General features: G+C 41.8%; 4 protein-coding genes across 4 annotated transcripts in view; 1 reads left to right on the forward strand and 3 right to left on the reverse strand.

Annotated features, from left to right (window-relative positions):
* Positions 1 to 6,531: 6,531 nt before the first annotated feature.
* LOC124113763 (sulfhydryl oxidase 2-like) lies at positions 6,532 to 47,085 on the forward strand. Its single transcript, XM_046474274.2, has 10 exons — positions 6,532 to 6,853; positions 9,743 to 9,843; positions 12,073 to 12,233; positions 23,089 to 23,179; positions 23,931 to 24,067; positions 25,529 to 25,735; positions 26,380 to 26,509; positions 32,364 to 32,480; positions 37,299 to 37,434; positions 41,647 to 47,085. The coding sequence occupies exons 1-10, from the start codon at positions 6,613 to 6,615 to the stop codon at positions 42,339 to 42,341; spliced, it is 2,016 nt and encodes a 671-aa protein (XP_046330230.2). The 5' UTR covers positions 6,532 to 6,612; the 3' UTR covers positions 42,342 to 47,085.
* Positions 47,086 to 48,440: 1,355 nt separating this feature from the next.
* LOC125376891 (bromodomain-containing protein DDB_G0280777-like) lies at positions 48,441 to 49,723 on the reverse strand. The gene is made up of 2 exons (XM_048389306.1): positions 49,547 to 49,723; positions 48,441 to 49,454 (listed from the first exon to the last, which is right to left on the reverse strand). The coding sequence occupies exons 1-2, from the start codon at positions 49,721 to 49,723 to the stop codon at positions 48,441 to 48,443; spliced, it is 1,191 nt and encodes a 396-aa protein (XP_048245263.1).
* LOC125376932 (signaling mucin MSB2-like) lies at positions 49,510 to 51,824 on the reverse strand. The gene has a single exon (XM_048389529.1). The coding sequence runs from the start codon at positions 51,656 to 51,658 to the stop codon at positions 49,814 to 49,816; it is 1,845 nt and encodes a 614-aa protein (XP_048245486.1). The 5' UTR covers positions 51,659 to 51,824; the 3' UTR covers positions 49,510 to 49,813.
* Positions 51,825 to 62,069: 10,245 nt separating this feature from the next.
* LOC124113771 (L-proline trans-4-hydroxylase-like) overlaps positions 62,070 to 72,089 on the reverse strand; it is a 13,903-nt gene continuing 3,883 nt past the window's right edge. The window contains exons 4-10 of the mRNA XM_046474289.2: positions 72,047 to 72,089; positions 71,567 to 71,677; positions 71,336 to 71,427; positions 70,785 to 70,875; positions 63,506 to 63,635; positions 63,200 to 63,351; positions 62,070 to 62,555 (exon numbers count right to left, since the gene is read on the reverse strand). The exon at positions 72,047 to 72,089 is cut by the window's right edge and continues 39 nt beyond it. Of these exons, the coding sequence (XP_046330245.1) occupies positions 62,454 to 62,555; positions 63,200 to 63,351; positions 63,506 to 63,635; positions 70,785 to 70,875; positions 71,336 to 71,427; positions 71,567 to 71,677; positions 72,047 to 72,089 (721 nt within the window). The 3' untranslated portion in view covers positions 62,070 to 62,453. The remainder of the gene's footprint in view (positions 62,556 to 63,199; positions 63,352 to 63,505; positions 63,636 to 70,784; positions 70,876 to 71,335; positions 71,428 to 71,566; positions 71,678 to 72,046) is intronic.

Below are 72,089 nucleotides of genomic sequence, written 5' to 3' on the forward strand. Positions count from 1 at the left end.
ATATCTTTAATTCAATTCAAGATATCATTAATTCTGACCGATACTGATATCAAAAATCCAATAAAAGATATCATTAATAATTTTGATATCTTTATATCAATTATTGATATCAGTTATCTAATCTAAGTAACATTATTAATGTAACAATTTTAATAATGGCAACAATTGAAGATATAGAGAATCTCACCCGAGTGTCTTTTGATATCAAATATATCAACACGAGTTGATAAAAGTGGAAAAATTCCGAGGCTTGCCGAGGAATTTTGCCACTTTTATCAACGAGTGTTGATATATTTGATATCAAAAGACACGAGGGTGAGATTTTATTTATCATCCAACATCATTCTTTTAACTTTTTCAATTTGTAGACAATAATTAGCAGTGTCTTCAGTGTAAAAAGTACTGCAAACAGCTTGAGTAGCAGAGCCATTAGTGATGTCATTTGATTGTGACGTCATGGTAACCAGTGACGTCACAATGGTCTGCAAAGCATTGTGATGTAATTTCTGCAGCGATATCTTCAGTGTAGATATCGCTTGATCTCATCCAAGCGATATCTCCTGTTGGAGCCAGTTTTGGATGATAAATCACGCAACACGCCGCCGTTCGTTCAGCCCTAAACATACAGAATCGACTTTCGTCAGAGAAGACACCCCTCTGCCAGTCACGTCGTTGCCAACGTCGTACAGTCCGGGCCCATCTCAATCGCAGACGACGATGTTGCGCTGTCAATAGCTGTCCTCTGTATGGTCTAAAAGCCCTGATTCCATGAGCCCTGAGCCTCCTGGCCACTGTCTATCGACTAACCCTGTGACCTAAGGCATTTGTCGCCGATGACGTCACTGTCAGGAAGCGATTTCGGAGGTGCAAGGTACGCAAGTACCGGTCATCATGGGGTGTGGTCACCCTGGGTCTGCCTGTTCTTGGCCTGTCAGCGGTCCGCCCTGTCTGTCTGTAACGTTGCATTAAGTTGGTAACGGCAAGACGGGAGCAACCGAAGGTTCGTGCAATATGGGCGTGGGAGGCTCCCATATCTACCATACCCAAGGCTCGTCCACGTTGTTCGACTGTGAGTCGTGGCATTTCTTTTGTGTGTTTTTTATCACTGTGGGTGTCTGACTTGCCGTTGCAATCGTTTTATAACCTATACCCGCACGTGCATTTGCAGTTGTCCGTGGTGCACGTGTTTTTCACTTTTTCGCGTGTTATCTCGCAAACATGTAACAGACGATTAACATTTTCTGCATACACTATTGTTGTATTTAGGTTATGTGTTTCAGATAGACTTCATCGGAAGAAAAATTATACTTTGTCTGAAATTTATATTTTCAGTTGGTAAAGTTTCTTTTGGACGCCAGTTTAAATGATAAAATATGTAACGATCCATATATACAATTATGTTCCCCACCTACCACTGTGTGGCAAAGAGCTTAACTCTAGGCACGGAGACATGTTCAAGGGTTGGTTAAGGTCTCGTCAATCTATAACAAGTTGAAATAAACCTTGACAATTCTTATAATGGTCATATAAAATAAGTTATAAAAAACAAGAGATGTACCATAGATACGTTCTTATTCCATACAACATTCACACAGTTATGAATAGCTTTAGGAAATGTTTAAATATTAATTTAGTTTAGTAAAGTTAATACTGGTAATGCAATATTTAACTAGATAACATATTGTATAGGTGCAATACCATACAGTCTAAATTTAAATGAATGAAATTCCACATACAACCAACTGTACTTGAAATACCTACGTTACTTTAACTACCAGCTAAGTTTAATTGTACACCAATGCATTAATCTAACACCTCTTAAGAATAACAATATGTACAAAACCACATATTGGTCTTTGAAAGGCATTTAGAAGTGATACACATAAGGAAGAGAATATATGGATGTCAACTTCTTTACTATGAGGAACACAACTTTTCGGAGTATATGCTTACTCCTTCATCAGGTGAATGATGAAGGAGTAAGCATATACTCCGAAACGTTGTGTTCCTGATGATAAAGAAGTTGACATCCATATATTCTCTTCCTTGAGACCATATATAGTATATGAAATACATAAATCAAATGAACTAACCTGGATAATGAAATCTTCAATACACAAACACCGCGTTCCATGAATGTACACAAGGTTCAACATCCGCAATCAGCAAAGGGGATGATTTTAAGGAAAACGATCAAAGTGACCTCCTCAAGATATATGTAAGACTGCCTACTAGATATGCCCGACAGAAACCTTTAAAACTAAATACACAATAGAGAGTAAGCTGACCAGAGAAACTACAGCAGAACGAAAGAAACCTGTGCAGAGTGCAAGCGCATTGGTCAGAACCTGGCCTGACCCAGTAAGGTGGCTATTGTTAAGTGCAGGGTGCAGGGCTAGACTTATTGTATTGAGGGCTTGTATAACTCTAAGAGTTTGTAGTGTACTGTATGTAAAGTTAAAAGCTGAAATGAAACATCTAAAATATCTACCTAATATGTACAAATACTCAAAAACGTTGACTTGGCCACAAAAGCAATATTCAATATTTAGGTCTTTTAACACACAATCCGACACATCCATATTCTGATACAGTGTCGAGTATATAAAATAATAAGTCGTATGCAAATAAGTCCTTATATTCCTGTACATATGTACCCTGTTCGTGTGTTGGTGCTGTTAGGGACATGCACAACTGTCTCTCTGTACGCCGACTATAATACCTACTTTATTGCTTTAGACTTCAAATTCAATTAGCTCTCATAACTCGGATATAACAGAAGTACAATACCAAATATGTTGGTCAATCATTATTGATGAAAATCTATAATTTTAACCAGTTTAAATTAAAGCTATAAATTGGTCTGAAAACGGATATGAAACGTTCAATTCGTCTATTTCCCGTTATACCTGATAAATAGTAAATATATGTGGGGGGGGGGGGGGGGGGGGGGGGGGGGGTGTTAGTATATGATGGTGGTGTCCGATGTTAATCAACACTAGTTCAGAACACAATATTCTACAAATGATAGCATGTGCGTGTGGTAGTAACTTAAGGCACTTTCACTGATAAATACGCATATCTTTACAGTTTTGAAGCATAACAAAATAGTGTGTTAAATAGTCACCAGAACGACAACAGGTCTCAGTAAACGCAGCTGTATGTGAGGAGACACAACGGGTCCCGTACAGCAATTCACACGCAAGATATCAATAACACTGCCGCGTCTATCATCTAAGGGAGACAACTGTAAGTCAGTTGATCAAAACGTGCGTTCGCTAACCTGTTGGACGCAACTATATCCCTTTGGAGTTCAAGTTCGCCCCCGGTAATACTTCACTCGGCACGTTACGGCCAGAGTGTAAGATGTATCTGTTTCAGGAGATCAGATGACATTTCGTGATAAATAGCATTAATTTCCATAATCACGTTTTGATTTATGATTTATGTTAAATTTCTCACGAATGTCTGAAATAGCTAATAAACTATTACCGTGAAGAACGAAACACTTTATTTCTAAGTGGTTTAATTACGACCATGTCCCGTTTCCAATATTCCATGAAACCAACACGCAGATCCTAGACCGCGCTGGTTGATTGTGTTATTGCTTGTTTGTACATACATGTATGCTAGCGGGGAAAAGTAACTGTTCTTATAAAGTGGTGTAACTGTTATGTTATATAAAATAACATATTTGGTGATTCGTATGATCAATGTTTTATCATAACAAATTCATTGACAAAACCCATATCTGGCAGTAGGAGACACGCCCTAAAAGAGTGGTGGCGTAACTCCATTAACAAAGTCACTATCGGGTGTGACCACCATGTGAAGAAACAGCCGGCCATGACAGTACAACAATGTTAGGCTGCCTCGAAAAGTCTGTAACAACACGTGAACTATGTGGGCGGGCTGTGTCCTGCTGCAACGTGACGTTACATGAACACGCACGTGCAAATTCTGAATGACGACCTTAAAGTCGAGGAGATGTCGTCATCTTAATATATTGGTTGTTTGTTTTGTTGTTAAACGCCCCACTCAGCAATATTCCAGCCATATGACGGCGGTCTGTCAATAATCGAGTCTGAACCAGGCAATCCAGTGATTGACATCATGAGCATCGATCTACCTCGATCTATGAGCTCCTATTCTACCCCGGATCTTCACGGGTCCATTTCAATATGTATTGAAATATGTATTATTATATTTCATAATAAATTTATTTATATCTAACTTTATGTAGTAGTATGTAATTATGTACATATCACCAAGTGTATTTTAAGGTCACCTCTTATTTTAATACCTAAGTTTTAGTCTACCCTCCAATCTAACCTGCTTCACTAATACAATAGCACGTACAGTCACCCTTGCGCTTGCCTTCTCTATTGTTTCTCTGGTCTCTATTGTCTAGCCCCAGTCCCTTACTTTCAGTGACAGGGTGCATTATGGGACTGGTCAGTTTGAATTTACACTTGTATTTGACTATGTATGGAGACAAGTTCTCAGTTCATCGCTGAAATAATTCAATCAACTGTCACAGGTTAGTTTGTTTGAATTGTATATTTATGTGTTCTTATCTAGTGCTTTGAAGGGTTTGTTAAGGTGCATATGTATGGTTTCTTAACTTCTTTTAATAATACTTATATTGTTAGGTGTGATAAATATATATCATATCAGTCATCGTATTCAGATAAATGTAGTTAGGCTAAATTTGCTTAAATACTTTAAGTATGTAAGTATGTTTACAATAGATAATCTTAACTAGCATTTCCATGTTGATATTACTTAACTTATTGTGTAACCACGCATAATGAGTACATTTGAGTATTTATTGATAGACTGGAGCTATTTACCTGTAAATAAAAGTTCTGCACCGAACTGCACATGTATGAATGTATGTCTGTATGATGAGGTGAGTGATTAGAATATATATTTTAGGGTTATTGTATATACCTAAGGATGTAAACATATTGATGTAATATGTAACACTGTAATTATGTTATATATATATATTTATGTTCAGGTGTGTCCCTGTAAAGCAAATGATGTCTGATGTTGTGACATCATAGAGCACAGTGCCATACACCTGGTGAGGACATTTATATTTTTTATGTATTTATGGTGATGTGTACTGAAATGGTGTGTTATGTATTAATGCATTTATCATCATTCTCCCATTATTGATAAACTATGTTTGTCAATTTATTATATGATAAATCCCCTGTAATATTTAGAGTAAAGTAAGATAAAACTAATTACGATGGATCATAACAATGTATATGATCATATATGAGATTCTAATATTTGTTAATATGTTATAATGTCATGATTTATTTGTATGTGTAGGTATTGTGCATATTTTAACTCTGTGTATTTATTTTCACAGGGCCTCTGTTATTTATGCCACTGTAATAAACAACTGTCATCAACAAATCAACCTGCGTTTAGTGATTCATTCACCTAAACCACTCCGGTTACATTTACATGAAGCGCAATTACTATTTTCCGTTAGCATATAATGCTAACGGAAAGATGCCTGACCAGGTCCCTTTTCTACCCAAAGGGTCTGCACAATGTTATAAATGAGCAAAACCTTTTGAAACGTTTTTAAATGTTATCAATTTTTCTTTTCTTTTAAATGAGAATCAGTCTGTTCACACCAACATTTTCATATGATTTACTTATGGCATCACTAAATTTATACGTAAGGCTAAATATGTCGAAAAGTCTAGTTTTAGAGGTTTCAAGATTATTTTGTAGCTAAATTGGTCTGATCATACAGTGTAAAAATTCACTATTCGCTAAAAACATAAAACAAATTAAAGGAGCCAAGCAGAAAAAGGAGAAACAGCGCCTGATCCTAAAATTGTTATCAAATTGTTTTATATATAGAACGGAGTATAAGACTTCTATACACATACGTCCTGAACGTACACATAGCAAATTGATAAGGAAACGGTTTATACATTCTGTAACAAATTTAACTGTATAAGGTAGAAGCCGACTTTGACATTTTAAAATGTCAGTACATCATTTCTGTTGTAAGCCTACGGGGTTTTTCAATTTAATTACAAAAAGATCTATACATTTAATTTATTTTCACAACCAAATGTGTACTTCAAAAAGGAAAGTCAACCTACGACGTCTATAATCTACGCGATAAATCGCTAGCTTTTCAGTGCGTGGCGGAAAACATGTTACACGATCCAAATCGATCACCCGTAGTCATCACGGAAATAATCATGAACATAATATGTGACTCTAGGCACGTTTCACCACGTGGCTTTGTATTGGAAATCTTCTGCGACTGAGATCAGAAGATAAAATATAGTACGTTCGTACGACTAATGTTTAGTATGGTAATTTCTTTCTTTTTTTAATAATATTATTATTAACAAGTCACCATAGAATAATTGGAATATATACACAAATGCCTGATAATTGGATATTGAGATATTTCTTCTAAACAAATTTACTAATCAATCAAAAGGTTAAAATTGTTTCTACTATTGATAACAGTTGTGAAGAGAATAGTACTTACCGGTTCACGTTAACGTAGCTCTTGTTGACACTTTGCAGGGTTTGACAGCGAGCAATGTCCGAATCAGGAAGATGAACGCCTGTCTGTTTCTGTTGACATTCATAGTTTTTAACGAATATGCCGAATCGGGTCAAACGAAGAAACATGGACTTTATTCACCTTCTGACGATGTGACAGTTTTAACCAATGAAAATTTCTACGATCACTTTTTGGACAAAGAGAATGCTTGGTTGATCGAGTTCTACAACAGCTGGTGCGGCCACTGCATCAACTTCGCACCCACATGGAAGAAGTTTGCTACATACGCCAAGGGTATTTGAAGGCATACATTTTTGTAGAACCATTCTTATTGACATTATTTGACTATTTCAATGTATACACTTTGGTGTTTTCAGAATAGTTGAAACTTTTAAACAGAATTCTTTGTAATAAAATGAATATAATAAAGTAAACAGTGTGCCAGTTACGCATGGAATAGGCCTATGCCTAAAACCTCTTGCTGCTAGGTGTACAACGAACATTGATTAAATTATAATTAATGTATGTGGGTACCCATGGCTGATTTTATGCAATGATTGTGGGTATGCTGATCAGTAAGTTATATTTATACAATGACAGGATCACTTCTTTGAGTGGCATTTAGAAGTTGGAATGGTAACTAAAACAAAATTGTTATGGATGAGCAACTTCTTTATTACAATTGGGCGACGTTTCGGAGTAGATTCTAACACCGTTATCAAGCAAATGATGTACAAACTACTTACTTACTTACTTACTTACTTACTTTGGAGACTTAGCGTGCGCTTTCCGACTGATGCGTATTTCGCACACGGGCCCGGCCAGGCCATTTAATGTGTTTCCGAAAGGGGCGAAAGTGGTCTGTGCAACCCAAGAGGGGGGTTTAGGGGTTGCTTATATAGAATTTGGGAATTTTGAGATTTGGAATAGATGCCGATGGGGTTGGGGAGGAGAACTAAGGGAGCTGGGTATGGTGGATGTTTTGTTTGTTTATGTGATTTTGATTTGGTAGGTTATTGTGTTTTTAGATGCGTTTTATTAGTTCCGTTTTTATTAAGAATACGCCTAAGGCCTTGAAGTTTTCTAGTTTATTTTGTGGGTTTAGTATTGCTTCTAGAGTGAGAGCCTTGTTTAGATTGAGGGTGGTTTGTAATGCGGTTCGATGTGTTAGGTAGTGTGTGCAGTGGATGAGTGCGTGTTCTGGGATTTCTGGTTGTTTGCAGTGTGGGCAGTTACCTGTAGTGTGTTTCTTTATTTTTTTTAGGTGGTTATTTAGGTTGGTGTGTCCTGTTTGGAGTTAGTTTAGTGATTACTCTGTCGATTTTTTTGATGGATGGAGAATTTTTGGTTTGGTTAGTGGTTTGCTGAGCACTTTTTTGATTTGGCTATTTGAGTTTAGATGTAGGTTATACCATTTTTTTGTGATTTTTTGCTTGTTTACACTGCCCATTAGTTCTGCCGTGAATATTGATTGGTTGTTTGGGAGTCGGAAGGATTGTGTGGTTTTAGTTGGTTGTGTGGTATGGACTCCGAAACCTGTGTGTTTGGAGGTCGGATCTGAGCATCCGTCTGTGTAAATGTCACACCAATTTGGCCAATTTTCGTGTATGTATGTTAGTGTGGTAGTTTTAGCTATGTTTGGGTCGGTTTGTTTATTTATTTGGCTAGCTAGTGTTGTGTCTATTTTGGGTATTTTAAGTTTAGGGGTGAAGATATTTTATTGTTTGCAGTTTTGTTTAAGATTTTTAATTTGGTGTTCATTTAGGTAGTTTGTTATTCTTTGGGATATTGGGGTAAGTAAGAGGTGTTTACGAGCTAGAGCTTGGTTTTTGGGGCTGATGTTTTGGTTTATTAAGTTTTGGATGAGAGGGTTTGATTGGGACGCGGCCCAGGAATTTAAGCTTATGTACAAACTAGGTATGAGCATGATATATACACATAACAATAGATAGATGTTTATATAACAGAAAAGGTTGATGTACACTGATTGATAAGGTAGTTATGATAAGACAAGTTTATACAAGAGATAGGGTTGATGTACAGTGATTGATGGGTAAGGGATTAACACAAGGATTACTAAGAAGGAATGTATGGGAAGCCAGTGGGGAGATAATAGTTCAGTGTTGTTTAGGCAAGCTGATGAGATCATGGTAAGCTGGAGGGATGTAGTATCCTTGATCTCTGTTTATGGCTGGCTGAATTCTTTTGATGCAAATGGCTTCTCTAAATTTTCTGAGCTTGAAGTCTTTCTGGTTTGTTGTTAAGATGTTGACGTTGTCCCACTTAATATTGTGGCTGGGGTGGATTTGGGTGTGGTCAGAGATAACAGATTTAGAGTCTTTTTTTTTTAGGACAGAGGCATGATGTTCTTTTAAGCGTTGGTTTAGAGAAGCCATTTGCATCAAAAGAATTCAGCCAGCCATAAACAGAGATCAAGGATACTACATCCCTCCAGCTTACCATGATCTCATCAGCTCACCAAAACAACACTGAACTATTACCTCCCCACTGGCCTCCCATACATTCCTTCTTAGTAATCCTTGTGTTAATCCCTTACCCATCAATCACTGTACATCAACCCTATCTCTTGTATAAACTTGTCTTATCATAACTACCTTATCAATCAGTGTACATCAACCTTTTCTGTTATATAAACATCTATCTATTGTTATGTGTATATATCATGCTCATACCTAGTTTGTACATCATTTGTTTGATAACGGTGTTAGAATCTACACCAAACGTTGCCCAATTGTAATAAAGAAGTTGCTCATCCCAAACAATTTTGTTTTAATAACAGGATCATTAAGATAATAATTTTTAGGAACCTCATTAATATTAAAGCTAATCTTTTTGTTCCAAACAACGCCTCGGAGCAACTTTTCGTGAGGGCATGATGTCAATGATTTCTTAAAGCTTACGTCTTATTGTCTTGGCAGAAGAGGATTGGGAATCTGCTTTGTCTAGACAGATTTTAAGGTTGTTTTTATTGTCATGTTTGGGCAAGGCAAATGTTTGCAAGTATTTCTGATGTCAGGTATGCAGTTAGGTGAAGCCAACATGTTTAAAGTGCATCTATGGCTCACAAATTACAACAATGTTCACACTGATTTTGTATCTGCACAGTTTTCTGCTAATCAGTCTCCCGGAAGGAAATGCTAACTGTCCTTATCCTCCTCCCAGGTTGGGTGAGCGTGTTGTCAGTGGGAGCTGTGGACTGCTCCAATGCAAACAACAGTGGGCTGTGCCGAACCTTTGATACCCAGGGCTACCCTACAATGTTGGTATGTTACATACAGATATAACACTTGTGTAATGGGATGTGTATAATGTCTGTGTCAATTGTCAGATGGTGTAGTATTCTCTCACAGGAAATGTATCTCTGTGTATTTACATACAGACTGACATGTGTCTAGTGTGACATCAATACATACATGGGTGACATACAGACTGACATGTGTCTAGTGTGACATCAATACATACATGGGTGACATACAGACTGACATGTGCCTCGTGTCTAGTGTGACATCATTACATACATGGGTGACATACAGACTGACATGTGCCTAGTGTGACATCAATACATACATGGGTGACATGCAGACTGACCTGTGCCTCGTGTCTAGTGTGACATCAATACATACATGGGTGACATGCAGACTGACCTGTGCCTCGTGTCTAGTGTGACATCAATACATACATGGGTGACATACAGACTGACATGTGCCTCGTGTGACATCAATACATACATGGGTGACATGCAGACTGACCTGTGCCTCGTGTGACATCAATACATACATGGATGACATCCAGGCTGACATGTGCCTAGTGTGACATCAATACATACATGGGTGACATGCAGACTGACCTGTGCCTCGTGTCTAGTGTGACATCAATACATACATGGGTGACATACAGACTGACATGTGCCTCGTGTGACATCAATACATACATGGGTGACATGCAGACTGACCTGTGCCTCGTGTGACATCAATACATACATGGATGACATGCAGACTGACATGTGCCTCGTGTGACATCAATACATACATGGGTGACATACAGACTGACATGTGTCTCGTGTGACATCAATACATACATGGATGACATGCAGACTGACATGTGCCTCGTGTGACATCAATACATTCATGGGTGACATACAGACTGACATGTGTCTAGTGTGACATCAATACATACATGGGTGACATACAGACTGACATGTGCCTCGTCTCTAGTGTGACATCAATACATACATGGGTGACATGCAGACTGACATGTGTCTAGTGTGACATCAATACATACATGAGTGACATACAGACTGACATGTGTCTAGTGTGACATCAGTACATACATAGGTGACATGCAGACTGACATGTGTCTAGTGTGACATCAATACATACATGGGTGACATACAGACTGACATGTGTCTAGTGTCTAGTGTGACATCAATACATACATGGGTGACATACAGACTGACATGTGTCTAGTGTGACATCAGTACATACATTGGTGACATAGAGACTGACATGTGTCTAGTGTGACATCAGTACATACATAGGTGATATGCAGACTGACATGTGTCTAGTGTGACAGCAATACATACATGGGTGACATGCAGACTGACATGTGTCTAGTGTGACATCAATACATACATGGGTGACATACAGACTGACATGTGTCTAGTGTCTAGTGTGACATCAGTACATACATTGGTGACATAGAGACTGACATGTGTCTAGTGTGACATCAATACATACATGGGTGACATACAGACTGACATGTGCCTCGTCTCTAGTGTGACATCAATACATACATGGGTGACATGCAGACTGACATGTGTCTAGTGTGACATCAGTACATACATAGGTGATATGCAGACTGACATGTGCCTAGTGTCTAGTGTGACATCAATACATACATGGGTGACATACAGACTGACATGTGCCTCGTGTGACTTCAGTACATGCATGGTTGACATCCAGGCTGACATGTGCCTAGTGTTACATCAATACATACATGGGTGACATACAGACTGACATGTGCCTCGTGTGACTTCAGTACATGCATGGTTGACATCCAGGCTGACATGTGCCTAGTGTGACATCAGTACATACATGGGTGACATACAGACTGACATGTGTCTCGTGTGACATCAATACATACATGGATGACATGCAGACTGACATGTGCCTCGTGTGACATCAATACATACATGGGTGACATACAGACTGACATGTGTCTCGTGTGACATCAATACATACATGGATGACATGCAGACTGACATGTGCCTCGTGTGACATCAATACATTCATGGGTGACATGCAGACTGACATGTGCCTCGTGTGACATCAATACATACATGGATGACATGCTGACTGTCATGTTCTTTCGTGTCTAGTGTGACATTATTACATACATGGATGACATGCAGACAGACAGGTGCCTGGTTTAGTGACTGGTTTAGTGACTGGTTTAGTATAATGCTTCAGTAACTGTATTTCTTCTGTTGTCAGTTCTTCAGGCCCCATGCCAGCAAGAATTCCTCCCATCATACAGCGACACACACACTGGCTGGAGGACATGACTTCGACAGCTTGGTAAGCTTCAGCTTCAAGTGCCTAGACTCAATCAACTCTACAGCTCCACCTTCCTGGCCAAGACTGCAGCCACTAAAGTAAGTTCACTACACAATCTACCATTCACATATATATATATATATATATATATATATATTAGAAACAAAATGAGACTGTCATTGATGATAGGGGTATATTGCTTATGGTTTGTGACTTTATGTCTCCCCATTTTGTTGCAATATACTTTGGCGCTTGGTAGTAGCTCTATTGTTGTTCCAATTGGCCATTTTGAAGTCTTCTCATGGTCACGTTCTCGTGCCGTGCATCTTGAATTGTTGTTTATAGCTTGGTAATTGTTTTATGTATATTGCCTATACTCTTTGCGGGCGTGTAAGTGTTGGTTTGCACTTTCTCTTGTGTGATTTTCTCATTCAACCAATGAGTTTTTAGGTTATAAATTGCCTGCCTGTTTTCATTGTTCTGTTGCACGCAATTATGAATGCAACTTTTGCATAATTTACAGATTTATGCCTCATATTACTTGTCCTAGTAACAAGTCTAGCAGAGAACCCTGCCCATTGTGTTTGGACTGCACAGACCCCTGTTCGACAACATCTCAGTGCTGTTTCTGCCATCCCCTCGCCTCTCAAGCCTTCTCCAATTATCTGAGGGTATCTAAGAAACACCAGACCCAGCTGGCGCTCAGACACCCTAAGATGCCTGCCACTGCAAACACTTGCTTTGTTCAATACTACTACGGCTGAGATGCAGCAACCCTCCACTTCGCCTTCGGGCATGACTTCACCCACGGTTCTCCAAACTTTGTCGCCAGGGCAGACTCTCATGTCTCCAGACGCTGATGACTTGCACGTCCGTGACCACACCAGTGCCTGCCCCTCCCCTGGCGTCGACGGCGTTCCTGGTGTCAACGCTTTCAGCACCGGCACCACCACGCTTGAGCTCCTGTAAGCCCACTAGCTGTCCTTCCAGCGGGCACTAGCGATCCTGTAGAAGTAAAGGAAGAGGAGTGCATTTTCCACCAACAACATCACGGTGGTGTGGTGCCTACGCAATCAGGGGATGACACACTCCCTCCTTCAACAGACGTTCTGGTCCTGCCATTGCAGAAGACAAAGAGCCTCGCTCTTGACTTTGATCGTGCCTTGGTGACCAACGAGGGCCTGGTTCGTGGATAGCAAAGACATGTCCACAGACAACCCAGGTTGGCCAAACAGACAGGTTGGCCTTCATCTCACCCTGGTATATCTGCAAAGGGCCTTAGGCATCAAGGGTTTTCTGGCCAGAGCAGCGACATGTGGCAATTCTTTGAGAGTTTCTGCAAGGAAAAACATCATGACCCCACTGCGTCTTGGCAGAATTTCTTCTGTTCCTGCACAGGAGACACCTCAAGGGCATTACCATTACTACTTACCTGGTATTGGCAGTCCCAGAAGTTCGCAGAATGGTAAAGATTCCGGAACACCATGCTTTGCTACGCTTCAGATTAGAGGATCAGAAGGCAGAGTTTCAGACCCACGGCATGGGATTTGAATGTGGCTCTAAGTTGCTGTGTGATGCCCCATTTGAGCCGCTTCACTCAGCTTCATTTTACAACCTCACCAAGAAGTTGGTCTTCCTCTTGGCTCTGGTTACTGTGACAAGGGTGAACGAGCTTGGATTCCCCCAGGGCCAATAAATCTCACGAGAGCAGAGTGATTGTCTCCACCATGGCTCTCCACAGCTATTGCTTCTGGGGTTCTGACACAGTTCCCGCCTGGCACTACTGGAGAGACGGAGCCTTAGAGGATGTAGAGGGCACCCACAGCTTTGACCCCATGGTTGTTGCCCTGCAGGTCACCAATCCCAAGTGCCATTGACTCTTCCTGATGCCCAGAGCTGACCTTTCGACCTCTCTGGTGCTTGTCACCCCAGAGTAGAAGGTTTACATGCTACTAGCATCAGCTCGGTACATCAGTTCTAAACCTCAGCTCACGCTTTTTCATATTACTGTAGTGTCACCTGGACATCCTGCATCCCTCATATTCTTGTTTCTTTCTGTTCAAACTAGTATGTAACCAAATAAACAGTTGTGTACAATCAACCTGGGAAAAGGCCTCCCTGCATAAATGTATTCCTTGACTACAGTGTGTGCATAATACATGCGTACAATGAGCTTTGATTTTATTTCACTAAGCAAAGACGTTATCGTGAGCACACAACACTGTTAGAAATATGTCAACAAATCTGTACTGAAGTATGCAGGTTATTACACTATCTGGTTATAAAAGGGTTCATCGTGTTTGAAATTCATTGTCTTACTTTTATCCAAGATTTCATACAATTTTGTTCACATTAATTTTGGCGAAATCGTGTGTGAACTGATTGGCAATTCAAATCAACACACCATGAACCCGCCTTGAAACAACATTAATCATTCGAGATACAAAGTCTTCGGTCTTCCTATCACTGTATTGAAATTTCTTTTCAATTATAATATTGGCCATGGCATTAAGCATCACCCATAACTAGGGGAGAAAATGTGTAAACAGCTGATGCTATTTCCGGCTCATTTTACGAGACAAATACACATGTAATCTTATATTTATTTCTGCGTATGAATCATTGTCAGGCATACAGTACACAAATACCATTGAATTTGTAAATCATCATGTCTAGTGATGTTTTATCATAAATTTAGTGTTTTTATTGACCAAATTTGCAAACAGCTAAAAATGCAAACAAACTCCTATTGCCATCTTGACCATAACACAAGATGCATAGTAAAGCAGTGCGCATGTAAAGGGAAGTAACTGCAGGCTATATTGGATCGCATTGTTTTTAAGTCTTTTAGCATTTCACTGCCGGAGTCATGTGGTTGAAAAGCAGTTGGTTTTTTAAATGGAAATAAAAACGAAACATGCGGTAGACTTTTTGATGATGCAGACGGTGCCTGAGGACCAAGACTATTATTTTTTTTAGTCTTTAGTTTGTTATCACTTGAATTCCCTGAAGGGATACAATGTAGTTTTTTACTGCACATAATATGATGTTGACTGATAGTGCTTGGTCCCCCTTGCAAGTCGTATATTCACTAATCAACAACAAAAACACAGTCTGGCTGCACCTCCTACTTTATATCCTTTGTTATGATATCCGGTCTCAGGTTGTAATGTCTGGCAAGAACTTTCTAAAGAATATCTGGTTGGCAAACTTTAAAATGTCCAGTTTGCACTTTTTCAAATCGGACATTTTGCAGTCACAACCAGACAAGTCCGGAGCATTGACCGGTTTCTGGATCCCTGGTTTATTGTGAGATTGTATTAAACCATTTTATTTACAATGAGGGGTAGCTGAAAGGGATGATAGTGCATCCTTAACAGTTTGCATGTACTTAGTACGTACTTTCCATGCCTACAGGCTGCAGCTGAACCAAATACACAAACTGTGGGCAGAATATTCAGAGGAATAAACGGGGCATGACAAAGATTTTCAGGATGCTTGGTTCCAGGTCCATGATCTGTTGTATTTTTCAAGTAGACCCAGCTGATTTTGTTGAGTGATTTGTTGTAGCACTCCTTGTACCATGATGTCTAGATACAGTTTAGTCATATTGTTGGTCCTAGCCGTATTATGATGATAGGACCGTGTTAGTGCTTGTATGCAATGATTATAGAACACATTCAGTATAAAACATTCAACCTTTTACGATATCGAATAACAATTAATTTGCATTGCAAAGGATGTCAATTGCTTTTCATAACCCTGTCATCAATTGATGACATTCTCTGCTGGCTTGTGAAGCATGTGAGCAACAGGTGGCTGACTGAGTGTGCCAGTCATGTACAAAGACAAGCACTGTACTGCAAATCAATACCTCCAGCTTACAGTGGCAGATGAATCCTACACTACAAGCACATGTTTAGCCATGTATCTCATTGTACAAGCTGTATGTTAATTCATGTATACTTAACTTGTTTATTTTTCAGAAGCAATATTATCCATCGTTTTCTCTCTGTTCTTCCCTTTCCATGCTGCTGCTTGTGGGAGGATTTGCTTTAGCTCACCAGGATCACGGTCCATAGCTCAATATTCCTAACTTCCACTGATGTACTTACAATCACCTTCCTAAGTTCATGAACTTAATTAACAATTTAGTTTCATTTTTTTTTAAAATAATTATTTATTTTATCCTTACTACCTATTCAGTTTTTTTCCTCACTTCGATCATATAACACAGAACCCAAAACATGCCTCTTCTACAAATGGTTACCAAATACAGATTGAGATATCTGTTCTTCATCACTTTCCTTCTGTTTGCATAGGAGGATACACAGGTGCTTACTTTTGGTGAGTTAAAACCTTTAACATCGGTCTTACTATATCTTCTTAATGTACAAAACTTCACAGTTGCCCTCCTAGCAGGTTACTACAGTAACATGGATATAACGAACTACAAGGGACCAGAGAAATCAGTTCGATATATACGTTGTTCGTTATATACATTTTCGCTCGCCATCTTGGATAAAACAAAACACAAGGCACGTAATTGCAGCATTGACTTGTATTAGCAGTGATCACTTCATAGCATTCAATTGATAACATTTTATAACATTCATTTAATAACATTAAATTAGATTCTTCTTACTTTTGCCCGCCATGATAGCATATGCAAGTGAACTGACACTTGGACACAATCTCGTAAAATTTATATGTTTAATGTTTGTTTTACAGACACGATTACATGTACAGGTAAGATTAACACAATGCAAGTTTGGCAAGGTTTATCCATCACCGCTGATTGTGATGATTCATGGTGAATGCGTACAGCCAATTGTCAGTGACACCTGACACTGAGTGTGATTTCTCAGTTAGCTATACACGTCACTAATTAGTGGTAGATGAGCTTGTCAGTGATCAGATATCAGTTCGCTGAAGCCGTTAGTTCGCTGTAGCGAGTTCGTTATTTACGTATATTTTATATGATATTTAACAGTCTGTTTGTTCGCTATATCCATGTTTGTTATATCCATGTTCTACTGTACTTACATTCTCTATGTATTTATGTATTTTGTTTTTTAGTTTTTGGTGATGGATTTATCATGTTGTTTCATCACAACTGAAATGAACCGCCATTTTGTCTTTTCCCCACCGTTTTTACGACTCACCACGTGGCCACGTATTGACGTGTTCTGCATTTTGGATTCTTTATTTGGCTTGGGTAATACACTAAATTTATTTATTTTGTTTTGGTAACTTCCTGAGAGGTATCTTTTCAACCAGTAGACATTTGGTCTGATTCAACTTGCCCACTGGTTGTCTGGATTAGGTTTTGTTTTGCGATGTTCTCCTTAACCCGTTTAAAGCACCATGCTCTAGGAGAGGTGACCTGTAGATTCAGTCCTTGGATAAGGCTGAGGGAGCTCACATTTGTTGGAAGCCATTTTTTAAAGCCTTCCATGAGCCGCTTGGTTGATATATGCTAGGTTTCCATAAAAACAGGGCTTCTGGTGGTCAGCATCTGTATCAGAACTGGCAGATCTTCACTGTTAAGGCCCACTTAGCCTGTTTGACCCCTTTGTCATAGGCTACCAGGTACCCACTTCTCGGGATCATCGTTGACTGGTCTCTCATATCACTGTGTTCCTTTTTTGCTCTGCACCGGCCCCATCATCCAACGACAACATCAACTGTCGTCCTCGTCGACATCGCCTGCACCAAGGCTCCTCTACCCTGCCTTAGGGCCAGCCTTCCTCAAAGAGGCTCTTCCACGGCGCTCCCGTTGCTCCCGCTTTTTTTCGCAGAACTTGGGTACACCACTTGTATGTCTCCCACACAGTTCATCGGGGATTGTCTGTGTGTGGAGATTGCACCTCATTTCCGGCTCCAATGCGGTTTTCTCGGCTACTGGCCAGGGTGATTTACATGTCACGTGTCAAGTATTCCGACTGTAAACAACCTGACCGGAATTAGGTCAATTGACCTATGGGGTGCAGTGCAATATATTTCTACATATTGGTTTGCATGCTTACTTGTATGCATGGTGCAACCACTCAACTAGACGCCCGTCATAGTCCATCCATGTACAGAGGATGGAAATGGTAGACCTCTGCTTCCAACTCGGCAGTCCCAAGGCACCACGTTTCATTGTCCCCACGCTATAAGAACGGTAGCGTTTATACAGCACAGGGATGGAAAAGATTGCCTTACTTCGTATAGTATGATCTTCAGACTACGACACATTTATATCTTCAGCCTTGGTTACAAGATGCAGCGTCAATTTTCTAATTCTTCCCACGATCATACCATTGACCCTTGTTGACTACATGCCGAGTATCGTGTTGCCTTCCTTCATCATCACCTTGATATAAGAACTGGAGTGCCTATACGACACTCAAGGGATGGAAACAATCACATTACTTCGTGCAGTAGGGTGCGATCTTCCCGAACCACAGTTTTACAGATTTGCACCTTATCTTATGCTTCGACTTCCGACTAACCGGTTAAGTCGGTACCTTGGCAGTCGGGTTGCGGAGTGGCTTTATTTTGTCTACATGGGGTTTGGTTCGCAGGCGACCACACCTTTCCTTGTATCGTCCCAACAGGACAGGATCGGGGACCCAAGTTGCTGACTTTTCAACATTGCAGTTTTGTAGACGACCTCATTTACCATGACTACCCACTCTTCCACTGCCGCTTCCACTTTGTCATTGGCTAGTGTTTCTGGGAATGCACGCACCAGCCCACGTTGTGACCAACTGTGCTCCGGAGATCAACTTTGAACCACTCATCTTCCTTCAATGACTTATGAAGATGACAGTGTTCCCACTGGCTCCAACTACCCCTGTACAGGTCAGTGAGCTCCACGTCCCTGAGATGTCCGGTTCGAATGTGGTACTCATGGCGTTGTGTGTCTTGGACTGTGCTGGGACTTCATTGCCAAGAATCAATTACTAAGACTGCCTGATAGATCATTCACCTCCCCCCCCCTCTCGTCCATTGTGGGTGCCAACAAAGAGATGGAGCTTTTATTATGCCCTGTTAGGCCATTGAAGGTTTTCCTACGATGGTCTAATGTCTGGCGCAAGTCTAGGAAATGCTTTTTCCTGCCTGTCTCCCCCTTGTCGCAGTCGGTCATCCTCCAAGCTTATTGGTCTCCTCCCTCCCCAAAGGCTAACACCCCATACGAGATCAGGGCGGTCGCATCTATCATGGCTCTTCACAGTAACTGCTCCATCCAGTCGATCATGGAAGGCTGTTCATAGTTTTGGTCCCCTGGTTGTAGACCAACAGGTCACCAATCCCTGACGCCACTGATTCTCCGATACCCTGAGCGGGGCCAGACTAAAGGGCGGTCGCATCTATCATGGCTCTTCACAGTAACTGCTCCATCCAGTTGATCATGGAAGGCTGTTCATAGTTTTGGTCCCCTGGTTGTAGACCAACAGGTCACCAATCCCTGACGCCACTGATTCTCCGATACCCTGAGCGGGGCTCGCCAACTTATCCAGTGTTTATCACCCCAGACTAAAGGGCTATACTGCGTTCCGCATTTGCTCTTAGGTCGGTTCTAGTTTTTGGCTAATCACCTCATTCTATTTCTGTCACCCATTCAGGTTTTCCTTTATGCATCGACTCTCGTTTCCAGACAACAGGAATGGTTGTAGATGTTGATGGCGATGTCGACGCCCATGCTGCTTATTCTCCGATAGCCTGAGCGGGGCCTGATGACCTCTCTGGTGTTTATCACCCCAGAATAGAGGGCTCTCCTGTGTTCCGCATTCGCTCTTGGGAATGGTCATAGATGTTGACATCGGCGCCTTAGATTCTTTGATGCCCTGAGCGGGGCCTGTCAAACTTTCTGGCGTTTATCACCCAAGATTAGAGGGCTCTACTGCGTTCCACATTCGCTCTTAGGTAAGTTCTAGTTTTTGGCTACCCGCCTCAGTCTATTTCTGTCACCTATTCAGGTTTTCCTTTATGCATCGACTCTCGTTTCCAGACAACAGGAATGGTTGTAGATGTTGATGGCGATGTCGACGCCAACGCTGCTTATTCTCCGATAGCCTGAGCGGGGCCTGATGACCTCTCTGGTGTTTATTACCCCAGAATAGAGGGCTCTCCTGTGTTTTCCGCATTCGCTCTTGGGAATGGTCATAGATGTTGACGCCGGCGCTGTTGATTCATTGATGCCCTGAGCGGGGCCTGTCGAACTCTCTGGCGTTTATCACCCAAGATTAGAGGGCTCTATTGCGTTCCACATTCGCACTTAGGTAAGTTCTAGTTTTTGGCTACCCGCCTCAGTCTATTTCTGTCACCTATTCAGGTTTTTCCTTTTTGCATCGACTCTTGTTTCTTGAAGACAGGAATGGTATATGTTCCGGTCAACACTTGTATGCATTGCGGATTCATCAAACTTTGACGGGGGTTTATTATGGATCCCATGTGAGGCACGCCCACCGGCCGTGCCATCTGATAAAGATGCATTAAGGAGTAATGCAGGATATGTAAAAAAATTTAGTAAAATCTAAATATTTTTACAATTATATACTTATCCTGCATTACGACATCCTTCGTCCTCCCCACGAAATTTCAGATGTTATGTTTAAAGTTATGTGTTTTGATCTTTCGGATCACATGCAGACTGTGCATCAGCTGGTGTTTGTAGTGATGATAAATGTAACCGAACTGTGGTCCTCATTGTACGGGGATATGCTACCTCTGTCTGATTATATTACATTCAGCAATGTAGGAATGGGTTCCTAAAGACCTTCCACTGCATTTTCACACAGATTTGACTCTCCTAGGTGTGGAGAAAGACCACTGTCAACTGGAAATAATTCCTCGTGCTGGAATAATGTTCAGCTTGTGTGCAATGGTGGCAGATGAAACGAAAAGTTGCCACCTGGTCCCGTTCACTCACTTATGTTCATAGGAGGCCTGTTCAACACTGGCAAGGGCCTCCTAATGACTTCAAATCAACAGCCTAAAGTCACTAGCAATGGCATACTACATCCTATTACACTTCATCAGCAAGATGGGGTTAACACACTCTTGTTATATGGTTGGCAGAACATTCCAGTCCTATAGATTGATAGACTGTGCATCACTGGAGGCCAGGGCTCGCCACATCCCAGGCACTACTAATATTGCATCCTGTCAAGGAGATTCCACACCACTCCAACAGTATCTGCTCAATTCTGTTGATCTGTCAACAGCTGGACACGCTCAACATCGATACAACCACCAGCTTTCAGTGTTTGTGCCTCCAATTTCAGATCCCCTTGCTTGAGATCTTGGGCCATTGGGGAAAATATCCATTCAATCGCTTTTCAACCATCAGCACTACTACCTAAAGTTCTTCTGAAGTTGGGGGAGACAAGATCACAGAGCGTTTGGTTGCACCTTATTGAATTAAAGAATTAAAGAGATCGCAAGAAACCCAGTCATTGAACTTGCACCCTGTGAAAAGCCACTCATCAATCTGCGGGGTTCCTCTTCTTCTCTTTTAGTCGCATCTACTAGGCCTTTCTGTCTGCTCATCTCTGCTCAACAATCTGCATCAACAAAAACGGAAAATGTACTTCATGTAACTATGAAAATTGATATTCACAACAAAATTGCAAACAATTCTATCACTATGTTCCGGCTTTAAGTTGCAAATAAAATTTGACAGGTGACCAGATGCCAAAGTTGACATGGGCATCATGTGAGGTATGGTCGTCCAACACCAACTACTAGGGGAGGCAGATCAAAGTTTCATTACTACTGTCATCAGTACTGGGGCATGATGACGCTGCTGAATTGCCACTATGTCCAGTTTGAGTCAATACCTGGAAGTTAAACGATCTACCAGGATGCTGTTCCTTTCACTGGCATCTTGGAGTGAACAGACAGCACCTTGGCCAACTATTACCTGAGGGATATGTCTGTGGAGGATGTACCAGTTTGGGCCACTGATATTGGCCCAGTAGTTGATTGTTCCACATCATGTTTCGCAGATGTACTCAGTTTCAGACGACAGGACTTTGGGTGATGTCTCAACAAAACTCTTGACGGATTGCCAAGCTCTTGTTGATATGCGAAATGACTTTAATCTGCCAATACTTGCCAATATTTTCTTATTCAAGCATTCAGATTGTCAATAGAAGCTACTGCTGAGTGCAAGTTTGCCAGATATTTGTGCCTCAAAGTCTCAGAGATTGTTGGGCTCTTGTTTGCTATTTGCTACAACTTAAAGTTCCAATCCTTCGGGTGTCACCATCATGTTTGAGAGCTGGAGAGGTATTCAATCTTAGACTACATGTCCTTGATAGTGACACTGTCAAATTAGAAGTGGTTTTGATATATCGTACAGCTTGAGGCTGCAAGCATATCACTCAGAAATGATTTTCATTAAGAATTCAGATCAGCATTCCAAGCTACTGCTTAGAGTTTGTCAGATATTTCCTTGGTGATACAGGATTAGTGAAGACTATCACTGAGCATAGTCTAATCCAGACATAATCTGTGCTGGATACCAATACCGCAAGCATGTAGGTTCCATATTTTACATGTAATGGTTGATTTGACTTTTATGGTACATATCAACCATACATAAAGATGAAACTTCTTATGGCCATTCTGAACAATATCTCTTCACAATCAGTTTGACCATTGAAGTTGACACTTCACATGCTTGTTCCTACCAATGATGACTCCTGAATTGCTAAAATTTGTTAAGTTTGTTAGATTTTAGTGTTAGTCCTCAGCAATTAGTCAGAGATGATGTTACTATGAATGGGGAGAACTTTTGTTCTGTTGCTGTCTTTGTTTTTTAAGCTGTGAACTGCAAGTCCAGGTGAACTACAATGCTGTGACACTATTATTGTCCTATTTCATGAAGTTTTATATCAAATGTTCTCTATTCATCCCTATGCCAGATCATCATGTAAGACTACAATATTTAAATTTCAGAACAATACAAGAAATCTGGACAGAAGCAAAAGAGCACCATGAATATGTTTTTCTTATTTTCGAAGATCCAAAATCAGTACTGGGAAGAGAGGTAAGTGAAGGATATATGGAATACCTTGTTTAAGTTTATGTCAATGATATAACCAGAAACAGAAGGAGATAAAGATCATTTCACAAAGCAACACAGCAACACTGACATTGACCAGCCTAACATTATCTTCACAATATTGCTGACTGATGCTCTCTATCATGGCAGGGGTCCTGTCCCAGGCCTGACTCTCATAGATTACAGTATTTGCTGACTGATGCTCTCTATCATGGCGGGGGTCCTGTCCCAGGGCTGACTCTCATAGAGTACAATATTGCTGACTGATGCTCTCTATCATGGCGGGGGTCCTGTCCCAGGCCTGACTCTCATAGATTACAGTATTGCTGACTGATGCTCTCTATCATGGCGGGGGTCCTGTCCCAGGGCTGACTCTCATAGAGTACAGTATTGCTGACTGATGCTCTCTATCATGGCGGGGGTCCTATCCCAGGGCTGACTCTCATAGAGTACAGTATTGCTGACTGATGCTCTCTATCATGGCGGGGGTCCTGTCCCAGGGCTGACTCTCATAGATTACAGTATTGCTGACTGATGCTCTCTATCATGGTGTGGGTCCTATCCCAGGGCTGACTCTCATAGAGTACAGTATTGCTGACTGATGCTCTCTATCATGGCGGGGGTCCTGTCCCACAGCTGACTCTCATATATTGTATCTCATGAACTGTAATATTGCTGAGTGGTGTTAAGCAACACTCACCAGCTGATGCTGTCACTCTGATCCATCTTCTTACAGGTTATTCTGGACACGATGAACCTGCCCAGCATCCTGGTGCGACGAATGCTGAAAGCAGATGTCACCAAGTTTGGCATCAACACCTTTCCCTCACTGTACTCTGTCAACAAGGATGGCATATACAAGAAGGTTGTCGTGTAAGTCATGCTAACAAGGATGGCATATACAAGAAGGTTGTCGTGTAAATCATGCTAACAAGGATGGCATATACAAGAAGGTTGTCTTGTAAGTCATGCTAACGAGGATGGCATAAACAAGAAGGTTGTCGTGTAAGTCATGCTAACAAGGATGGCATATACAAGAAGGTTGTCATGTAAGTCATGCCAACGAGGATGGCATTTTCAAGAAGGTTGTCATGTAAGTCATGCTAACAAGAATGGCATATACAAGAAGGTTGTCATGTAAGTCATGCCAACAAGGATGGCATATACAAGAAGGTTGTCATGTAAGTCATGCCAACGAGGATGGCATATACAAGAAGGTTGTCATGTAAGTCATGGTAACGAGGATGGCATATACAAGAAGGTTGTCGTGTAAGTCATGCTAACAAGGATGGCATATACAAGAAGGTTGTCATGTAAGTCATGCCAACGAGGATGGCATATACAAGAAGGTTGTCGTGTAAGTCATGCTAACAAGGATGGCATATACAAGAAGGTTGTCGTGTAAGTCATGCTAACGAGGATGGCATATACAAGGTTGTCATGTAAGTCATGCCAACGAGGATGGCATATACAAGAAGGTTGTCGTGTAAGTCATGCTAACAAGGATGGCATATACAAGAAGGTTGTCGTGTAAGTCATGCTAACGAGGATGGCATATACAAGAAGGTTGTCATGTAAATCATGCTCATGAGGATGGCATATACAATAAGGTTGTCATGTAAGTCATGCTTACAAAGGAGCCCCTATTCCATGTATCCATCTGTGCAGTTATGAATGTCATTTAGTAGCTGCTGAATGATATTGCTTCAATGACCTTTCTTCAAAAGAAACAGTGCCATCCTAAAGTTTCAATTGTATTTAATCTCCATTCTATTATTGTGAATCATTTCCTACCTTAGCCTTGTTGCAAGTCTGACATTGAAATAGCTGCCCAATCATTTCACTCATGAACTCAAGTGAGCTTAGTGCATTGTACGTGGTCCAACTGTCCAACTGTCCATTCGTCTGTGCATTGTATGCGATGCCTTTCAGGAATATCTCATTTATTGGTCGTGCTTTAAGGTTCATGCCAACACTAACAGCCTCATGAGATAGTAATAAATTCTGTATGTGATGTATTTTATCAAATACTAATGTTTTTCATGTCAAAAGATTTCATGTCATTTTGTCAAATTCTTTAGCCTTGTCCATGGACAACTAAAATGCAAAATTAGAACTGTATGGCAGTGTAACATACCTGATCCAATTGGATAAGCCAAGGGTTGTATTTACTGTATTTACTTCCCACCATACAATTTTCTCTGTGAGGCCTGTGTTAAGGCTCATATGAACCTAATACAATGGCCCCTCTTTTGGACCTTTTGCTTGTATTTATCTTGGAATTTTCCTGAGCGAAGGGAGTTGTATGTTCAGTCAGTAATATCTGTTTTGCAGGGGTGATTATGGTATTCAAGATAGGTCAAAGTTTGTAAGTGCCATTCAAGTCTTCAGTGGAAAGAAGGTTGCAAGCAACAATACAATGCACAGCTTTGTAAGGGTCGGTGACAAGAAGGAGGATGAAGACCAGGAAATGAAGAACGAGGGAGATGGGGAGGGGCAGTACGAGCAGGGAAAGGAGGCAGAGGACAGACCCCCACAGTCGTAAGTGTGGAAGGAGGGAGATGGGGAGGGGCAGTACGAGCAGGGAAAGGAGGCAGAGGACAGACCCCCACAGTCGTAAGTGTGGAAGGAGGGAGATGGGGAGGGGCAGTACGAGCAGGGAAAGGAGGCAGAGGACAGACCCCCACAGTCGTAAGTGTGGAAGGAGGGAGATGGGGAGGGGCAGTACGAGCAGGGAAAGGAGGCAGAGGACAGACCCCCACAGTCGTAAGTGTGGAAGGAGGGAGATGGGGAGGGGCAGTACGAGCAGGGAAAGGAGGCAGAGGACAGACCCCCACAGTCGTAAGTGTGGACCTTCTCAAATGCAGTAATGTAATGTACATTTATTAAGAACACACTTATAATGAACTGATGGACATAACAAACTGTTTTTTGGTCCCATCCGTGTACTGTATATATGCTTATAATGAACTAAAATTAGAGGTCCCTTTGAGTTGGTTATAACTGTAGTTTAGTTACTAGAGTCATCTTAGTACTCCTGGGCCCACTTGCACAAAGCGATCTTAGCGCTACGACTATTGTAAGCCTATGTTAAAGTATGGGAGTTAAGATCATCTTAGCACTAAGATCGCTTTGTGCAAGTGGGTCCTGGACTATAAGTAAGTTTACAACTATGCTTGTTTCAGTGCCCTAGTACACATGAAGGACTTGGAATCAGCTCTACACTACAGCTTGAAGCAGGAGGTGGCCATTAAGAGCTCTATTGATGAAGAGGGTGTAACAGCACTGAAGAACTTTATAACAATTCTTGTGAAGGTATTTCAGTCATGTTTGTAGTAGATGTATTATTATTCAGCATGTGTGACTTGTCACAGACTGTTGGCCTTGCATACCAACAGGCCTTGCATACCAACAGGCAGGGCCAACCAGAATGTTTGACTCTCAAAGGCTGCATCTTTGACAGGTTTAATGTTGAGCAGATGCCTTAGGAAAACTGATAGAACTGAAATACTGTTCAAAGTGGCGTTAAGCCCTACTCATTCACCAACTCCGTTGAATTTCTTTAGAAAATCCTAAACCTTGTCATTTTGAATGGGCCATTGACCAATATCTCTGATTAACATTACTGGTAAGTATTGTACATGTAGCATCATCAAAGCCTTACCTTCCTGATGTTGTTGTGACTTGGGTGTATCTTGTACTTCTATTACCTTTACATTATTCTATAATTTAAGAATGGGTGCTGTTTGTCCGTCCTTCTATCCTTCTGTCACGTTTCGTTTACCGAGCAGAACTAAAAAAACATGAGAGATATCTTAACCAAACTTGGCACATAGATGGGTCTAATGGCAAACTGGTGCCTTTTGATAGTTTGGGATTTTTTAAAAATGTATTTTTCGAGTTTCCTTAGCAACAACTTTGACTTAGACTGAAAATTGCGTTAGTGCTTGTTTCCAGTGCAAATGTGAAAAAAATACAATATTTCTTGCCTTGCACACCAGACATGTCATATTGGTGGGGGATATGAGTATTTCATGCTTGTTAAAACAAAATGTCGAGCCTTCAAAAGTAAACGCGTAAACTATTTAGATAATGTTACTTGACAAACTGTACAAACTGAAACTCTGACATGTTAGCTGATATATAGAGCTGATAGTGTAAGTAGATAGTAACTCTCTAGGACTGAAAGACCCAAGTGAGCTAGCTTATGGAGTGTTGGGTTAGTTGCCATACATCCATCTGGTGTATGACTGTCTGTTTACTGGAGTCTGGAACTTCAGGAGGATTCATGAAGGTAAAATTGTGTGGGGGTTCTTAAATGACTGTTATCTCCTAAACAACCCAAGGTCTAGGAATTTGAAACATTGATGTCATGTGTATGGACTCAGTGGGGATTCAGACTTGTTCATGCCAGTACACATCATACTGTGGCTGGGGTGAAAAACACAACATGAAAAAAAAGCCACATTGGCAGAATCACATGCTATGAAATGATATGAATATGATGGATATTATAGATATAAAAGGACCATTTTTTTAAATTATTGCAAATGCCAAGTTTTATACATCATTCTGTTTATAATTTTTTTTATTGAAACTATGATCTACGATGACAATATGCAGAAGTTTTCATATTGAGCCACCACCTGGATTGGAAGAGAGTTTGACATTAAAATTTAGCCATATATTTTGGGGGGATTTTGCATTCCAAGAGTTGGCGTCGCGGCTTGTAAAAGAAATATTCTTGAAACTTTCATTCAAGTAAATATCTCTGCGAAGTCATTTGAACAGAAATGAAACATACACTGGTTCCTTCAGATTTATATTTTTTCTTAAGATTTCATGATGAAAAAAATAAATTTTAACTTTCTTTTTGCTTAACTCTGATTTAATTCCTTTAAACTAAAGTTGGACCCATATTTACTGATTAGATGTTTTAAGTGGATACAGGAAACGTATGTTCTTTGTTTATTGCCTGCACTAAAAGCCACCACTGGAAATTGGAATGATGGAAGGGAGACAACTTTGAAACTATTTCAATAATTATCTCCCTTTGATTAGTTAGCATTGATTAGCTTGAATTTACCAAGTCAATGGAAGTACAGTGTTCCCTCACTATTACGCTCTTCAGTATAGTGCAAACTCCTTTATAGTGCACTGTAAAGCATGGCTCCCAAAATACTAACATTTTTAATAAACTCAAGTTTTCCAATGATACATTGTTTTCCCCATCTAAAAAAATATTATCAGCTGATCACCGGAAATACCAGTCAACAAATCCAAACTGAAGTACGCAATTTAATCCCATTATTACACTATCTTGTTATAAAAAGTTGTTCATTGTTTATCTGGATTTATGTTTGTAATATATTTTATTAATTTTATTCAAAATTTCATTCAATAATGTTAACATAAATTTCGGCGAAATCATGTGTCAAGTGATCAGTAGATCGCACAACTCACCGTGATTTACAGCAACCATGGGCAGATTACCGCTATTGACACCTTGAAACAAATTCTAATTGCAAGAGAATGGATAAATATATCATTAATGCCATACTTTGACTCGTTAAAAGTTGTATTTGAGACAGTTTGACTATTAAATGTCAACACAACTTTTTCGCAATCGAAATACATGTAGCGTGGGAGGTCCCTACAGTGACCCTTATAACTTAAAATATATGGAGTGAAAGCTGCAACTAATATAACATGATACTAGAATATATTATTCCTGATAGAATAATAATTTCAGATGCAATTTATTCCCATGATTGCATCAAAATTCTTTCAAGTTGTATCATTGGGTACTTTTTTCCTGAATCACCGGTAGATTGGGAGGAAACGTGTGCACAGCTGATTGCTATTTCTGGCTTAGTTTACAAGAAAATACACACAGTAATCATAATCTCTGTAAATAAAACAATGCCTTGGAGAGCAGGAAATACAATTTAAATGGTAGATCATCATGTCTAGACCGCAGATGGTATATAATAAAGCTTATCAATTTTTGGGACCCCAAAGGTAGCCATGTAGCAAGGGATCCAAAGTGTTGGAATTGTGTTAGCATTCCTTGCTCAGTGCTGCGATTGTACTAACATTTCTTAATCAGAATTGGAATTGTACTAACAATTCTTGTGTTAGCATTCCTTGATCGGTACATGGATTGTGTTCACGTTCCTGATTTTGTTTGTTTGTTGTTTAACGCCGCATTCAGCAATATTCAAGCTATATGATGGCGGTCTAAGTAAATAATTGAGTCTGGACCAGACAATCCAGTGATTGATATCATGAGCATCGATCCACACGATTGGGATTGATGACATGCGTCATCGACGAGCTTGACCATCCAATCCCATTAGTCTCCTCTTACAACAAGCATAGTTGCCTTTTACAGCAAGCATGGTTGCTGAAGACCTATTCAACCCCGGATCTTCACGGGTCGTTAACATTCCTGAAAGAGTGCTGGAATTATGTTAACATTCCTTGCTCAGTGCTGGAATTGTATTAACATTATTTGCTCAGTGCTGAAATTGTGTTAACATGCCTTGCTCAGTGCAGGAATTGTGTTAACATTCCTGAAAAAGTGCTGGGATTGTGTTAACATTCCTGAAAAAGTGCTGGGATTGTGTTAACATTCCTGAAAGAGTGTTGGAAATGTGTTAGCATTCCTTGTTCAGTGCTGGGATTGTGTTAACATTCCTTGCTCAGTGTTGAAATTGTGTTAACATTCTTTGCTCATTGCTGGGATTGTGTTAACATTCCTGAAAGAGTGTTTGAAATGTGTTAGCATTCCTTGCTCAGTGCTGGAATTGTGTTAACATTCTTTGCTCATTGCTGGAATTGTGTTACCATTCCTTGCTCAGTGCTAGAATTGTGTTAGCATTCCTTGCTCAATGCTGGGATTGTGTTAGCATTCCTTGCTCAGTGCTGGGATTGTGTTAGCATTCCTTTTGCTCATTGCTGGGATTGTGTTACCATTCCTGAAAGAGTGCTGGAATTGTATTAACATTCCTGAAAGAGTACTGGAATTGTATTAACATTCCTGAAAGAGTGCTGGAATTGTGTTAGCATTCCTTGCTCAGTGCTGGAATTGTGTTAACATTCCTGAAAGAGTGCTGGAATTGTGTTAACATTCCTAAAAGAGTGCTGGAATTGTGTTAACATTCCTGAAAGAGTGCTGGACTTGTGTTAACATTCCTGAAAGAGTGCTGGAATTGTCTTAACATTCCTGAAAGAGTGCTGGAATTGTGTTAACATTCCTAAAAGAGTGCTGGAATTGTGTTAACATTCCTGAAAGAGTGCTGGAATTGTGTTAACATTCCTGAAAGAGTCCTGGAATTGTGTTACCATTCTTTGCTCAGTGCTGGAATTGTGTTAACATTCCTGAAAGAGTGCTGGAATTGTGTTAACATTCCTTGCTCAGTGCTGGAATTGTGCTAGCATTCCTTGCTCAGTGCTGGAATTGTGTTAACATTCCTTGCTCAGTGCTGGAATTGTGTTAGCATTCCTTGCTCAGTGTTGGAATTGTGTTAACATTCGTGAAAGAGTGCTGGAATTGTGTTAACATTCCTGAAAGAGTCCTGGAATTGTGTTAACATTCTTTGCTCAGTGCTGGAATTGTGTTAACATTCCTGAAAGAGTGCTGGAATTGTGTTAACATTCCTGAAAGAGTGCTGGAATTGTGTTAACATTCCTTGCTCAGTGCTGGAATTGTGTTAACATTCCTTGCTCAGTGCTGGAATAGTGTTAACATTCCTTGCTCAGTGCTGGAATTGTGTTACCATTCTTTGGTCAGTGCTGGAATTGTGTTTACATTCCTTGCTCAGTGCTGGAATTGTGTTTACATTCCTTGCTCAGTGCTGGAATTGTGTTTACATTCCTTGCTCAGTGCTGGAATTGTGTTAACATTCCTTGCTCAGTGCTGGAATTGTGTTAACATTCCTTGCTCTGTGCTGGAATTGTGTTTACATTCCTTGCTCTGTGCTGGAATTGTGTTAACATTCCTTGCTCAGTGCTGGAATTGTGTTTACATTCCTTGCTTAGTGCTGGAATTGTGTTAACATTCCTTGCTCAGTGTTGGAATTGTGTTAACATTCTTGAAAGAGTGCTGGAATTGTGTTAACATTCCTGAAAGAGTCCTGGAATTGTGTTACCATTCTTTGCTCAGTGCTGGAATTGTGTTAACATTCCTGAAAGAGTGCTGGAATTGTGTTAACATTCCTTGCTCAGTGCTGGAATTGTGCTAGCATTCCTTGCTCAGTGCTGGAATTGTGTTAACATTCCTTGCTCAGTGCTGGAATTGTGTTAACATTCTTTGCTCAGTGCTGGAATTGTGTTTACATTCCTTGCTCAGTGCTGGAATTGTGTTAACATTCCTTGCTCAGTGCTGGAATTGTGTTTACATTCCTTGCTCAGTGCTGGAATTGTGTTTACATTCCTTGCTCAGTGCTGGAATTGTGTTAACATTCCTTGCTCAGTGCTGGAATTGTGTTTACATTCCTTGCTCAGTGCTGGAATTGTGTTAACATTCCTTTCTCAGTGCTGGAATTGTGTTAACATTCCTTGCTCAGTGCTGGAATTGTGTTAACATTCCTTGCTCAGTGCTGGAATTGTGTTAACATTCCTTGCTCAGTGCTGGAATTGTGTTAACATTCCTTGCTCAGTGCTGGAATTGTGTTAACATTCCTTGCTCAGTGCTGGAATTGTGTTTGCATTCCTTGCTCAGTGCTGGAATTGTGTTAACATTCCTTGCTCAGTGCTGGAATTGTGTTTACATTCCTTGCTCAATGCTGGGATTGTGTTTACATTCCTTGCTCAATGCTGGGATTGTGTTAACTATTCCGAAAGAGTGCTGGAACAAAGGAACAAACCTCCCCTTTTAGATATTTAAAAAAATAAGTATCACTCTATTTTCAGAATTTTGTTTTCATTACAACTGGGTTTCCATCTAAAATTCCACAAGTCATATAAACCCAATAATTCCAATAGACATGCAACAAGATAGTCCCATGATTCACTTACCTTTCCTAGGTTTCACGAACTAAGTTCCTATGATGAAAGACAAAATGATAATGATGGATTTGTAATTTCTTCTTCTTTTGATGAAACTGAGAGTATCTAGAGAAATTTTGACAGAACTTGTTAACAGAGTGTGTTTGTTGTATTTCAGTATTTTCCTGGTCGGGAGGAGATAATTTCATACCTGAACAATGTCAAGAAGTGGCTAAACACTGTAACAGGCAAACTGAGAGGAGAGGCGTGGTCCAGACAACTAGATGCCATACAGGTACACACATAGGGTTGTCATGACAGCTGGATGCCATACATGCAAACACATAGGATTGTCATGACAGCTAGATGCCATACAGGTACAGACATAGGGTTGTCATGACAGCTAGATACCATGCATGTACACACATAGGGTTGCCATGACAGCTGGATGCCATACAGGTACAGACATAGGGTTGTCATGACAGCTAGATACCATGCATGTACACACATAGGGTTGCCATGACAGCTGGATGCCATACAGGTACAGACATAGGGTTGTCATGACAGCTAGATACCATGCATGTACACACATAGGGTTGTCATGACAGCTGGATGCCATACATGTACACACATAGGATTGTCATGACAGCTAGATGCCAAACATGTACACACAAAGGGTTGTCATGACAACTAGATGCCATACATGTCGGACACAGGGTTGTCATGACAGCTGGATGCCATACATGTACACACATAGGGTTGCCATGACAGCTAGATGCCAAACATGTACGCACAAAGGGTTGTCATGACAGCTAGATGCTATACATGTACACACAAAGGGTTGTCATGACAGCTAGATGCCATACATGTACACACATAGATTTGTCATGACAGCTGGATGCCAAACATGTACACACAAAGGGTTGTCATGACAGCTAGATGCCATACATGTACACACAAAGGGTTGTCATGACAGCGAGATGCCACACATGTACACACATAGAATTGTCATGACAGCTAGATGCCATACATGTACACACAAAGGATTGTCATGACAGCTGGATGCCAAACATGTACACACATAGGATTGTCATGACAGCTAGATGCCATACATGTACACAGAAAGGGTTGTCATGAACAGCTGGATGCCAAACATGTACACACATAGGGTTGCCATGACAACTAGATGCCATATGGGTTCACACAAAGGGTTGTCATGACAGCTGGATGCCAAACATGTATACACATAGGATTGTCATGACAGCTGGATGCCAAACATGTACACACATGGGGTTATCATGACAGCTAGATGCCATATGGGTACACACATAGGGTTGTTATGACAGCTAGATGCCATGTATGTACACACAAAGGGTTGTCATGACAACTAGATGTCATATGGGTACACACATAGGGTTATCATGACAGCTAGATGCCATACATGTACATACATAGGGTTATCATGACAGCTAGATGCCACACATGTACACACATAGGGTTGTGATGACAGCAAGATGCCAAATGGGTACAAACATAGGGTTGTCATGACAGCTAGATGCCATATGGGTACACACAAAATGTTGTCATGACAGCTGGATGCCAAACATGAACACACATAGGATTGTCATGACAGCTGGATGCCAAATATGTACACACTTAGGGTTGTCATGACAGCTGGATGCCAAACATGTACACACATAGGGTTGTCATGACAGCTAGATGCCATATAGGTACACACAAAGGGTTGCATGACAGCTGGATGCCAAACATGTACACACATAGGATTTTCATGACAGGTAGATGCCATACATGTACACACATATGGTTGTTATGACAACTAGATGTCATATGGGTACACACATAGGGTTGTCATGACAGCTAGATGCCATACATGTACACACATAGGGTTGTCATGACAGCGAGATGCCACACATGTAAACACATAGGGTTGCCATGACAGCTCGATGCAATATAGGTACACACATAGGGTTGCCATGACAGCTAGATGCCATATGGGTACACACATAGGGTTGTGATGACAGCTGGATGCCATACATGTACACACATAGGGTTGTCATGACAGCTAGATGCCATATGGGTACACACATAGGGTTGTTATGACAGCTAGATGCCATGTATGTACACACATAGGGTTGTCATGACAACTAGATGTCATATGGGTACACACATAGGATTATCATGACAGCTAGATGCCATACATGTACACAAATAGGGTTGTCCTGACAGCGAGATGCCACACATGTACACACATAGGGTTGTGATGACAGCTAGATGCCATATGGGTACACACATAGGGTTGTGATGACAGCTGGATGCCATGTATGTACACACATAGGGTTGTGATGACAGCTGGATGGCATACATGTACACACATAGGGTTGCCATGACAGCTAGATGCCATATAGGTACACACATAGGGTTGTCATGACAGCTAGATGCATTTCATGTACCCACAGGGTTGTCATGAAAGCTAGATGTCCTGTATGATCTGTATGTTACCAGAAGTAACTGACATCCTGTAGTATCTGTATGTCACCAGGAGTAACTGACATCCTGTAGTATATGTATGTCGCCAGAAGTAACTGACATCCTGTATGATCTGTATGTCACCAGAAGTAACTGACATCCTGTATGATCTGTATGTCACCAGAAGTAACTGATGTGTTGTATGATTTGTATGTTACCAGAAGTAACTGACATCCTGTATGATCTGTATGTCACCAGAAGTAACTGATCTGCTGTATGATTTGTATGTTACCAGAAGTAACTGACATCCTGTAGTATCTGTATGTTACCAGAAGAGACTGATGTGCTGTATGATTTGTATGTTACCAGAAGTAACTGACATCCTGTATCATTTGTATGTTACCAGAAGTAACTGACAACCTATAGTATCTGTATGTCACCAGAAGTAACTGACATCCTGTATGATCTGTATGTCACCAGAAGTAACTGACATCCTGTATGATCTGTATGTTACCAGAAGTAACTGACATCCTGAATGATCTGTATGTCACCAGAAGTAACTGACATCCTGTATGATCTGTATGTTACCAGAAGTGACTGATGTGCTGTATGATTTGTATGTTACCAGAAGTAACTGACATCCTGTATGATCTGTATGTTACCAGAAGTAACTGACATCCTGTATGATCTGTATGTTACCAGAAGTAACTGACATCCTGTATGATCTGTATGTCACCAGAAGTAACTGATCTGCTGTATGATTTGTATGTTACCAGAAGTAACTGACATCCTGTAGTATCTGTATGTTACCAGAAGAGACTGATGTGCTGTATGATTTGTATGTTACCAGAAGTAACTGACATCCTGTATGATTTGTATGTTACCAGAAGTAACTGACAACCTGTAGTATCTGTATGTCACCAGAAGTAACTGACATCCTGTATGATCTGTATGTCACCAGAAGTAACTGACATCCTGTATGATCTGTATGTTACCAGAAGTAACTGACATCCTGAATGATCTGTATGTCACCAGAAGTAACTGACATCCTGTATGATCTGTATGTTACCAGAAGTGACTGATGTGCGGTATGATTTGTATGTTACCAGAAGTAACTGACATCCTGTATGATCTGTATGTCACCAGAAGTAACTGACATCCTGTATGATCTGTATGTTACCAGAAGTAACTGACATCCTGTATGATCTGTATGTTACCAGAAGTAGCTGACATCCTGTATGATCTGTATGTTACCAGAAGTAACTGACAACCTGTAGTATCTGTATGTCACCAGAAGTAACTGACATCCTGTATGATCTGTATGTCACCAGAAGTAACTGACATCCTGTATGATCTGTATGTTACCAGAAGTAACTGACATCCTGTATGATCTGTATGTTACCAGAAGTAACTGACATCCTGTATGATCTGTATGTCACCAGAAGTAACTGACATCCTGTATGATCTGTATGTCACCAGAAGTAACTGACATCCTGTATGATCTGTATGTTACCAGAAGTAACTGACATCCTGAATGATCTGTATGTTACCAGAAGTAACTGACATCCTGTATGATCTGTATGTTACCAGAAGTAACTGACATCCTGTATGATCTGTATGTTACCAGAAGTAACTGACATCCTGTATGATCTGTATGTTACCAGAAGTAACTGACATCCTGTATGATCTGTATGTCACCAGAAGTAACTGACATCCTGTATGATCTGTATGTCACCAGAAGTAACTGACATCCTGTATGATCTGTATGTTACCAGAAGTAACTGACATCCTGAATGATCTGTATGTCACCAGAAGTAACTGATGTGCTGTATGATTTGTATGTTACCAGAAGTGACTGACATCCTGTAGTATCTGTATGTCACCAGAAGTGACTGACATCCTGTATGATCTGTATGTCACCAGAAGTAACTGACAACCTGTATGATCTGTATGTTACCAGAAGTAACTGACATCCTGTATGATCTGTATGTTACCAGGAGTAACTGACATCCTGAATGATCTGTATGTCACCAGAAGTAACTGATGTGCTGTATGATTTGTATGTTACCAGAAGTGACTGACATCCTGTAGTATCTGTATGTCACCAGAAGTAACTGACATCCTGTAGTATCTGTATGTCACCAGAAGTAACTGACATCCTGTATGATCTGTATGTCACCAGAAGTAACTGACATCCTGTATGATCTGTATGTCACCAGAAGTAACTGACATCCTGTATGATCTGTATGTTACCAGAAGTGACTGATGTGCTGTATGATCTGTTTGTCACCAGAAGTAACTGATGTGTTGTATGATTTGTATGTTACCAGAAGTAACTGACATCCTGTAGTATCTGTATGTCACCAGAAGTAACTGACATCCTGTATGATCTGTATGTTACCAGAAGTAACTGACATCCTGTATGATCTGTATGTTACCAGAAGTAACTGACATCCTGTATGATCTGTATGTTACCAGGAGTAACTGACATCCTGTATGATCTGTATGTCACCAGAAGTAGCTGACATCCTGTATGATCTGTTTGTCACCAGAAGTAACTGATGTGTTGTATGATCTGTATGTCACGAGAAGTAACTGACATCCTGTATGATCTTTATGTTACCAGGCCAAAGGGAGTTTCCTGCCAGATGATGTGACATGGGTTGGCTGTGCTGGTAGTGAGACACGTTACCGTGGTTACCCTTGTGGCATGTGGACACTGTTTCATACACTTACTGTTTCCTCTCATCTGTCTCATCTCAGTAAGTATTCATGAGATTTTGGCTCTCAGTAAAGATCCCCCCCCCCCCCCCCCCCCCCCCCCCAGTTACTATAAGGTTAACAGAGATTCCCCCTACCCCCCCTCCTCTGCCAGTTTATATTAGGTTGACATAGATTTCCACCCTCCCCTCCATGCTATACAGATGTCCTCTTTACTGCCACTATATCTAATAGTTGTGAGGCAAACCCTATCCTCCACACTGATGCAACTGCTCATGCACGAGGCAGCAAAATGTTATGTCTTTCCTGTGTGTCCAGATGTAAACACATGATGTATCACATCTGAACACATTTTGTTTTGTTATTTCACACTGTAACTTCTTCAATTCTTGAGATTGTCTTAAAGACAAGTACAGACAAACATGGAGCAGAATTTACAGATTAGGTGAGTATTACATGAAAGATCGTTCTTGTATGTAGTTAGTTTAGAAATGTTTGGTGGGAGATGGACTCACCCTCTCCGTCACCATCTGGCGTGTGCTCAGTGTGCTGCATGGATCAAGTGACTGCTGATCCACACCCTAGATGCCAGTCATGAAAAAAGAGCGTGTGTTCTCTAAGCTCTAGATGTAACTCCTGCAAACATCTATCTCAGCAGAAGTTTGATAAGCCTTCAGAGTCTTGGGATACTAAGCCAATACTAGATCATTAACAAAAACGTTGACCGTACTAACTACAACTAAGAATTGGATGAAAGCAGATGAAGTGTCTCTTCCTGGATTGCTTTCCTCCACAGGGAAACACTCTGGGTGACAAGATGGTGACACAAAGAGGCGCCGTCTCCCCTAGAAGGGGGAGTTCTCATTGCCTGTCCCATCCTCCCCTTGATGAAAAGGAGCAGGTGTACCTCGCTGGATGTCAATCCACTGATGTATGTGGGGCCTGAAGGGAAGGGTGGGCACTCCATCTAAACCCACTGCTGTCCCTTAACCTGCATCAGTTCTCTCTAAAACCATATCTTGATCCATGTCAGCACTAACATCATCCGTATCTCAGGAGATACTGAAATTACAAAATACTCTCTCGGCAAGGATGTACTGGTTGATCAAAATTCTAGGATATATCAGATTATGAAAGAGCATTGCCAAAGTTGTAAATGGAGTCGGTCAAGAAGCTAAGGAGCTCCCTCAGACAAGGATGTTATAAGATAAATCCCGACCTACAGGTAGCCTGTCTTCACATCCCCATGCATCCAAGTTGTCGACCTTATCTACAATTTGCAGTCAACGGGCAGAGGTTCAAGTTAAACGTTCTATTGTTCGGCTCCATTGCTGTGTACCCTAATCACCAACCCCGTCATTGGCTTTGCTTATCTAAATCTAGTAAGACAGCACATCAATGACTTCCTATCGGCCAATCATTACAAATCATAAATCAATCAAAACACAGTCTTCATTATTCAACTACTTTCATACCTACCGGTAGGCTTCCTGGTTAACCCTGACAAGTCAGTGTAAGTACCTTCTCAAGACATCTTCTATAAAGGGGCATGGTCTCAACTTATCATGGGAATCCTTGAACCTCGGTAAAACAGATAAGCAAGTGATACAATCTTAAGCACACACCCAACCAGGTTGTTGGGAGGTAGTATCCACATTCCCCACTGGGTCTCTGCTAGACAGAGTACTGAGGACGATGAAGGACACGGATTGCCTGATCATACTGATACCTCCAGCATGGCCCTACAGAACATGGTTAAAAAGTTGTAACTGCTCCTAATGGAAGAGCATAGCAAACTTCTGCACCGAGACCCTACACCTGGAAATTATCATGGCAAAAATGCAAGCCTAAGTCAGCTGCACAAACAGTGGCAAGCACATGGAGGCTAGCTTCATCAGCCATCTGTACAAGAGATACCTATAAATGCTGATTTCCTTCTCCATCCCAGAAAGAATAAGAATTTCAGACATGGCATGATTGAAGACTACAGAACGTGATGGACACTCTCAGTAGGTACTCACCCAGTACTAAATCGACTTATGAGGTCATATTCACAGGAATACTATGCACATTTCCTAAATGGAATTTATCTTTTGTGCTATTAGCTGTTATGGAACCACCATACGAACCCATGTGAAATACTACACTGCCAACAGCTTCGAAAATGACAGCTTTTCTCCTAGCTGTGGCCCTAGGTGTCAGCAAGCAGACCATTGATATGCACAAGACTGGAGCAGAATATCTTTCAGGTCAAAAATCAGTCGTTAGCATTGGCCATAGACAATAAATGATCTTTGCCAGCGAAGATTCCAGGGAGTACCAAGACACAAGGTGAGTTGGCATTTCAATCCTTGTCTACTGGTGGTGGGCAGATCTCAGGCTAACACCTGGAATCATGGATCTGTGTGACATAAAGTTTCTCCATGTAATTCTTGGCCACAGGGAAATTACATCACAGGAGACATCAATACTGGAAAAAAGTCAAATATATGAAATATCACCGACAGGAAACAGAAGTGACGTCATCAGTGGGAAATGATGACTTATTTATAAGCCCGAGAAGTGGTAATGGATATTGTTGTGTTAGCCTAAAGTGCAACAAGTTATATCCATCAGAAGTGACGTCACAAGTGATCTCAGAAGTGGTGATGTCAGAAGTATGCCCAGTATCACACAAAGGAAACAAAACTCATGGAAACATAGAAAGGGAAGTGACATCTTTAAATGCTGAAACTAGAGGATCTGGAAGCCACATCATCTGCCCAACCTCGTGGGTGCGTTAATGCGAGCCATATGCACACCTAAGGGGTCTCTATACAGAAATTCAAGTTTGATGACAGAAAGTTCTTGAGCCATTAGTGCTATTAATTTTGATTGAAAGTTCTACGAATTTGATAGTCTGTCTTTGGAACTGTTGTAAAAACTGAAATGCCTAAGCGTACTTTCCCAGAAAATCAAAGGTGGCAAATCACTGGCATGTCATGTCGGGCTATTGTGTTGAAAATTCATCATACTGTCATCAGTTGACTCGTTAGAAAACTCACATTGCATAGACATGTGAGGGACTTGCCGAGATCAGGATGTCAAAGGAAGACCAGTGCCAGAGGGTACAGGGTCCTTGTACCCCAAAATGGCTGACAACTTCAACTTGCACTGTTCTTCGTCATCACTGGTTTATATATATAATTATTGGAGTATATATATATATATATATATATATATATATATATATATATATATATATATATATATATATACTCCAATAATTATCTAAAATAAACTCATTACATGAATGAGTCCGATGTCCCGCTGAGTGTAAATGTGCAGTTGCATTTGTTCAGAGCAATGGGTTTGCCTCACAACTATTAGTATTAGATATGTTGGCAGTTAAGATATTTACGGTTATGATGTAATAGAGATAGTATTCTTAGAATTATACACAGTGCTAACTATTGTTTGATTTCTAGTGTTTCCTGACGTGATATTGCTGGAATGTTGATAAACATGCCAAAAGTGATGTAAAACCATACACATTCCCCCATCTCCCAGACAGAATTTTTTTTCAATATATCTATGATTAAATCAAATGGAACCATAGCAATGAGAAGAAGTGAGATATAATATCCAGTTATTTAATGACCTCGAAGTCTGTATTGTACAACAAATACAGTGTACTGGGGGCCTATTCTTCCCCAAACTTTCCGCAGGGTTAAAGTAATGAACACACATGATATGCATTGAAGCATTATAACCAATAAAATGACGAGTTTTAGGCAGAACAAAACGGTCCAAAGCTAAGGCAGATCAACAGTGTTATCTATAACAGGACAGTATCATGAGCTCCCAATTTGGTAACCATGTTTAGCCTATGCAGAAGTATTGTATGTGGCTAATAACTCAACTATTCTTTGTCCAGAATCAGTTTGTGGGACCTTCCCTCCTCAGTATAAATATACAGTGTTAGTCCTGGGAACTACGTGTATATAGAGCACTTGGCTGTTCTGTCTGATCAATTCTAGATGTGTAGGAAATACCTGGTATTTTGTTCTGGAAAGCCACTTGAAGTTGCTTGTGTAGTGCAAGATAAGATTGTCTCGAAGACATCCTTTTGGATTTGTTTGGAGTCACATGAAGCAGAATATTGATAGTGAAAAGAAATAAACAGTGTGCTAGTTATATGCACAACAATGAATATTTTATAGAACCTGCTGTTTCAAAATGATAGCTTGATAAATCTGTGATTGTTGTTTCAGGGACCAACCCACAGGAAGTGTTGCTTGGCATCAGTGGTTACATGAAGAATTTTTTTGGCTGTGAAGAATGCTCACATAATTTTCTGAAGATGGCCTCTACAGTAGAGCAAGAGGTTCATGATGGGTCTGACACTGTGTTGTGGCTGTGGCGGGCACACAACAAGGCCAACAAGCGACTCCATGGAGACCTGTCAGAGGACCCCCAGCACCCCAAGCTTCAGTTCCCCTCCAGGACGTCATGTCCCAAGTGTCACAAGGACAACACAGACTGGGATGAGGCCCAGGTATTGACTTACCTTGTGAGCTTGTACAGACGGGACAATATTGTGAGTGACAGCAGGCAGACAGCCCTGAAAGATGCAAGGGTCCGAGACAGAGGGGAGCTTGACTGGTGGGAGAAACATCAGCGTGCTCAAGACCTGGAGAAGATTCACACGCTCAGAAAGCAGAAGAAAGTGGCATTCCAGCAGAAGATGGAGCGACAGATCTGGGAGCAGGCTCGTAGGTCAGACAGCCAGGAGAACATCCACCAGGACAGGCAGTATCACACATTGCGGAAAGGCTGGGGGCTCAATGGGGTGGACCTTGGCATGTGCATGATGTTCTATGTCATGTGTGCCGTAATCATTCTACTCATGTACTATCACTTCACAATACGCCGGAACTGGAAGCCATGTGGCTGTCTACCAGTATGATGAAGACATCTACTACTACCAGAGCTTCTAGTTGTGTGTTTGTGTCGAAAGTAATGTTTTATACATGAATACATGTGCTGTTTATCTCCTGGCAGTGGGGTGAGGGTCATGTACATCCGTGTGGGATTGTCCAGGACTGCCTTCACACTACATCGTAGCATGGTGGTATGGGGCTTTCTGGGAAGGCTGTAAGTTAGTTTCGTTGTTGATGGTTTAAGGTATATGTAACCTCTCTAGTGTGTTGGAGAATGTTTGCTTTCTAATGGGTTTGTGGGGATACTTAATTTGCCCGTACACCGATTGTTGCATAATGAGTGATAAAGCAGATGTAGGACATGAAAATGACAAATGCTGAAGAGTTTTACATTGTCAGACACTGTTTTATGATGGTCATAAGTGCAATATTGTTGTCCACTCAAATTGATTTTAGATATTTTTCATTTTGATAACCAAACTGAATTTTTTGTAAAATAGTTGATCTTAATGTAAATCGACATAGTATGTATCATAAACAGTCAGCATTATGTACTCATGTTCCCTGGTGACATGTTGTGTGCTGCACACCACACTACTGTCCAGGTAGGTTGTAAATAACACTATATGTTGTTACAGTGATGTACACTTGGGTATTTATTGAACATTCCGTCATGATACATCCCACTGATTGTTGACAGTGTATATTATTTACAAGAGGAAATATTTGTAGCATTTCAATCTGATCTTGTGTGGAAATGCTGGAAGAGTGAAAGAGATAAATCCACCTTCTGAGGAAATCTGTATGCATGTTCTCAAAGCAAGAATTCCCAATCTCATTAAAATCAGATCTTAGTGCTCGCTACTGCTTAACAAGATCTGAGGACATCCCATAACGGGTCATGTCAGAATGACCTTTCATCTGACTAATCAGAGTGTTGCTTTCCCGATCGAAAAGTGACAGTTGGAATGTTATTTTAGTAATCAGTAACTTTACAAATGTTAACATGGTGTATTCCGAATGACAGTTTGGGCTGTACGATGAGATGAATGAAAATTTGAAACAAAAGACTTTCAGCAGCCTGTGGGAAGTACTGCCATACAATATCACCTATATATTGGTCATTCCAGAATGTTCTTTTGTTCAATTTTGAAAGTTTGAATCAAGAACTTTGTCAAAATATGTTTCAAGCATGGAAGTCATCATTTTCAAACTGGTGCCATAAAACTTGAGAAAGCTGCTTTTTCTCATAGGTTGATGTTGAGCTGCCTGTTAGTTGTTTGATTGGTCGGTCAAAGTTCGCAAAAGGTCGCATTGACGTGACCTGTAATGCGATGTACTCAGATCTTTGGTTTAGCTGTAGAAAGCACTAAAACCTTATTTTAATGAGATTGACTAATTCCAAAAATGATAATTTCCTTAAAATGTTTAATGCCAAACTTGTTATCAAACTACTTAAGTTTTTGCATATGTCTTTCTCATGCAGTATGATGAAGATGCTGTGAAATGTACCAATGGTCAGCCTTTCAGCTTACACATAGCTCACCCTATAGTTTTGGTGATTTGGTCCTTGTTTGAAAGCAGTATATAGGATGATCATGTGCCAGTGTAAGTCTTGTTGCATGCTAATCATTGTTGATGGTTTCCACAGACAAGGGGAAGCCAAGGGCAGTATCACATTTCCATTTGCTCTCCATAAGAAACTCCCACCCTCATTCACTGACACATGATATTTGGTCAGGATGGGATGGTGTGTACTGTCTTGTCGCCACCAGACCTTGTAATGCATGTGGCTTTCTCATGAAGACTGCCTCTTTGTAGCTCTCGCATTGATGACCTTTAGGATGTATCGAGACAATTGTTTTTCTAAATCTATTTCAATTTCCTGCTTGTCAATGTGCACAGGTATAATGACATACTGTATATTGCCGTCTATAAAGTGACCCCCGCGCATAAGGCAACATCCCTGTAAAAGCCTTCAAAATCTGTGCTTATTTATATACCCCATCTATAAGGCATACTGGAATGAAGCCCATCCCAAGCCAATACACAATCCCTACATTTGCAATAAAAACATGGAAGCAACCTTGCTTGAGGCGAGGCTCATTTTAAGTTTATTTGCAGGAAAAATGTAGTAAGAACAAGGAAATCAGATACAATAAGTGTTTATATACAGAAATAGTTCTTGGAACAGTTATTTCAGGTGAAATGCGAAGATTTACTGTCAAACAACATCAGTGCCAGGCTGGCTATCAAATGCTGGTGACATCGCCAGTGGAACCTGAAAGTTATACAGCTAGTAAAAAACATGAGATCCTCTGCCCTGTGTATAGGATGCCTCCTCTTAAAACACTGCTCATTCTAGGTACGAAAAACATGGCGATATACAGTATATTGGAATTATATTTCTAGATGTTTAATATAAGGATTTGAACTCTGGTAAGGTTATATTTTTAAAATCTGATTTTGACCTTGTAATCTGTGCCCTGTTATAAGACAACACTGACCAGATGCCAGTGCATGTGACCGTGTGCATTATTACTTGCAGATTCAACGTGTAATTGTTTCAGTTATAGAAATATCTTATTTGTAATAAGATTTCTCAGGAATGTTTTGGTATTCCACTGATAATTGTCTCTCTTGGTGACAGCCTTGGACAGACATCTCTGACACCATGACATAAGCAGACTTGTAACGTGGCATGAACACCTTGTTAAACAGCTGGGTCCAGCAGCATGGTATTGTTCAGGTGACACTGGGAAACCAGAAGTCAACACTGATGTGTATAGGAGGCAGTGCTAAGAGCTAGCCTTGGCTTCTTTTGTGTAACAGGATTTTAGCAGTCATGATGTTGGCATGCACAGAGCCTAAATATTAAACTGCTAAGTTTATTCTAATAATAGGAAAGTGCTTAATTTTACTCTTAAACTAATTTCTTAAGTTTATAATTTCAATTGTATTTCACTAATTCGATAAAGTTGTATACTGAATGCTTTTGAGGAGATTATTTTCCTAATTACAGCAAAATATGATTACCAATGTAATATGCATATATTAAAGAGATATGATATGATATTCTACATTGGGGTTGTGTTGATAAGTACGATCATATGTCTGTTGAGCATGTCTCTGGATATCAGTTAGTGGTTGTTTTATATAGTGTACATTTGGAAATAGTATTATTTATGCCATGTGTAGTTGCCCATTTCTTTGGGTACATATGTACCTATGTATCTAGTGAGCCTCAGCCCAGCCCTTCCTCCCTGAACCCTCGTCCAGGACACTACATGGTCATCAATTGGGTTGGCTTTGATGCAGGATTCCACCTGGCACTGTTTACCACCATACAAAACAAGGACCATGTACCAACAACTGAAGTCTTTCACAATCATCACAACTGTTCATTGTCCAATCATCACCTGGTTTATGAAATCTTGAGAACAATTGAAGGTGTTGACTGAGCTAAGTTTGTCTAGTTGGACTCTAGCTTGCACCTCTAGCAGGAAGAGAGTGTACCAAGTGGTTGAAAATGGACCTGATAATAAAAGTGGAACTTATGTCCACAACGACAGAAAAAAAAATATGACTGCTGTTGGTCTTCCTCTGTCATGTTCGTCCCACAGCAACATCATTTCACTATCTAAGCCATCCATTTACATCGGTTGCAATTGACAGTTAGGGTATCATGTAGGGCAACTAACTTTCATTTAAATCCTATATTTTGCTGCACTGGATTTTGGATAACCACACACTGAAAGGATAATACGATATCATTTGACCTATTTGACCCTAGACTACCTATGTGAGGGTGTTTTCTTATGTTTAGGACATATATGTCATCTCTGAATGTAAGAAAGCAGACAATTAGGTGGAACAGCCTCTCATTTAGCCCTGTTTGTGGATTTTCAATTTGCAGCAATGCATCTCCAATCTCCAATAAAACAGGTTTGTCTTACATTCGACAATTTAGAAAAGTAATACAGTTTGTTCTACCACCATGTGTACTGTAGTAAAGTATGGTTTTGCCTGAACGATCATGACTTCAAGGTGCTCTATCCTTTCTTATATTAACATAGGGGTAGAGCAAACTGTTTCTTAAATGCATCTTTGCCAAATACAATGGTCATGTGACTTTATAATGATGCCTTCTGGCACGCCTAGGGATTGATCTTATTACATTACTTTACGCCTTAATTTGGCTTAAATTGAGCTTGTTATGTGGTTAGCACCATTTACACAGAATTTACTCAAAAAGTATATATTGGTCTTGTCTCTTTACAATGCGGCCAGTGTTTTTACTCCAAACAATATGTCCCAATCTGGCCCAATATTTTCACCTATGTTTTATCTCAATCTGTTATTTATATCTATTGATGTGAAGTCTTTGTGTACTTTTTCAACACATTTTTATTAAATATTTTCTTCTGTTTTCATTGCAGATATTTGGCTACTTGGCTTGTTTTTTATACAGTGATGCAAGAAGTGAGCTTATGCTTGATGAAAAATAAGGGCAAACTCACGTTTCATTTGATAGTGTAAAGGTGACAATTTGTTGATTGTGTGAAAGTATATCATGTATCGATTTGTGTGATGTATGTTTACCCTTTTACCAACAGTGATTTTATTAGGTATCAGAAGTCGACACTTGTCTATTGTGTCAGTATCTCGCAACTCTACAGATCGAGATTCAACAGTGGACATGACTATGTAAACTTGAAGTCAATACCAGCTTTCACAGGAAATAGGAAGTTAATACAGCTTCATTGAATATTTGGAAGTTTTGTTGTTTTTGTAACAAGCCTCATTTCTACTCTTCAGTTCACTTAAACCAAAGTTTCATTTTTTTAATTTGAGATCCGATATGTGTGTGGATGTGCAATCAAAAGTATATTTTTATAGTTTGTTGACGATCAGAGCCAATAGCTAAAAGTCTAATTGAGCAGCATGTTGTCCATCGTTATAAGAGTTACACTATATTTCAGGGCATTATCATTTGCAGAAGCCCTAGGTCTTCCATTAACTGCCAGATGAAGGAGGGCAGTTGAAAAGACCAAGAGCTTCTGCAATTGAAAATCCCCTGAAAAATAGTGTTACCGTTATTATAGCTAAAATGAATGGAATTTGTTTTCAAATAAGAAGAAACAGCAATGTTGGTTTTGAAACATTTACTGCAATCAACACTAAAGTCACTGACCCACTTTTTCAAATATGGAAACGTTATAGAACAAACCCGATGACATCACTATTAAACATGATGTCACTATCCCTACCCTATGACGTCACCTAACAAAGGGCGTGATAATGGCCCGTCGTCAAGGAGATATTTTCACGAATGGCGTATTTCATTACAGATGTAGAACCTTGAAACGTAAATTCTCCCTACCTAACACACAGACGGTTCATCACCCCTTGTATTTGCGACTTAAAAAGTAGTTTCATGTTTGCAAAATCTTAAAAAATATAAACAAAAGAATAAAAAAATATTTAGGGTCACAAAAATTCTTTATCATACATTCAGATATGATTATAAACAAAATCAACTTTAACAAAAAATATTTTTGAAAACTAGGAGACCGCTGTTGGAAGCGAAAGAATACATGCTGGTTAAGTAACAAAAATGGCGCTTTGCGAAACGAACAGTCTCAATTGACGAGATGAATGAGAAATTTACAGTTTCTAAGGAAACATTTTCGAGAGATTAACCAATGGCAAGAAGTGATATTAACTTCATAAACGACCATCTGTCATTATTTTGCCTTGTCATTGTGGATCTAGCGTAAAAAGAATGTCAACAGTTTGTGTACAGGCTAGTCACTTATGACATAGGGAGCAAAATGAAATGATGGAGCTGACATTTTAGTAGATGATAATGATAATAAGTTGGGGTTTATTTTCACCTCCATCTGCATTCAACTGTGGACATTGTTGATGAAACAATGACTGCATGCCACTGACTGCTGAAAGTTGGTTCGTACAACAGATTTTCCCTCATTATCATACTTGATTTGTAAGCTCAATACAATGCTCGTGGGTTTCATCATATAACAAGGGCTAGTTATCTGCATCACTTCCCAGTTTCCCCCCTCTGAAATACTGTTCAGTGTGGCATTAAACAAAAATCACTCTCAGTCACATTGGGGTTGGGGCTGCTCCTGCCTTACACACTGGTGGAGGATCTGCTGACACTGATGTAAGGCCTGCTCCTGTGTGACACACTGGGGTAAGGCCTGCTCCTGTGTGACACACTGATGTAAGGCCTGCTCCTGTGTGACACGCTGGTGTAAGGCCTGCTCCTGTCTGACACACCTGTGTAAGGCCTGCTCCTGTGTGACACACTGGGGTAAGGCCTGCTCCTGTGTGACACACTGGTGGAGGATCTGCTGACACTGATGTAAGGCCTGCTCCTGTGTGACACACTGGGGTAAGGCCTGCTCCTGTGTGACACACTGATGTAAGGCCTGCTCCTGTCTGACACACTGGTGGAGGATCTGCTGACACTGATGTAAGGCCTGCTCCTGTGTGACACACTGGGGTAAGGCCTGCTCCTGTGTGACACACTGATGTAAGGCCTGCTCCTGTCTGACACACTGGTGGAGGATCTGCTGACACTGATGTAAGGCCTGCTCCTGTGTGACACACTGGTGTAAGGCCTGCTCCTGTGTGACACACTGGTGTAAGGCCTGCTCCTGTCTGACCCACTTGTGTAAGGCCTGCTCCTGTGTGACACGCTGGTGTAAGGCCTGCTCCTGTCTGACACACCTGTGTAAGGCCTGCTCCTGTCTGACACACTGGTGGAGGATCTGCTGACACTGATGTAAGGCCTGCTCCTGTGTGACACACTGGGGTAAGGCCTGCTCCTGTCTGACACACTGGTGGAGGATCTGCTGACACTGATGTAAGGCCTGCTCCTGTCTGACACACTGGTGGAGGATCTGCTGACACTGATGTAAGGCCTGCTCCTGTCTGACACACTGGGGTAAGGCCTGCTCCTGTGTGACACACTGGTGTAAGGCCTGCTCCTGTGTGACACACTGGTGTAAGGCCTGCTCCTGTGTGACACACTGGTGTAAGGCCTGCTCCTGTGTGACACGCTGGTGTAAGGTCTGCTCCTGTGTGACACACCTGTGTAAGGCCTGCTCCTGTGTGACACACTGGTGTAAGGCCTGCTCCTGTCTTATACACCTCTGTAAGGCCTGCTCCTATCTGACACACTGGTGGAGGTTCTGCTGACACTGGTGTAAGGCCTGCTCATGTCAGACACACTGTCGGAGAATCTGCTGACACTGGTGTAAGGTCTGCTCCTGTCTGACACACCTGTGTAAGGCCTGCTCCTGTCAGACACACTGGTGGAGGATCTGCTGACACTGGTGTAAGGCCTGCTCCTGTTAGACACACTGGTGTAAGGCATGCTCCTATCTGACACACCTGTGTAAGGCCTGCTCCTGTCTGACACACTGGTGGAGAATCTGCTGACACTGGTGTAAGGCCTGCTCCTGTCTTACACACCTGTGTAAGGCCTGCTCCTATCTGACACACTGGTGGAGGATCTGCTGACACTGGTGTAAGGTCTGCTCCTGTCTGACACACCTGTGTAAGGCCTGGTCCTGTCTGACACACTGGTGTAAGGCCTGCTTCTGTCAGACACACTGGTGTTAGGCCTGCACCTGTCTGACACACTGGTGTAAGGCCTGCTCCTGTCAGACACACTTGTGTAAGGCCTGCTCCTGTGTGACACACTGGTGTAAGGCCTGCTCCTGTCTGTCACACTGGTGTAAGGTCTGCTCCTGTCTGACACACCTGTGTAAGACCTGCTCCTGTCTGACACACTGGTGGGGGATCTGCTGACACTGGTGTAAGGCCTGCTCCTGTCAGACACACTGGTGTAAGGCCTGCTCCTGTGTGACACACTGGTGTAAGGCCTGCTCCTGTCTGACACACCTGTGTAAGGCCTGCTACTGTCTGACATATTTGTGGAGGATCTGCTGACACTGGTGTAAGGCCTGCTCCTGTCAGACACACTGTCGGAGGATCTGCAGACACTGGTGTAAGGCCTGCTCATGTCAGACACACTGTCGGAGAATCTGCTGACACTGGTGTAAGGCCTGCTCCTGTCTGACACACCTGTGTAAGGCCTGCTCCTGTCTGACACACTGGTGGAGGATCTGCTGACACTGGTGTAAGGCCTGCTCCTGTCAGACACACTGTCGGAGGATCTGCAGACACTGGTGTAAGGCCTGCTCATGTCAGACACACTGTCGGAGAATCTGCTGACACTGGTGTAAGGCCTGCTCCTGTCTGACACACCTGTGTAAGGCCTGCTCCTATCTGACACACTTGTGGAGGATCTGCTGACACTGGTGTAAGGCCTGCTCATGTCAGACACACTGTCGGAGAATCTGCTGACACTGGTGTAAGGCCTGCTCCTGTCTGACACACTGGTGGAGGATCTGCTGACACTGGTGTAAGGCCTGCTCCTGTTAGACACACTGGTGTAAGGCATGCTCCTATCTGACACACCTGTGTAAGGCCTGCTCCTGTCTGACACACTGGTGGAGAATCTGCTGACACTGGTGTAAGGCCTGCTCCTGTTAGACACACTGGTGTAAGGCATGCTCCTATCTGACACACCTGTGTAAGGCCTGCTCCTATCTGACATACTGGTGGAGGATCTGCTGACACTGGTGTAAGGTCTGCTCCTGTCTGACACACCTGTGTAAGGCCTGGTCCTGTCTGACACACTGGTGTAAGGCCTGCTTCTGTCAGACACACTGGAGTAAGGCCTGCACCTGTCTGACACACTGGTGTAAGGCCTGCTCCTGTCAGACACACTTGTGTAAGGCCTGCTCCTGTGTGACACACTGGTGTAAGGCCTGCTCCTGTCTGTCACACTGGTGTAAGGTCTGCTCCTGTCTGACACACCTGTGTAAGACCTGCTCCTGTCTGACACACTGGTGGGGGATCTGCTGACACTGGTGTAAGGCCTGCTCCTGTCAGACACACTGGTGTAAGGCCTGCTCCTGTGTGACACACTGGTGTAAGGCCAGCTCCTGTCTGACACACTGGTGTAAGGCCTGCTACTGTCTGACATATTTGTGTAAGGCCTGCTCCTGTCTGACACACTTGTGGAGGATCTGCTGACACTGGTGTAAGGCCTGCTCCTGTCAGAGACACTGTCGGAGGATCTGCAGACACTGGTGTAAGGCCTGCTCATGTCAGACACACTGTCGGAGAATCTGCTGACACTGGTGTAAGGCCTGCTCCTGTCTGACACACCTGTGTAAGGCCTGCTCCTATCTGACACACTTGTGGAGGATCTGCTGACACTGGTGTAAGGCCTGCTCATGTCAGACACATTGTCGGAGAATCTGCTGACACTGGTGTAAGGCCTGCTCCTGTCTGACACACCTGTGTAAGGCCTGCTCCTGTCTGACACACTGGTGGAGGATCTGCTGACACTGGTGTAAGGCCTGCTCCTGTCTTACACACTTGTGTAAGGCCTGCTCCTGGCAGACACACCTGTGTAAGGCCTGCTCCTGTGTGACACACTGGTGTAAGGCCTACTCCTGTCTTACACACCTGTGTAAGGTCTGCTCCTGTCTGACACGCCTGTGTAAGGCCTGCTCCTGTCTGACACACTGGTGGAGGATCTGCTGACACTGGTGTAAGGCCTAATCCTGTCAGACACACTGGTGTAAGGCCTGCTGTGTGACACATTGGTGTAAGGCCTGCTCCTGTCTTACACACTCTGGTGTAAGGCCTGCTCCTATCAGACAAACTGGTGTAAGGCCCGCTCCTGTGTGACACATTTGTGTAAGGCCTGCTCCTGTCTGACACACTTGTGGAGGATCTGCTGACACTGGTGTAAGGTCTGCTCCTGTGTGACACACTGGTGTAAGGCCTTCTCATGTCAGACACACTGTCGGAGGATCAGCTGACACTGGTGTAAGGCCTGCTCCTGTCTGACACACTGGTGTAAGGCCTGTTCCTGTCTGAAACACTGGTGGAGGATCTGCTGACACTGGTGTAAGGCCTGCTTCTGTCAGACACACTGGTGTAAGGCCTGCTCCTATCTGACACACTGGTGGAGGATCTGCTGACACTGGTGTAAGGCCTGCTCCTGTTAGACACACTGGTGTAAGGCCTGCTGTGTGACACATTGGTGTAAGGCCTGCTCCTGTCTTACACACTCTGGTGTAAGGCCTGCTCCTATCAGACAAACTGGTGTAAGGCCTGCTCCTGTGTGACACACTGGTGTAAGGCCTGCACCTGTCTGACACACTGGTGTAAGGCCTGCTCCTGTCAGACACACTGGTGTAAGGCCTGCTTCTGTGTGACACACTGGTGTAAGGCCTGCTCCTGTGTGACACACTGGTGTAAGGCCTGCTCCTGTGTGACACACTGGTGTAAGACCTGCTCCTGTCTGACACACTGGTGTAAGACCTGCTCCTGTCTGAAACACTGGTGGAGGATCTGCTGACACTGGTGTAAGGCCTGCTTCTGACAGACACACTGGTGTAAGGCCTGCTCCTATCTGACACACCTGTGTAAGGCCTGCTCCTATCTGACACACCTGTGTAAGGCCTGCTCCTGTCTGACACACTGGTGGAGAATCTGCTGACACTGGTGTAAGGCCTGCTCCTGTCTTACACACCTGTGTAAGGCCTGCTCCTATCTGACACACTGGTGGAGGATCTGCTGACATTGGTGTAAGGCCTGCTCCTGTCTGACACGCTGGTGTAAGGCCTGCTCCTGTCTTACACACTCTGGTGTAAGGCCTGCTCCTGTCAGACACACTTGTGTAAGGCCTGCTCCTATCAGACACGCTGGTGTAAGGCCTGCTCCTGTCTTACACACTCTGGGGTAAGGCCTGCTCCTATCAGACACACTGGTGTAAGGCCTGCTCCGGCAGACACACTGGTGTAAGGCCTGCTCCTGTCTGACACGCTGGTGTAAGGCCTGCTCCTGTCTGACACACTGGTGTAAGGCCTGCTCCTGTGTGATACACTGGTGTAAGGCCTGCTCCTGTCTGACACACTGGTGGAGGATCTGCTGACACTGGTTTAAGGCCTGCTCCTGTCTGACATACTGGTGTAGGCCTGCTCTTATCTGACACACCTGTGTAAGGCCTGCTCCTGTCCGACACACTGGTGGAGGATCTGCTGACACTGGTGTAAGGCCTGCTCCTGTGTGACACACTGGTGTAAGGCCTGCTCCTGTCTGACACACGTGTAAGGCCTGCTCCTGTCTGACACACTGGTGTAAGGTCTGCTCCTGTCTGACACACAGGTATTAACATCTGCTTTTGTCCGTTGTATTGTATATCACCTGATATTTTGATTAGATACCCTGTCCTTATATATTCCTTATATGATTTCTGAGGTTACGAAAGAACTCATGTAAACCCAATGAGTGTAACATCATATGATCAGCCTTTATATGTATACTGACGGCACAGCTTTTATGATATGATATTGTAGTTCTGTGTGAGTCTTTGACTTACTCTAAGTCATGTTCTGTGTTATGAATGCCTGTAAGTATGCCTGTCGATGTCATTATATACTTAAGGTGACTGTTAAAAGCACTTGTTGTAGCATGTCACTTTGTTGTGAATAAATGACACTATTTTATCAAAGCTATTGCTGTTACATTTCAACTCAACAGAACTAAATGTTCTTTTGTGCTGATGTCTTGGGACTCCAATTCTATTCATAGCTTCATACTATTCATCTCTGTATCCACAAGGCAGGTATAGATGAAGACGTTGCATGTCTGACACACAAGCAACAGTGTAAGGCTCATTTGGCCATTCATCGGCCATTTCTCTATCGTGGATATTTTATGTTGGTGTGTAATAAGATAAGAAATATTTTGCTGAGTAGTATGGAGTAGTATGAACTTTCCTGGACGAATAGAAAAAAGTACCACATGGCTTTGGTCATAATAGGCCCACCAACGAGAGTAGGTTATTTCAGGTCATGATTAATGTGCTCAAGTTGATCCAATATGAATTGCATGCATGTCCCGGGACATGGAAGGGAATACACAACTTCCCCTTATCTATAAAAATAATTCTCACTGTATTTTATTTTATTAGATGGTTGCAATCTGCCTGCAACGTTGTGTTAGCGTACGCCTCCCCCAATGTCTCTAAGTTCGTAACCCTGATACAGTTACCGTTGAACTACATATTCGGCGTTCCCAAATAGGTAGCGGCACACGACAGGTAGATTAGATGAGGTCAAGTCGAAAAGAGCCTTGAATTGCCCTCACGTCGCTCATATATAGGTACTACCAGCCTCTTAGGAACTATCTCTTCAGGAAATGTCTAGAATAATCAAGGCATGCCATACGAATGTGGCGAACTGAGGTAGATAATTCTAATTCTGGTGCAAAGTCCTTCTGGAACCTCCACCCGTTGCTGTTGACTGCTGTTCAGATCTGGCCACGACACCACTTCACTTCTCTTTTACTAGCAACTCAATCAATGAAGGCAGTGACAACTTCTAAAAATAATATAAATAAACACCTCCTCAAAATAAAAGTGTAATTGCGAGTTCATTTCCAAATCGTACACTGTGTTGGCACATCACCTGCCTGTAGAATGGTAGTCACCTTAACGGCCCAACCTTGTAGGTGTGTTTATGGAAGCCATATGCACACCTAATTATAAGGGGTCTCTTTAAAGAAATTCCTGTTTGATGACAAATTGCATGCGTCTTTAGTGCTATTAATTTGAATCAAAGTTCCACCAATTTGGTATTTGGAAAGATTTGTAACTGAAATACCTAATCGTACTCCAGAAAATTAAAGATGACAAATCATTGGCATGCACCAAACTGGCTTGTCATGTGAGTCTATTGTCACCGTGTTGAATATTAATCATACTATAATCAGTAGATTCATTAGAAAACACACATTGACTGGACATGTGAGGGACTTGCCGAGATCAGGGCGTCCATGGAAGACCAGTGCCAGAGAGGACAGGGTCCGCCAGGCAAAAACGGCGGCCAACTTCAGCTTGCGCTGTTCTTCGTCATCACTGCCGTACCCACAACAGAGTGTCCCTTAGCACCACCACATTAACGAAATAGATTGTCCCCAATTTTTTTATAAAAGAAATGGATGCTTCAGACTGCTGAAAAATATAGCAGTTGCTGCCATAAAAATTACATTGTTGCAAGGGTTTTTTCTTTTTTTAACATTCAGGCTCATAGTTTTAAATAAAAAATATATCGGATTTGGTAGCTGTAGCTGAGAAAAAATAATATCTCCATACAAAATTTCTGCATAATTAGCAAAAGTACATCTGTGTACTGTTCCAATCAACTGACTGATAAAACACTTGCAAAAACAAAATCTCATCAATCTCTGATATTTGTGATAAGTGAAAGTTGAACCGAGGCGAGCGGGAAAAAAACAGGCGAGCGAGCCTGCACGTTTGCTTTTTCATTCATTCTCGGCCTTCGGTCTCAAAGGGTAGTTTGGACAATGCATATTCATGAAAGTTGCTAAATGTCCTGTGCATGACGATACACGTGAGAAGAAAGGGAATTCCCTCGACTGTAATATTGGGATTCCACGACCTTCCGCAGTAATAAAAGTAGTGCGCCTCGGTGGGCGTGGCTTAATGTTAAATGTGGCTTAAATTGGGAAATGAATGCAATAACACGTGACCAATTCAGCTAATCAGAATGCAGGAATTTCAATGAACACAACGAAAATTTAATTATCTACTGTTATACGGCAAAGCAGATCACGGTGTTACATGAAATGAAGCTATATTTAAGGCAGTACAACATTATATATGTACAACTAAAAGATTTGTGTAAAGAACTGTTCATTCAACAACGCATCTCTCCCCTTCAAACTCCAGCTGAGCTAGAAATAAAAGAGACAAGTGAGACCGCCTCATCTGTTTCCCACTTAGATCTATGCATAAAGATTCAAAGTGACACAAAATATCCACACAAGAGGGATGACTTCAATTTTCCAATTGTCAACTTTCCCTTCATGTCGAGCAATATTCCAGCACCTCATTATATTCGTTCTTCAACACTGCGCCATTGGGCATCAGGTTTTGGAGTATCATTGCCCTTCATTAACACAATGACAAAGCTGCTATAGTGTTCAGTTATAAAGATGTAAAAACTGACACTTGTATGAGAAAATTAGGATGGCCGTGGAGTGGCATCAAGTCATCGCCTATGCTGCGATGTGGCAATGTTCCGATGAACGATGCTGTGTTCATCTGTAGCAGATGATTCATCAAATTGCAAGATATCAAGATTTCCATTATTAGGGCTCCAAGCCGAAAGGCTGTAGAGCCCTATTGTAATCGTTCGATTTATTATTATTATTATTTATTAGGGCTCCAAGCCGAAAGGCTGTAGAGCCCTATTGTAATCGTTCGATTTATTATTTATTATTATTATTATTTATTATTCCGCCGTTTTTTGTTCCAGAGATAGCAGTTTAACCACTGGCTCGATTTTGTTCAAATTTTGTGTGTGTGTGCAAGTTGTTAGGTACCAGATACCACAAAAATTCCAAGGCCGTAGGCCCAATGGCCAAGGGCAGATAACTGAAAAACAAGTATTTTTTGAAGATATATTTCGCCTTATTGCTCCGCAACCGCTTGTCCGATTACTTTCAAACTTTACACATGTCTGCTGTTTAGGGTGCTTAACATTTTCTGTTCTTTGATCTTGGCCACTGGTCACGTGGTTTGGCAGCCATATTGGATTCAAAGTTTTTACGGGGTTTTGGGGGTACCTGTCTTCAAATCCTATCTCCTCTGAATCCAATGCATGAAATGCATCCAAACTTTCCGAGTACTGTCTCCATACATATCACATCAAACTCTGTTAGCCGATTTTGGATATCTTTTTTAGTTGCTGCCATATTGGATTCAAGGTTTTCACAGGGTTTTTTGGGTACCTTTCTTCAAATACTATCTCCTCTGAATCCACTGCATGAAATGCTTTCAAACTTTCTGAGAATTGTCTCCACACATAACACACCAAACTCTGTTAGCCGTTTTTGGATATCTGTCTTAGTGACGGCTCTGTTTGATTTTGATTTTGATGATTTCTTTCACCGAATTGTTCCTTTAAATAAAGATCACATCTTGTAAGGTTCTCCACAGAAACTATTGAAAGTTTACATGAAGTTAGTGTGCCATATGTACCTCATCTTTTGTTCTTGGTTGCATGCTAAAAGTAACACCGCCTGGTGGTAATATGGACAAAATACCGAATACATCGCTCAGAAAACCTAGGGTTATTTCCCTTTGACCGTCAAGTGTCTTTTGCAGTATGTATGCTGCCCTTGAAGATGAGGGTTAGAATTGGTCTTCAGCAACTCATGCTTGTCTCAAGAGGCGATTATCGGGATTCGAACATTGTCTGGGTGGTAAATGGGTTAAGAACACTCTGGTTAACTCTGGCACACACCAATTTCGTAGTGGTGATGTCCTGCAAATGGTGACTATCTTTTGACGCAGTTGGTACAAGCAAACCCTTTGAGGATTCGAACATGAGGATTCGAGGTCGGAAATGGGTTAAGAACACACTGGGACATATGTGGGGATGTCTCACAAACGGTTCCTTGCGTTTGACGGCGTTGGTACAGGCAAACCTTATGCGGATTCGAACATGGTCGAAGTCAAACATGGGTTAAGAACACACTGGGACACATGTGGTGATGTCTGACAAGCGGTTCATTACATTTGACGGAGTTGGTACAGGCAAACCATTTGAGGATTCGAACATGGTCAAAGTCAAACATGGGTTAAGAACACACTGGGACACATGTGGTGATGTCTGACATGCGGTTCATTACATTTGACGGCGATGGTACAGGCAAACCATTTGAGGATTCGAACATGGTCGAAGTCAAACATGGGTTAAGAACCCACTGGGACACACGTGGTGATGTCTGACAAGCGGTTCATTACATTTGACGGCGTTGGTACAGGCAAACCATTTGAGGATTCGAACATGGACGAGGTCGGAAACAGGTTTAGCACTTTATCTCAGCAATACCACATAAACCCGGGGCCCTGACGAACTCAGAACGCTCCTCCATTTGACTAGAGCTCAACTGACAAAGAAGTTACAGTCTGGTTCAGAGTCACCAAGCCGAAAAGCTGAAGAGTCCCAGTGCTATTGTTCGATTTAATATTATTATTATTCCGCCGATTTTTGTACCAGAGCTAGCATAGTAACCACTGCCTCGATTCCATTGAAATTTTGTATGTGTATCCAGATACTTACGTACCAGATACCACACAAATTCCAAGGCCGTAAGCCCAAAGACCAAGGGCAGATAACTGAAAAATAAGCAATTTTAAAAGCTATATTTTGCCCTATTGCTTCGCAACCGCTTGTCCAATTACTTTCAAACTTTAGATGTGTCTGCTGCTTTGGGTGCTTGACATTTGATGTTCTTTGACTTTGGTCAGTGGTCACGTGGTTTGGCAGCCATATTGGATTCAAGGTTTTCACAGGGTTTTTTGGTTACCTGTCTTCAAATCCTATCTCCTCTGAATCCACAGTCTGAATTGCATCCAAACTTTCTGAGAATTGTCTCCATACATTATACATTAAACTCTGTTAGCCGTTTTTGGATATCTTTCTTAGTAATCGCCCTATTGGATTTTGATTTTGATGATTTTTTTCACCGAAATTTTACTTGAAAGATCATATCTTGTAAGGTTTTCCACAGAAACTATTGAAAATTGACATGAAGTTAGTCTGACATGTATACCTCATCTTTTGTTCTTGGTTGCATGCTAAAAGTAACACCGCTTCGTGGTAATATTTGATCAATATTTGGGACACCCCTGGGACACCCCTGGAACACGCCAATTCGTAGCAGCGATGTTAGGTGACAATTTTTGAACGGAGTTGGTACAAGCAAACCCTTTGAGGATTCGAACATGTTCAAGGTCGGAAATGGGTTTAGAACAGACTTGGATGCCACTGCACATGTCAATTTCGTAGCGGCGATGCCCTGCAAGTGCTGCCTACATTTGACGGATTTGGCACAAGGAAACCCTTTGAGGATTCGAACATGGACGTTTGTGCGCAGTGTTACTTGGAGCCCGCCATTGCTGCTAGCAGCTTTAATTATTATTATTATTATTATTTATTATTCCGCCGATTTTTGTACCTGCCCTAGCAAAATAACCACCGGCTCGATTTTGTTCAAATTTTGTGGGTGTTTGTAGACCGTTGGGTACTAGTGCCCGCCAAAAACCCTAGGGCGTAGGCCGAAAGGCCAAGGGCAGATAACTGAAAAACAAGTATTTTTTGAAGATGTATTTCGCCCTATTGCTCCGCAACCGCTTATCCGATTACTTTGAAACCTTGCATGTATCTGCTGCTTTAGTTCTTTGATATTTTTTGTTCTTTGACTTTGGTCATTGATCACGTGGTTTGGCAGCCATATTGGATTCAAGGTTTTCACAGGGTTTTGGGGGTACCTGTCTTCAAATACTATCTCCTCTGAATCCACTGCATGAAATGCTTTCAAACTTTCTGAGAATTGTCTCCATACAGAACACAACAAATAAGCATAGCCGTTTTTGGATATCTTTTTTAGTTGCGGTCATATTGGATTTTGATTTTGATCATTTTTTTCACCGAAATGTTACTTTTAAGATCATAACTTGTAAGGTTCTTAACAGAAACTATTGAAAGTTTGCATGAAGCTTTGAGACTATATGTAGCTCATTTTGTTCTGGGTTGCATACTGAAAGCACCACTGCTTGGTGTAGTATTATTTGATTTAAGTTAAAAATCAGACTTGAGTACAAATACTGAAGGAAGCGCCTCATAAATCTACCAAACACCCCCATTCACTGGCTTTGCAAGCGTTCTCCACAGTCTTGTTCAGTATTATGTGTACTACCCTTGACGACCAGGATTAGAATTGGCCTTTTTCAACCGATGCTTGTCTCAAGAGGCAACTATGCTTGTCACAGGAGGCGACTAATCGGATCGGGTGGTCAGACTCGCTGACTTGGTTCTTCATTTTTCAATTGCCAATTGCTATGGTACCTTATTTTTGACGGCCTTGTTAAAAGCAAACCATTTGCGGATTAGAATATGGAGGTTGGAAATTGGTTTAGTACACTCTGGGAAACTGTGGCACACGCCAATTTGGTAGCGGCAATGTCCTGAAAACGGTGACTATCTTTTGACGGAGTTGGTACAAGCAAACCATATGCGGATTCGAACATGGTCGAAGTCAAACATGGGTTAAGAACACACTGGGACACATGTGGGGATGTCTCACAAGCGGTTTATTACATTTGATGGCGTTGGTACAACCAAACCATTTGGAGATTCGAACATGGTCGTAGTCGGACATGGGTTAAGAACACACTGGGACACATGTGGTGATGTCTCACAAGCGGTTTATTACATTTGACGACGTTGGTACAAGCAAACCATATGCGGATTCGAATATGGTCGAAGTCAAACATGGATTGAGAACACACTGGGACACATGTGGTGATGTCTCACAAGCGCTTCCTTACATTTGATGGCGTTGGTACAAGCAAACCATTTGAGGATTCGAACATGGTCGAAGTTGGAAATTGGTTAAAACATCCTGGGGCACATGTCAATTTAGTGGTGGTGATGTCTCACAAGAGGTTCCTTACATTTGACGGCATTGGTACAGGTAAACCCTTTCAGGATTCGAATATATGAACGAGGTGGGAAAGAAGTTTAGTACTTTATCTCAGCAATGCGACAGGAACCTGGGGCCCCGACGAACGCAGAACGCTAATCCGTTTGACTGGAGCCCAACTGACAAAGAAGTTACGGCCTGTTAAAGAGTAACCAAGCTCGATTTTGTTCACATTTTGTGTGTGTATGTGGACCGTCGGGTACTAGTGCCCGCCATAAACCCAAGGACGTAGACCTAAAAGCCAAGGGCAGATAACTAAAAGAACAGAATATTTTGAAGATGTATTTCGCCCTATTGCTCCGCAACCGCTTATCCGATTACTTTGAAACCTTGCATGTATCTGCTGCTTGAGCTGCTTGACTTTTTTTGTTCTTTGACTTTGGTCATTGGTCACATGGTTTGGCAGCCATATTGGATTCAAGGTTTTCATAGTGTTTTGGGGGTACCTGTCTTCAAATGCAAACAACTTTGAATCCACTGCATGAAATGCTTTCAAACTTTCTGAGAATTGTCTCCATACATACATGTAACACATCAAACTTTAATAGCCGATTTCGGAATTCTTTTTTAGTTAGGGCCATATTGGATTTTGATTTTGATAATTTTGTTCAACGAAATTTTGCTTTAAAGATCATATCTTGTAAGGTTCTCCACAGAAACTATTGCAAGTTTACATGAAGTTAGTGTGCCATATGCATCTCATTTTTTGTTATTGGTTGTATGCTAAAAGTAACACCGCTTGGTGGTAATATTTGATTTATATTTGGGACACCCCTGGAACACGCCAATTTCGTAGCGGCGATTTACGGTGACTATCTTTTGACAGAGTTGGCACAAGCAAACCTTTTATGGATTCGAACATGATTGAGGTCGGAAATGGTTTAAAAACAGACCTGGACCCGCTGGCACACGCCAATTTCCTAGCGACGATACCCTGCAAGTGGTGCCTACATTTGACGGATTTGGTTCAAGGAAACCCTTTGAGGATTCGAACATGGACGTTTGGGCACAGTGTTACTTGGAGCCCGCCATTGCTGCTTGCAGCTTTAATTTATTTTGTTATTACATTAACATTAAAAGCTGAATCAAAGATACAAATCTATACTTCATTCCTCAAACAATAAAATGGTGACGCCTATCCATGGCCAGACCAGAAAACTTGTGTTCCCAATGTGTTCCTCAATGCTACTTTCATCCCTACTTGTGCCACAAATAGACCCAGGCACATGGCGGGATATAATAATTGTAATAACCAATCGTTAGGTATCAATCATGCATCAAACACATTGGACGTGCAGAAGCGAATACGTGTCTGGATTTAGTTTTACACTGATGCGCACATATGACCATTTATAGTGCGACTAGTATCACTTTGTTTGACAATCTGACTTTTTTTTAGCATTGGTAATGCATTGTTTGATATTCTATCACCAGAGAAACTAACTGGCCATAACGAATCTCTCCCTCCTGTCCTTAGTGACCAGGTCTTTGCCAGTGCTGTCCCAGGGCACGGAACATTCCATGATCGCAGTGTCCGCCACCTGCAACACGACACACGGACAGGTTGCTGTATTCTGTCAGAGATAAACGTGCTTGACTAAGGGGTGAAATACGGGTGGACATATACTGCCTCAGGCTGCTGTACCTGTGTCAAAGGGGTGTAATACGGGTGGAGATGCACTGGCTCAGGCTGCTGTACTTGTGTCAGAGGGGTGAAATACGGGTGGAGATGCACTGACTCAGGCTGCTGTACTTGTGTCAGAGGGGTGAAATACGGGTGGAGATGCGCTGATTCAGGCTGCTGTACCTGTGTCAAAGGGGTGTAATACGGGTGGAGATGCACTGGCTCAGGCTGCTGTACCTTTGTCAGAGGGGTGAAATACGGGTGGAGATGCACTGACTCAGGCTGCTGTACTTGTGTCAGAGGGGTGAAATACGGGTGGAGATGCGCTGATTCAGGCTGCTGTACCTGTGTCAGAGGGGTGAAATACGGGTGGAGATGCGCTGATTCAGGCTGCTGTACCTGTGTCAGAGGGGTGAAATACGAGTGGACATATACTGACTCATGTTACTGTACCTGTGTCAGAGGGGTGAAATACGAGTGGACATATACTGACTCATGCTACTGTACCTGTGTCAGAGGGGTGAAATACGAGTGGACATATACTGACTCATGCTACTGTACCTGTGTCAGAGGGGTGTAATGCGGATGCAGATGCTCCTTCACAGGATTGTTGCTGGCTTTGTTGTAGGCACACAGGAACGCCCACCGCCTCGTGTCACTGTTGTTGGCACTTGAGGTGTGTATCACATTGCCATGGAAGTACAGGGCGTCACCTGGTAGGGTTATGACAGACAAACATAAACTGTTTCAGACAGTAACTTCTGATGTGTATGCCTCTCGGTTTGGTATGTTCAGAAGCTGATGCGCTACCGCAATATTTTGAATGACAAGTCAATAGAGACTGACAACATTTTAAAAAAGATTTACCTGGGTTAAGCTCTATATAGAGGTGCTCACACACTTTGCTAATCTCTGCAACTCTGTCCGCGTCAGCTCCTATCTGGCGGCCGACAACACCGTGATCCACACGACCACATAAGTGTGATCCCGACAATATCTGAAATGCAAACCAACAACACACTGCAGAACTGCACGGTGATCAGCACAGCTAATACTACACTATAGAACTACACGGTGATCAGCACAGCTAACACTACACTATAGAACTACACGGTGATCAGCACAGCTAACAATACACTATAGAACTACACGGTGATCAGCACAGCTAACAACACACTGTAGAACTACATGGTGATCAGAACATCAACAACACACTGCAGAACTACATGGTGATCAGAACATCAACAACACACTGCAGAACTACACGGTGATCAGCACAGCCAACAATACACTACAGAACTACACGGTGATCAGCACAGTCAACAATACACTATAGAACTACACGGTGATCAGCACAGCTAACAATACACTACAGAACTACACTGTGATCAGCACAGCTAACAATACACTACAGAACTACACGGTGATCAGAACAGCCAACAATACACTGCAGAACTACACAGTGATCAGCACAACCAACTATACACTATAGAACTACACGGTGATCAGCACAGCTAACAATACACTATAGAACTACACGTTGATCAGCACAGCTAACAATACACTCTAGAACTATACGGTGATCAGCACAGCCAACAATACACTACAGAACTACACTGTGATCAGCACACCTAACAATACACTATAGAATTATACGCTGATCAGCACAGCTAACAATACACTAGAGAACTACAGCGTGATCAGCACAGCCAACAATACACTATAGAACTACACGGTGATCAGCACAGCCAACAATACAATCCAGAACTACACCGTGATCAGCACAGCCAGCAATACACTACAGAACTACAGGGTGATCAGCACAGGCCAACAATACACTATAGAACTACAGCGTGAACAGCACATCTAACAATACACTACAGAACTACACAGTGATCAGCACAACTAACAATAAACTACCGAACTACACGGTGATCAGCACAGCTAACAATACACTACAGAACCACACTGTGATCAGAACAGCAAACAATACACTACAGAACAACACTGTGATCAGCACAACCAACAATACACTACAGAACAACACTGTGATCAGAACAGGCAACAATACACTATAGAACTACACTGTGATCACAACAGCCAACAATACACTATAGAACTACAAGGTGATCAGCACAACCAACAATACACTACAGAACTACACCGTGATTAGAACAGCCAACAATACACTACAGAACTACACTGTGATCAGCACAGCCAACAATACACTACAGAACTACACGGTGATCACAACAGCCAACAATACACTACAGAACTACACCGTGATAAGCACAGCCAACAATACACTATAGAACTACACTGTGATCAGCACAGCTAACTATACACTACAGAACTACACGGTGATCAGCACAGGCCAACAATTCACTACAGAACTACAGCGTGATCAGCACAGCTAATAATACACTATAGAACTACATTGTGATCAGCAGAGCTAACAATACACTCTAGAACTATACCGTGATCAGCACAGCCAACAATACACTACAGAACTTCAGCGTGATCAGCACAGCTAACAATACACTACAGAACTACACTGTGATCAGCACAGCCAACAATACACTACAGAACTACACTGTGATCAGCACAGCTAACAATACACTACAGAACTACACGGTGATCAGCACAGCCAACAATACACTACAGAACTACACCGTGATCAGCACAGCCAACAATACACTATAGAACTACACTGTGATCAGCACAGCTAACTATACACTACAGAACTACACGGTGATCAGCACAGGCCAACAATTCACTACAGAACTACAGCGTGATCAGCACAGCTAATAATACACTATAGAACTACACTGTGATCAGCACAGCTAACAATACACTCTAGAACTATACCGTGATCAGCACAGCCAACAATACACTACAGAACTTCAGCGTGATCAGCACAGCTAACAATACACTACAGAAATACACGGTGATCAGCACAGGAAACAACACACTGCAGAAGTACAGCGTGATCAGCACAGCTAACAATACACTACAGAAATACACGGTGATCAGCACAGCCAACAATACACTACAGAACTTCAGCGTGATCAGCACAGCTAACAATACACTACAGAACTACACTGTGATCAGCACAGCCAACAATACACTACAGAAATACACGGTGATCAGCACAGCCAACAATACACTACAGAAATACACGGTGATCAGCACAGCCAACAATACACTACAGAACTTCAGCGTGATCAGCACAGCTAACAATACACTACAGAACTACACTGTGATCAGCACAGCCAACAATACACTACAGAACTTCATCGTGATCAGCACAGCTAACAATACACTACAGAACTACACTGTGATCAGCACAGCCAACAATACACTATAGAACTACACGGTGATCAGTACACCTAACAATACATTACAGAACTACACTGTGATCAGCACAGCCAACAATACAATCCAGAACTACACTGTGATCAGCCAGCGAACAATACACTATAGAACTACAGCGTGATCAGCACATCTAACAATACACTAAAGAACTACACGGTGATCAACACACCTAACAATACACTACCGAACTACACGGTGATCAGCCCAGCTAACAATACACTACAGAACTACACTGTGATCAGAACAGCCAACAATACACTACAGAACTACACTGTGATCAGAACAGCCAACAATACACTACAGAACTACACTGTGATCAGAACAGCCAACAATACACTACAGAACTACACTGTGATCAGAACAGCTAACAATACACTATAGAACTACACCGTCATCAGCACAGCTAACAATACACTATAGAACTACACCGTCATCAGCACAGGTAACAATACACTACAGAACTACACGGTGATCAACACAACTAACAATACACTACCGAACTACACTGTGATCAGCCCAGCTAACAATACACTACAGAACTACACTGTGATCAGAACAGCCAACAATACACTACAGAACTACACTGTGATCAGAACAGCCAACAATACACTACAGAACAACACTGTGATCAGCACAACCAACAATACACTACAGAACAACACTGTGATCAGAACAGGCAACAATACACTATAGAACTACACTGTGATCACAACAGCCAACAATACACTATAGAACTACAAGGTGATCAGCACAACCAACAATACACTACAGAACTACACCGTGATTAGAACAGCCAACAATACACTACAGAACTACACTGTGATCAGCACAGCCAACAATACACTACAGAACTACACGGTGATCACAACAGCCAACAATACACTACAGAACTACACCGTGATAAGCACAGCCAACAATACACTATAGAACTACACTGTGATCAGCACAGCTAACTATACACTACAGAACTACACGGTGATCAGCACAGGCCAACAATTCACTACAGAACTACAGCGTGATCAGCACAGCTAATAATACACTATAGAACTACATTGTGATCAGCAGAGCTAACAATACACTCTAGAACTATACCGTGATCAGCACAGCCAACAATACACTACAGAACTTCAGCGTGATCAGCACAGCTAACAATACACTACAGAACTACACTGTGATCAGCACAGCCAACAATACACTACAGAACTACACTGTGATCAGCACAGCTAACAATACACTACAGAACTACACGGTGATCAGCACAGCCAACAATACACTACAGAACTACACCGTGATCAGCACAGCCAACAATACACTATAGAACTACACTGTGATCAGCACAGCTAACTATACACTACAGAACTACACGGTGATCAGCACAGGCCAACAATTCACTACAGAACTACAGCGTGATCAGCACAGCTAATAATACACTATAGAACTACACTGTGATCAGCACAGCTAACAATACACTCTAGAACTATACCGTGATCAGCACAGCCAACAATACACTACAGAACTTCAGCGTGATCAGCACAGCTAACAATACACTACAGAAATACACGGTGATCAGCACAGGAAACAACACACTGCAGAAGTACAGCGTGATCAGCACAGCTAACAATACACTACAGAAATACACGGTGATCAGCACAGCCAACAATACACTACAGAACTTCAGCGTGATCAGCACAGCTAACAATACACTACAGAACTACACTGTGATCAGCACAGCCAACAATACACTACAGAAATACACGGTGATCAGCACAGCCAACAATACACTACAGAAATACACGGTGATCAGCACAGCCAACAATACACTACAGAACTTCAGCGTGATCAGCACAGCTAACAATACACTACAGAACTACACTGTGATCAGCACAGCCAACAATACACTACAGAACTTCATCGTGATCAGCACAGCTAACAATACACTACAGAACTACACTGTGATCAGCACAGCCAACAATACACTATAGAACTACACGGTGATCAGTACACCTAACAATACATTACAGAACTACACTGTGATCAGCACAGCCAACAATACAATCCAGAACTACACTGTGATCAGCCAGCGAACAATACACTATAGAACTACAGCGTGATCAGCACATCTAACAATACACTAAAGAACTACACGGTGATCAACACACCTAACAATACACTACCGAACTACACGGTGATCAGCCCAGCTAACAATACACTACAGAACTACACTGTGATCAGAACAGCCAACAATACACTACAGAACTACACTGTGATCAGAACAGCCAACAATACACTACAGAACTACACTGTGATCAGAACAGCCAACAATACACTACAGAACTACACTGTGATCAGAACAGCTAACAATACACTATAGAACTACACCGTCATCAGCACAGCTAACAATACACTATAGAACTACACCGTCATCAGCACAGGTAACAATACACTACAGAACTACACGGTGATCAACACAACTAACAATACACTACCGAACTACACTGTGATCAGCACAGCTAACAATACAATCCAGAACTACACCGTGATCAGCCAGCCAACAATACACTATAGAACTACACCGTGATCAGAACAGCCAACAATACACCACAAAACAACACGGTGATCATCTTCCCGAGGCATGAGAGTTAACTGACTTTAAAAGTCCAGTTTCCACCCTTACCGAACTAGGCTGGAATTCCTGGTCTCGATCGGAGCGCCACCAGTGGCTATAACGAGTTATGTGGCTTCTGTGCCTCTCATATGAACCAATCAGATTCCACCCCTCGTATCACTTGCATTTGTTTCAAACAAAACGGCGGCGCCCAAGTCAAGATGATCTGATCGATAATCAAGATCTATATTGTGATAAAACGTGTCTTACATCGCGAAATGCATCACATCGCCGTAAGTACTTTGATGAAAAACATGAAAAGATTAAGAAAATATCTGTTGACAACGAGTTAGCGGTGCACATGCTTTGCAAATCCTGCAATCGACCGAAATCTGCTTGATAGTTTACGAACCGAATTTCGATTTCGGTGAGCGATTTTGATTGGACTATGTATAGACTTATTAGTCCAGCCAAAATGTAACTCCATAATACCAGCCTAGTTCGGCAAGGGTGGAAACTGGACTTTTTTAGTCAGTTAACTCACTTGCCTCGGGAAGATGCACGGTGATCAGCAGAGCCAACAATACACTAAAGAACTACACTATGATGAGTACAGCCAACAATACACTACAGAACTACACCATGATGAGTACAGCCAACAATACACTACAGAACTACACCGTGATGAGTACAGCCAACAATACACTACAGAACTACACCATGATGAGTACAGCCAACAATACACTACAGAACTACACCATGATGAGTACAGCCAACAATACACTACAGAACTATACCATGATGAGTACAGCCAACAATACACTACAGAACTACATCGTGATGAGTACAGCCAACAATACATTAAAGAACTACACCATGATGAGTACAGCCAACAATACACAACAGAACTACACCATGATGAGTACAGCCAGCAATACACTACAGAACTACACAATGATGAGTACAGCCAAATATACACTACAGAACTACACCATGATGAGTACAGCCAACAATACACTACAGAACTATACGGTGATCTACGCAACCAAGAATGCACTACAGAACTACATCGTGATGAGTACAGCCAACAATACACTATAGAACTACACCATGATGAGTACAGCCAACAACACACTACATAACTATACGGTGATCTACGCAACCAAGAACGCACTACAGAACTACATCGTGATGAGTACAGCCAACAATACACTACAGAACTACACCATGATGAGTACAGCCAACAACACACTACATAACTATACGGTGATTTACGCAACCAAGAATGCACTACAGAACTACATCGTGATGAGTACAGCCAACAATACACTACAGAACTACATCATGATGAGTACAGCCAACAATACACTACAGAACTACGCCATGATGAGTACAGCCAACAATACACTACAGAACTACACCATGATGAGTACAGCCAACAATACACTACAGAACTACACCGTGATGAGTACAGCCAACAATACACTACAGAACTACACCATGATGAGTACAGCCAACAATACACTACAGAACTACACCATGATGAGTACAGCCAACAACACACTACAGAACTACACCATGCTGAGTACAGCCAACAATACACTACAGAACTACACCATGATGAGTACAGCCAACAATACACTACAGAACTACATCATGATGAGTACAGCCAACAATACACTACAGAACTACATCATGATGAGTACAGCCAACAATACACTACAGAACTACGCCATGATGAGTACAGCCAACAATACACTACAGAACTACACCATGATGAGTACAGCCAACAATGCACTACAGAACTACACCATGATAAGTACAGCCAATAATACACTACAGAACTACACCATGATGAGTACAGCCAACAACACACTACATAACTATACGGTGATCTACGCAACCAAGAATGCACTACGGAACTACATCGTGATGAGTACAGCCAACAATACACTAAAGAACTACACCACGATGAGTACAGCCAACAACACACTACATAACTATACGGTGATCTACGCAACCAAGAATGCACTACAGAACTACATCGTGATGAACACAACGATTAACACACTACAGACGTACACCATGGCCCATACAACCAACAACACACGACAGAACTAAACCCGCCCCAGTATAATATGCTCCAAGTTTCAGACTCTGCATTACCTGCAGGCAACCATTCTCCCGAGTACATTTGTCCAGCGCAATGAAGACAGTCATCATATCAGGAAAGAGACAACCATTACGATACCAGTACCTGAAACAAATAGATCTGAACATGGACTTGGGACAACCTTTCTGGTACCAGTAACTGAAATATGGAATCGAGACAACCATTCTGGTACCAGTAGTTGAGACATGGATTCGAGACAACCTTTCTTATACCAGCAGTTGAAACATGGATTCGAGACAACCTTTTCGGTACTAGCTACTGAAACATGGATTCGAGACAACCTTTCTGGTACCAGTAGTTGAGACATGGATTCGAGACAACCTTTCTGGTACCAGTAGTTGAGACATGGATTCGAGACAACCTTTCTGGTACCAGTAGTTGAGACATGGATTCGAGACAATCATTCTGGTACCAGTAGTTGAGACATGGATTCGAGACAACCTTTCTGGTACCAGTAGTTGAGACATGGATTCGAGACAACCATTCTGGTACCAGCCACTGAAACATGGATTCGGGCTGGATGGTGAAAGATAGGGGTACCTGCCCATAGTCCTGATGCCAGACAAAGCTACCTCCTGTCTTCGCTTCCTTCATCATCAGTTTGGTGTGGTAGTGATACACCTCGCCAGACAACAACTTCAACACACAAAACTTTATCAGTGGTATCAGTCAGAGGTGAGTCTTATGCTATCATCTCGGTGACTGTCGTAACTAGGACCATAAGCCTGTATATGGGTTTTCTAGAAGTCAGAAATAGCTGGCCAGCATCACTAACCTTCTCACATGTCCCGGCAACCTTGCTGCATCGAGCAACCATTCCGGTAACGTCATTTCCAGGGTGATTCCACAAGCACAATCGACTGACTCGGTTTTTGTCATCCTTGTTCTACACCAGAGAAACGCTATTAACTGTGATGAACACACTATACTTTACACTCGAGCAACGTCATTAATGGTAAAGAACATTATATACTTTACATCGGAGAAACATCTGAACCATTACAGGACATGTTATACTTCACATTCAAACTTAAACTTTACCTTCACAATTAAATTATATGCTGATTTAATATATCAAACACCTTTACCGTCAAGAAACAATCTATACTTGAACTTTGAAGAAATACCTTTACCAATAAAGAACACACCATAAGGTACGCCTTTGCTACACCAGTGACTTTAATGAACATGCAACACAGAATCACAACCATTAATGGTAAAGAACACTCTGACAGCTTGGGTCAATCACACTTACGCCATAGGCAAACTTATCGATGACGGCATTGTTTTCTACCACG

This window comes from Haliotis rufescens, unplaced genomic scaffold, assembly GCF_023055435.1.
Source record: "Haliotis rufescens isolate VD_foot unplaced genomic scaffold, xgHalRufe1.0.p SCAF_8, whole genome shotgun sequence".
NCBI lineage: Eukaryota > Metazoa > Mollusca > Gastropoda > Lepetellida > Haliotidae > Haliotis > Haliotis rufescens.

Bases quoted from the DNA above. Each gene is read 5' to 3' on its own strand.
- LOC125376891 (XM_048389306.1), bottom strand. From the start codon at position 49,723: ATGCCTTACACCAGTGTGTCTAACAGGAGCAGGCCTTACACCAGTGTC. The intron at 49,455-49,546 runs GTCAGCAGAACC...TGTGTCACACAG, and splicing joins TGAGCAGGCCTTACACCAGT to GAGCAGGCCTTACACAGGTG.
- LOC125376932 (XM_048389529.1), bottom strand. From the start codon at position 51,658: ATGAGCAGGCCTTACACCAGTGTCAGCAGATCCTCCACAAGTGTGTCA.
- LOC124113763 (XM_046474274.2), top strand. From the start codon at position 6,613: ATGAACGCCTGTCTGTTTCTGTTGACATTCATAGTTTTTAACGAATAT. The intron at 6,854-9,742 runs GTATTTGAAGGC...TCCTCCTCCCAG, and splicing joins GTTTGCTACATACGCCAAGG to GTTGGGTGAGCGTGTTGTCA. The intron at 9,844-12,072 runs GTATGTTACATA...TTCTGTTGTCAG, and splicing joins AGGGCTACCCTACAATGTTG to TTCTTCAGGCCCCATGCCAG.